General features: G+C 29.6%; 5 protein-coding genes across 8 annotated transcripts in view; 3 read left to right on the forward strand and 2 right to left on the reverse strand.

Moving 5' to 3' along the window:
* Nucleotides 1-1,837: 1,837 nt before the first annotated feature.
* Nucleotides 1,838-2,654, forward strand: LOC111631365. Its single transcript, XM_023375592.1, has one exon. The coding sequence runs from the start codon at nt 1,926-1,928 to the stop codon at nt 2,652-2,654; it is 729 nt and encodes a 242-aa protein (XP_023231360.1). The 5' UTR covers nt 1,838-1,925.
* Nucleotides 2,655-2,990: 336 nt separating this feature from the next.
* On the forward strand, nt 2,991-6,580 carry LOC111631368 (PAS domain-containing serine/threonine-protein kinase-like). Its single transcript, XM_023375593.1, has one exon. The coding sequence runs from the start codon at nt 3,123-3,125 to the stop codon at nt 6,255-6,257; it is 3,135 nt and encodes a 1,044-aa protein (XP_023231361.1). The 5' UTR covers nt 2,991-3,122; the 3' UTR covers nt 6,258-6,580.
* A 7,490-nt stretch (nt 6,581-14,070) lies between these two features.
* Nucleotides 14,071-17,017, reverse strand: LOC111631369 (coiled-coil domain-containing protein 39-like). Its single transcript, XM_023375594.1, has one exon. It carries the CDS (start codon nt 17,014-17,016, stop codon nt 14,170-14,172), a length of 2,847 nt encoding a protein of 948 aa, XP_023231362.1. The 5' UTR covers nt 17,017; the 3' UTR covers nt 14,071-14,169.
* Nucleotides 17,018-20,907: 3,890 nt separating this feature from the next.
* On the forward strand, nt 20,908-51,181 carry LOC111631372 (chromatin target of PRMT1 protein-like). Its single transcript, XM_023375602.1, has 6 exons — nt 20,908-21,143; nt 28,552-28,618; nt 37,380-37,530; nt 37,624-37,930; nt 42,651-42,714; nt 50,058-51,181. Exons 2-6 carry the CDS (start codon nt 28,554-28,556, stop codon nt 50,272-50,274), a joined length of 804 nt encoding a protein of 267 aa, XP_023231370.1. The 5' UTR covers nt 20,908-21,143; nt 28,552-28,553; the 3' UTR covers nt 50,275-51,181.
* Nucleotides 51,182-54,855: 3,674 nt separating this feature from the next.
* The window catches only part of LOC111631371 (high mobility group protein 20A-like), a 26,724-nt gene continuing 9,490 nt past the window's right edge, over nt 54,856-72,089 (reverse strand). Inside the window, exons 2-11 of one of the 4 annotated variants that reach the window (XM_023375601.1) lie at nt 68,034-68,073; nt 67,800-67,942; nt 66,716-66,845; nt 64,372-64,430; nt 63,044-63,247; nt 61,567-61,684; nt 59,511-59,560; nt 59,311-59,395; nt 55,327-55,542; nt 54,856-55,123 (exon numbers count right to left, since the gene is read on the reverse strand). In XM_023375601.1, the coding sequence (XP_023231369.1) occupies nt 54,981-55,123; nt 55,327-55,542; nt 59,311-59,395; nt 59,511-59,560; nt 61,567-61,684; nt 63,044-63,223 (792 nt within the window). In that variant the 5' untranslated portion in view covers nt 63,224-63,247; nt 64,372-64,430; nt 66,716-66,845; nt 67,800-67,942; nt 68,034-68,073 and the 3' untranslated portion in view covers nt 54,856-54,980. The remainder of the gene's footprint in view (nt 55,124-55,326; nt 55,543-59,310; nt 59,396-59,510; nt 59,561-61,566; nt 61,685-63,043; nt 63,248-64,371; nt 64,431-66,715; nt 66,846-67,799; nt 67,943-68,033; nt 68,074-72,089) is intronic. The other 3 variants (XM_023375600.1, XM_023375599.1, XM_023375598.1) reach the window with 3 other exon arrangements.

The raw sequence follows: 72,089 nt of genomic DNA on the forward strand, positions 1-72,089 counted from the left end.
AGTTTAGCTCCACACTCAATTTTACGCCAATTTGAATTAATTAAGTCGGAAAAATGAAAGTGTGCATTATAATCGAGAAAATGCGAGTATTGTATTAATCTTTAAAATATTGGTATTAAATTTGTCTTATAAAATCACGACCACTCCTGTAAATCGAGTTATCCGATAAGAATAATTATAATACAATACAAATATATAGCTCTATCGTTCTATCGTTGAAAAAATTCGCTTATTTTTGCTCACCTCGAGTTTTGCTTAGTAGAAATGGCTAAAATGTGCTCAAAATACGTATGGAAATACGGTATTACAGCAGCACCTGTATTGGACGATCACCTGTCTAAAAGACCACTTTTTGAAGGAACCGTGAGTGGTCGCCATAGACAGGTTTTACTGTATTTGGAAATAATGTTATAAATTTAGATGCAATGTTCGATGAAGTGTTAATGCAAAAAAAATTTGTACAGCGAACTGGAAAACATGGAAGGATTTATCTTGAGAAAAAAAATGAATTCAGTTTTTTAAATATTTTAAGGATCAAAATATTTCGATAAAAAATCTGAGCCAAATTATGGAATATATTTTCTGCCAGCTGGAAACTTCTGCTCCCGTTGAACGAGTATTCTCGGTGATCAATAATATAATGTTTGATCTCAGGAAAGAGGTAGAATGAGTGAATCGACAGTTAAAACTTTAATTATGTGTAAACTGAATGTGAAAATGAGCTGTTCACACTTTTTTGAAAAAAAAAAGCAAACTGCTACTGACAAAAATTCTATGCTAGTGTTAATCATATTCATCATGAATTCATGTCCACAATGAGGAACTCGACATATCTTTGATAGACTGCCTATGAAAATTTTTCTAGGATTGCTCGTCTGGATTCGGTTCTCTAGAACGATACGCCGACGCCTTACTGCCTCGGCACCGGCCGTCCGTTTATTATCGTTAGACCGGTAAATAATGCTAACTAAATACCGTGCTACAATGCTAACTAACCGTGACAGTCGGATGGCCGTCACAGTTAGTTAGCATTGTAGCACGATTAAGGTGTCAGCCTGCCGCTTTGGAGGACCCTGGAACGAATCCGATGGGGTCGAAAATCCCTGGAACTTTGTTCATTCCGGATAAGTTAAGCCTTATCCCTCATCGCTCAGCCGCTCCATTGGGGGCCTAGCCGAACCTACGACAGGCTTGATAAAGAAAAACCCTCTTAGTGCTTACAGGGCGGAATAAATAAAAAAGAAGAAAAAAAAACGCAGTGTTCTTAACCCATGGTGAAATTAACTGGAAAAAATCAAAATTGAAATGTCAAAATAAAATAAAAATTTAATTTAAAATTAATGTTATTTTTTTATTTCAAAGTAATTTGAATATTTAATAAAATATTCAAATTACAAGTTATAAAATTTATAATTTATAAATATTTGTTTTAGAAAATTCCAAGCTTGTTTATTTTCGAAGTATTTGTATGTAGAGATTAAAAACAGTAATATTTTATAATCTTACAAATATTTGAAAAATGTATTATATTACGATATTAATAAAATATTTCTGAATTCATTAAAACTTTGAAAATAATTGAAGAAATGAAAACAATTTTAATGAAATATTATCATAAAGAATTTTAATTTAAAATTATCGAAAGTACTTATCTAAAATTATTTTCAGAAATTAGTTTTAGTTTTTATAACACGAAATGTTTAAAATAGATTTTTGTTTTAAAATAGTTTGAAGAAAAAACTAAACAAATATAATAATAATAAATAAATAAAAATAAAAACGAAGAAGAAACGTCAGATGTCGCTGTTTCATTTTCATTCGAACTACTGATGTGACTGTGGCGGTTTAACCGTCTGGCTTAGGTCCTTTGTTTAAAATGTGATTTGTCTTTCTTTTAACCCACCCAAACATCATTAAATTTAGTTATGGAAGAGAAGGTGATATCGTCAGCATCTAGCACTTACCAAAACGTCATCCCTCAACAAAAAAACGTTCCATTGAATCATTCGTTAGATTACAGTTCTCCCAAAAGAGGACAGTTTGTATGGAAAAATGGAAGTAAGAACGGTTTAAAAAGCAAAGATCCTTACGGATCGAATCTTTATCCTTCTCCTTTGGATAGGATTAGAACCAAACGTCAGATGGGAGTGATCAATGAAACAGAATCCAAAGAAAGTTTTAAACTTGTGCATTCTTCTTGCAAGACTCCAGATCCTGATGATATAAGTCCTTTAGAAAAGTTTAAAGGAGATAGTCTATATTCTTTTTGTTATTCATATTCGCAGAAGAAAGGAAGCTATTCACATTCCAATGATCACATTCGTTCTCTTAGTAGTAGTTGGGTGTTTTATAATTACGTCGGAACTCAACCAAATATATCCTTTGCCGCATGTATCCAGAATCCAAATAAGGCAGTCTTAACTATTAACAACAGAACAACCGAAATTCTTGTAGCCAACAAAACTGCTTGTCAATTGTTAGGTCTGAGTGAATTTAAATTAATCGGAAAACGTTTATGCAATTATTTAACATTTGGAAATGGATACTATTTAGCTAAGGAGACTCAATTAGAATCAACTGGAGAAGTTGTCATTATCTCAGGAAAAGTGATGGAACTGATTAATTCTTATAAAGAAACNTCGATGAAACCATAGCTGCAGTGTTACAGCCACCATTCCAAGTATCTCAAGATTTAATGTCGTTAATAACTTGGCTTCTAAATCCAGATCCCTCTGCACGTTGTACACTTGAGTCTGCTGCAAATCATAATTGGACTAATCAGTTTGTGGATATACATAACTATAAGTTTGAAGATATAGTTTTATGCAGTGCAGAAGAAATAAATCCAGCTAATTATTTCGAAAATCCAAAATCTGAATAAAATAGTGCAGAAATGTTTAAAATAGATTTTTGTTTTAAAATAGTTTGAAGAAAAAACTAAACAAATATAATAATAATAAATAAATAAAAATAAAAACGAAGAAGAAACGTCAGATGTCGCTGTTTCATTTTCATTCGAACTACTGATGTGACTGTGGCGGTTTAACCCTCTGGCTTAGGTCCTTTGTTTAAAATGTGATTTGTCTTTCTTTTAACCCACCCAAACATCATTAAATTTAGTTATGGAAGAGAAGGTGATATCGTCAGCATCTAGCACTTACCAAAACGTCATCCCTCAACAAAAAAACGTTCCATTGAATCATTCGTTAGATTACAGTTCTCCCAAAAGAGGACAGTTTGTATGGAAAAATGGAAGTAAGAACGGTTTAAAAAGCAAAGATCCTTACGGATCGAATCTTTATCCTTCTCCTTTGGATAGGATTAGAACCAAACGTCAGATGGGAGTGATCAATGAAACAGAATCCAAAGAAAGTTTTAAACTTGTGCATTCTTCTTGCAAGACTCCAGATCCTGATGATATAAGTCCTTTAGAAAAGTTTAAAGGAGATAGTCTATATTCTTTTTGTTATTCATATTCGCAGAAGAAAGGAAGCTATTCACATTCCAATGATCACATTCGTTCTCTTAGTAGTAGTTGGGTGTTTTATAATTACGTCGGAACTCAACCAAATATATCCTTTGCCGCATGTATCCAGAATCCAAATAAGGCAGTCTTAACTATTAACAACAGAACAACCGAAATTCTTGTAGCCAACAAAACTGCTTGTCAATTGTTAGGTCTGAGTGAATTTAAATTAATCGGAAAACGTTTATGCAATTATTTAACATTTGGAAATGGATACTATTTAGCTAAGGAGACTCAATTAGAATCAACTGGAGAAGTTGTCATTATCTCAGGAAAAGTGATGGAACTGATTAATTCTTATAAAGAAACGATGCCTGTTTCGGTTTGGATGAAAAAGTTATCGTCTAAAGAAGAACTTCGTTGCTTAGTTGTTATGGAACCGGTTGAGCGCACAGTTGCTAAATTTTCGGTCGGTTCGGATGGAAAAATAATTGCGTGCGATACTACTATGTCCATGTTGTTTGCTTATACGACTCCAGAAGAACTAAAAGAACTTAATATTATACAACTCATTCCGTCTTTATCTCTTCCATTATTGAATACTCAAGATAAAACATCAAACGGTATGAAAAAGATAGAAGCTTCGGGCCGAACTCGTAATGGAGCATATTTTCCATTGACTGTAATGTTTAAGCATGAATGTGATAACAGTAATGATATTTCAGATGATAAGGTATTAGCAAATGTAATATATAGTGGAGTAATTTGGGTTTTTGCAAATATAAGTGGTATGATAACTATACTTCCAAATGGCACAATACATAGCTGTAATACTAACTTTTCACAAATGTTATTTGGATTTTCACAAGAAGAGTTAATTGGAAAAAACATTACTGTGTTGATTCCTAGTTTTTATGATGATCTTGAATTCTTGGACACTGATTCGATTCCTCTTCCTCCGCTTGATGACGATGAAGAGGAAGATGATGATGATGATGATTCTCGTATAAATTGTATTTCTGATGGGCGTATAACTGCAGATTCTTTGAACATGGAATCACGACCTATGAATCCTATTGGTAAACAAGTAGAATTGGCAATTGAAAGTTCAATAGATGCATTTCATTGCCTCACTCTTAATAGTTCCTGTTCACCAAGTCAAAATTATTCCACTTGTTCCTTTTCTTCTGAAAATGCTGAATTGTTACAGAATAAAATGCATTTGTGGGAAAACAAAATTGAAAATAGTCCTGATAAAGTAAAATATAATGAGGGACAATGTACTCTGCAATCTCATGTAGAAAGTGATATAAATGATAATATTGCTTGCACATCTCATTTAGAAGTCAATCCAAAGCATATATACTGTGAATCTGAAACTGATGGTGTTAACTATGCACAAAATATTTTCCAAGATAATCATAGAAGTGAAGAATTATATTCTAAGAAAGAAGAAAATCCAAACAGATCTCGATCAGAACCCACACTAAAAGAATGTACTAGTATTTCAATGACAATTACCTCAACTCCAAGAGAATCATTAATTGACAAGTTGACTCTAATAGAGAATAAGCATATAAGCAATGAATCATTACATAGTTTTCCAGAAGGAAATTATTTTGGTTTAGGAAAGCATAGAGATGGCTGTAAGTTAGCAATTACTTATCAAATACGACGTATAGAATTAGATAATGGACAAGTGGTATATTGTTTATGGGTATCTAGAGATGAGGAAACAAATGAAGGCCATTTTTGCAATTTGTTAGATACCAGTGTGAGTAGTATGAGTGGATTTACTATTGAGCCATCTAAATCTGTTTTAGGATCATCATTAACAGAAAAAGGAAATCTTTCTTGTAATGCAGATTATACTGGATCTGAAGTAAATGATTCTGTTTATACTTCTGGTGCTTATTTTCAAGACTATACTATATTACAACAAATTGGTAAAGGAGCATTTGGATGTGTGAAAATGGCTTACAGAAATTCAGATAAATTATTAGTAGTAACCAAATTTATAAGGAAATCCACAGTGTATCCAGAATGCTGGGCATATAATTCTGTCATGGAGAAAGAGGTTCCATTAGAAATTAGTTTGTTAATAACACTAAAACATCCAAACATTGTTGAAGTTATTGATGTATTAGAAAATGATGATTATTTTCAAATGGTTATGGAAAAACATGGATCAGGAATGGATCTCTTTGAATTTGTTGATCGTAGTCCTAGTCTAGATGAGCCATTGGCCAGTTACATATTCAGACAAGTTGTGTCTGCACTTGTTTATCTGCATAATCGCAATATTCTGCATCGTGACATAAAAGACGAAAATATTATAATGGATCATCATTTTCACGTTAAACTTATTGATTTTGGGTCAGCAGCATTTATGCAAGAAGGCCATTATTTTTCAACTTTTTGTGGCACTATGGAATATTGCAGTCCTGAAGTCTTGAAAGGAAATAAATATGCTGGTCCAGAATTAGAAATGTGGGCATTGGGTGTGACATTATACACACTTATATTTGGAGAAAATCCTTTCTTTGATGTCGATGAAACCATAGCTGCAGTGTTACAGCCACCATTCCAAGTATCTCAAGATTTAATGTCGTTAATAACTTGGCTTCTAAATCCAGATCCCTCTGCACGTTGTACACTTGAGTCTGCTGCAAATCATAATTGGACTAATCAGTTTGTGGATATACATAACTATAAGTTTGAAGATATAGTTTTATGCAGTGCAGAAGAAATAAATCCAGCTAATTATTTCGAAAATCCAAAATCTGAATAAAATAGTGCAATGTGATAATGTATCCTAGTTATTGCCTAGATCACATCTGCTTCCAAGTTTAGAAATGATATTAGAAAGTATATTAAATGTTGATTATTATTTTTTTTTACAGTATATTTTATATGACTTTATAATTATACTTTATCATTTTTAAAACAAGTGTTTTAATATTTATAAAATTTCATGAGTATTGTTCATAACACGGAAAATGATTTTCCAAACTATACTTTGCTATGGTTCATTGTTTGTATCCAATTTTTTAACAAACAAATTTTAAAGCAAAGATTGAACAAAAGTATTTATCAGTATTAAAAAAATTTGTAAACTCAATAACTGTTTTATATTTAAAGACATATTTAACTTTATTTTACATTAATGAATGTATTCAGTTATTTATGTTTTCCATTTTTATAATGAAAATTTGAAAGTTTAAATATTTCATTTTAATAAAAAAATTGTATGCATTAAAAATGTTGGTTATTTGAAAAAAACATTAATTTGTTTGTCACTAATTTATAATTTAATTTATAAAATGATCAAACTTCTAGAATTTAATCTAGAGTATTAAATAAATTATCTGTCAAATGATATTAATTTTAAGAAGAAAGCTTTATATAAAGTTTGTTTTTCAATGAAAAAAATTACAAAATAATGTATGGAAGTTACCAATTGACAATGCTACTGTTGAGAAATGAAAATTTATAAAAAAAATTGATTCAAACACTGCAACTACCTTCTTTACAGATATTTTAAATTAATGATTGCATAGCTAATTTAAAGCATTTGTTAAATCATTAAGAATAAGATATATAAAAGTTTTTAACAAATATTTTAATTAATATAGTAGTATATGCAAGATGATTTTAATGGAGTTTAAAAGTCAGTCGTGATGAATCTGTGATTCATCAAGACTGACAAGCTATGATGAAATCAGATAGATTAATGTCAGCTGTATTAAATTATAATAATTATAAAAGAATATTTTAATATCTAATCAATTCATTGATGTAGGATAACAGTAATGAATTAGAAATTTGATATAGCGAAGAGTATTATGTTGATAGAACAAAAACTAACAGATGAAAATACAATTCAATTGGCTGAAAAGGAAACCTGAATACAATTATTCTTGCATAACGGTTAAAGTTCCTTAACTATTGAAAAAAATAAGGGTCAAAAACCTGTTATAAAGATTATTTTTATTTAATAATAATTCATTAACAAAGTAATTTATTAGATGAATAATATGTAATTATTAATATCATGATGTGTATTATTCCATTCTTCATAATTTGAATTAATTACATTCCAAATTTATTATTTTCATTCATAATAAATCAAATATTTTAGGAAAGATTAATGTATTTATTCTAAAATATTTAATGAATATAACATAATATATTATTGTCTAAGTTTAAAACCTAAAAAGATTAATTAAACATTCCAAATGAATTTTCAGTGATGGATTTTCCATTATGCACATTAGGTACAGGCCTAGGAGTGCAAAAGTTCAAAATAATTTTACGTAGACGTAATTAGTGCAAATTAAAAGTTTAAGTAGGAACAAAAAAGACATATCAATTGAGTATAATATATGAAAATATTTTGCATGAACAGTGGTAGTATTAATGACTGATTTCAGTAGCAGTTCCCTTTGTCCGCCTTTGATATTTAAAAATTGTAAAATACGATTACTGCAGAAGTAAAATTATAAAATAGAATCATTCTGTGCAAAAATGGCAATGTTAGTTTGGAGTGCCTGCATATTGTGAGCCTATTGGTTCCATATTTTGAGCACAATTTAAATTAATTTAGTTAAAAGGATAACAAGTGATAAATAATTTGAATGGATATATTATAAGTAAGTGAACTCATAACATAAGTAGCCTACCATAAATTACAGTTTTAAATTATTTTTCTTCTTATTAAATTAACAAGTAAATATAAAAGATTAATTGGTTGAGTAAGAGCAAGGCATTTACTCATTAATTAATCTTCCCTCTTCAGACGGCCAACAAAACTCGAATCCCCCCTTAAAACCTTTATCATTTTACGAATGATAGATACCATAAGTAAAAACAAAACATACAAAACATTTTGAAATAAATATAATAAAATGCATACACTGTATAAAATTTAATGAAATAAATCGGACGTCCACTGAAGATCAACTCCTCTCCTCCCCTTGTTCGACTTGTCGTAACCCCCTCCTTCCCTCTAGTGTGAACGTCATTTATGGACAGCCCTTATCACTAAAATTATAAATTTAAAGAATCGGATAAGCTCTCCACCAGATATTCATTAGTTTTTATAAGGATCCGAGGCCCATTTCGATCTAGATGTTCATAAGTTTTCATCAATGGCTCGGATCAAGCATGGTTATCCATTCTAGATTGATGTAGCGACTTGCAGATCAGAACTATCATTAATGGGTAAAATACAGTGTCAACAAATTATATAGTGTACTGTATATTGTATTAATATATATGGGAAAATAATAAACTTGTATTCAGTTAACAGTCATAACTTTTGGATAATTTAGCTTCTTATTATTTAAGTACAGATTCTTCTTTTTATTCGATACTGTGAATAGTAACTTATCTGACATAGTATAAACGGATTATTTAATTAATAATATAATTTATAATGTAAGAAATTTCCCTTTTTATTCTGCAATAATACTATTTAAATGATTAAACTGGACATAAAACTATAAAATATTAAAATGTAATTCTTATGGCGATGTATCTCAGGTAGTAAGATATGTATTGTTAATATAAAACATTGGCAAAAATAATTATAAATTATATTCATACACAATTTAACATAAATAACGTAACGAACTTTATACTTCAGGATTTTTACTTATACTTTTATATTATAGAAAACCTGTAGAGAGGCTTGACAAATAAATCACTGGAAATTTCACTAATTTCCTTATTTTCTAATAAAGTAAAATTTTATCATAAATTTAGTTTTTAAATAAAGTAGAAATGATCTTCCTGCTATAAAAATTTCAATAAAAAAAAATTATATTTCGAGTTAGGTATTGTAATATCTTCTCTCTTCACTTATCTTTCAGATATTATCTGGGAAATTTAATTTATGGCATTGCTTGTATATTAAAGGAAGATAGTCAAATATACAGTATAGTTCGGAGTGTACACGTCTCGTTACTTGTGATAAATGTTAAATTTTGAGATAAATATTTTGAATATCCAAAATAAATACAAGAAACAAATATACTTAACATTCTATATTTAAAATTAAACATTTAAAAATGAAATTTGTAATAAATATTGTAATAATTTTTTTTTATATTTTTAAAATAAAAGTTTTTATTTGTAATCTAGTTAAAAATTAATATTCTTCCATTTATACTGCAAATTATGAAAAAAAAAGCATAAATTCTAGTAATTATTATGGTAAGGACATATAAGATTACGTGGCATCTAAGAGAACTGTCCCTAAATTACATAACGCAAATACAGGTGGATGAGTATGCAGGTAATCGTTACGATACGTTGCAAGGAGGTGGGGTGTTTACTAAAATGTTACGGTGATGCTAGGATCTCAACTCTTGGGTAACAAAATGATTCATTCTTATTTCTAAAGTACAGTTGCATTGCTGTATTGTACTGTTTATGTCACTTCTTTGTACGTAATTAATAAAATAATGTAACGTTCAGTATCCCGTGCTGTGTATTATTCCTTAGTATAATTAAGGGATTGAACGACGATTTTGGGGGTGGGTATGTGCGACAGCATTACGGACGTTACAAGAGATGGGACGTAGTTGAAAAGCATAAAAATAGCGTTACGTGAATTATCCCAGAGTATGAATCAAACAATTAATCACCATGATTAATTGTTTGATTGGTGCTATACGGAGTCGCTGGAGCTGGAACTGGATCGGCCACCTCTACTCTGAACTTGGAACTGCCTAGTCCGTTGGACTAAAGCGGTTTCTGGGAACTTCCTAGAATACGTTTTACGGAATGGAATCAACGAATAGAAAACATTATTTCTTTGTATATGGAAACGGAATAGTGGAAGTGAAACATGAAATGGCATTAAGGCTTGTTTTTATATTACCAGAAAACAGAAATAGAAAGCGAAAACGGAAAACAGAAAAACAACTAGATTCCGTTTCCGTTCATTCTTCGTTTAGTTTTATTTCCACAATACCAGAATATCGCAAGCAGAATTAGGTCGATTTTAGCACGTACGTACGATTTTAGCATTGACATCTTTAGGGGATGTCCATAAATGACGTCTACACTGGAAGAGAGGAAGGAGGTTTTTTACTTTGTAAGGACCATTGATCATTCAAAATCGATTACTCCATCTGGTCGAGTTCGAATTTAGGTTCAATTTCAGGTATCAATCTGCAAACTCTTTGTAAAACCGCGGCTCAGGTGTGAGAAATACTGGTCGTTAGCTTTTAAAACCATCATGTAATCTTCCCCCATGTGGCTGCCGGCTATAAAGAAAGGAGAGAGAGAGAGAGAGAGAGAGAGATTATCTGACAACGAGGACAATTAGATCTAAACAATTTACAATTAACGAATGTTTTAGAGTTACAGTATTACAGTATTTATGTAGATAGAGCAGTTTTAATGCTAGAGTGAAGCATGTTACGAAAGTTGAAGTTTTTCTACTCCGGCAGGATTTTGGTGAACGGAAACTTCTGGATAGGAAGTGACATCACGTTTCCGTTTCTGTTTTCTGTTTATGGTGTATTTTCTGGTGTTGTGGAAACCAGTCTTTACTTTTTCCCGGACGGATATCTGTTAGTTACTAATAAAAACAAAGAGGCTAATTATGAAATTTAATAAAAATACCTATAATTTTTCCAAATATTTTTTATAAATGTTAAATAGGCCTATTCAAAACTAATTTCATTGTATCTAAACTCACGTGAAACATTTTCATTTAGTTCAAGTTCAAATCCAGGAGTTCACTGTTTCATGAAAAGCCGTACTGTATTTATAAAAGCACAGAATGCAGAACCATTGGTAGTTCCAACTGGAACTGTCTCAACATTCGATGTGGAGCGATCCCTAATAGTTTCGAAGCAGTAACGGTTCCGATTCGGAACTAACCATGTCTAATCACACTTTGTAAAGGAACGTCGAATTTTCGTAAATTGTGAATTTTTAAATTAAACCATGTGATTTTAACAGCTAAGTGAAATTTTCAACCTACTTTCAAAACATTTTACATTTGAAATAATGAGTTCTCAGACCTTTAAAGTGAAAGTGATGATTTTTGCTTGTTGATAGAAAGTTAAGTTACTGTGTTAAATTTTGGCAGGATTTGCTGGAGCACGTTAAAAAAATGTTAATTCTATGTTTATTTTATTTCTTCAGCCATAAAAAATTAGAAGATTTAAAGAGCAAAATTGATTAAAAAAAACTATTTCTTGTAAAAGAAAATTTTGAAGCTCAAAAAGAATTGCTGAAGGCAGTGGCAGATACAAGGGAAGGGTTAAGGTGATTAAGCCTTCCCCGTTGACAAAAATAAATATTAAAAAAAATAAAGTTTATTTGTTCGAACTCCAAATGGCAAATATGGTTTATCGGACCATCCGCAATATAATCGTCATACGCACGTTAATACAGATAACCTATGTACTAATTATTCAGATATTTTTAACTTTTCCTTTTGGTACTTCTGGACTCGCTGCTGGCTGAAAGAGAAAGCAACAATGCAGATAGTTTATCTCAAATCGCAACAAACTTATTTATAAATTATAAAAGTATATTATACAATTAAACTGTTCAGAAATTTGATCTCCATTAAAAATGTGCTTGAGAATACAGTAGAGCATCGATTATCCGACCCCGGTTAACCGTCACATTGGTTAACCGACCGTTCTAGTCGCCAAATTCAAATGTCCGCTAGTGATGTGGTGCTACAATATTTGGCTATGTCTTGCCTACTTTAATAGTACTTTTACGTGTTTTAGCTGGCAACACTGGATCGACCATAAAAGGGAGCCAGTATTTAAATGAGGCTTAATTTTCTAATTTTTAACGATACAATAGCGACAATTATTATTTTTTTAAAAAATTTGATAGGCTTAACATGGAGGAAAATTCAGCGCAAAGTAGGTTAATAGCGATATACTAATATACTAATTACATGGATATAATAATATACTATACTAATAATGTATTTTTTCATATTTTTCGGTTATCCGTTTTTTCAGTTATCTGACCAACCCCAGTCCCCAATTGAGTCGGATAATCGATGCTCTACTGTATTTCAACCTTAAACATATTTGACCAATTACTCCAAATGACTAAAAATTAGAATTTCAAGCTATTTATTTATATTACTACAATAATTTGTTTCCATACCAGTTTTTTAATTAAAGCCAATAAAACCCAAACTTTCAATAATTGTTTATTAACTCATCCTTACATCTAAACCAGCAATTGTCCACACCTAAAAATTATATTTTATTAGGATAATGAATTGCTACCTAATTCTTCCAAATTTGATTACAAGATCAGAAAATTTTGGAGAATCAAATAGTTGTAAAGTACGTTTTGTTAAATGTAAAAGAAGTAAAAATAATTTATATGAAAAACTATTTTTCCTATTATCACATAACAGTATCATAAAAACCACTAAACAAGTAAAGTTACAAATTAGAAATCACTTATAAAGGAGCGTACTCTTATCTTTCTTATTTTTAAGAGCACCCACTTTGCAGGAGTTTTTATTCCCTAGTCTTTCCAAAATATTTCTTTCTGACTTACCATATTATACTTCATTAAGAACGTTTTAAAGAGTCAATTAGTAGTATCGAATCTAAATTTATCCTTGTAGTAGGCCTACGGTGTTAATAAGGCAAAATCGGAAAAGTGCATAGTATAATGTGCCTTTGCTATTTCTGTATTATTATGTAAACATATGCTTACGTAAATATAGTGATTGTATTTTTATATAATAACGTTACTTACAGTGTTTTTAAATAATATGAATGATTTGATCTCTCTTTAGACTTTTAACGTAAAATTATTGAGCCCTTCTATACATTTTGGCGTCCAAAAAGACATGTATATGTCCTAAATTAGAGGTTCACCTTCTGAATTAATCTGCCTGTACTCTTCGAAATTTGTTCTAAAAACTGCTTAAATATGTGAATTTTTGCCAATTTAATTTACATTCTTGCACGTATTGAGGAATAACGTAAAATGAAGAACAAAACTTGACTTTTGTTTCTCGTTTTGTGTCTCTTAACATGAGCATTTATGTAATGTATCCTAATAATGTTCCATACGAGATCAATATATCAATGCAAAAATTTTTCTGTAAAGTTTATTTTAAAATATAAAGCTTCACTTAATATTTTCGGTTTTTATATAGTCTACAACAACTAAATAACATTTTTTTTCTTTTTTTAAAGCTGAAAACAAGTATATCTTAATCAGTCTAATGTCAAGTTGTTTAACAACACGATCAGAACATATTTTTAACAATAACAAAATTATCTTAAATTTTAATATTAATTTTTAAGCATTAATAATTGATTTTAAAATTACGTATGGAGATATAAATTATATTTTGTATCCTTATATTGAAGAATAGGCTACGTGAACTTAAATTCATACACTGATCTCATAATCAGAAGGTTTAAAAACTATTACAGTATTTAAATAATGATATAATTAATATACTTTAGCTATAATAATTAAAATATCACTGTTGATAGCTAAATATTAACAATTATAATATCCTTTGAAATAATTCTGTAAAAGATTCAATGGAAGGAAATCTTGGGAAAATAACTTTGAAAATTTTTTCGGAATAAAATCGTTTTCCAAGTAATTTTTAAAATATTTTTAATTATAGAAAAATTATTTAGCACCATTTAATTCAAATGCATAAAGATTTTAGACTATTTGCTTTTCACGCTGATTTGGCTAGAATGCAGAGAAGTTTTACTTTCACTTCTCGCTTCTATAGGATCTAGACTTAAACTTACAATCTTCGTAGACATGACAGTCCTTTCCGAACCACTCGATTTATTAATACCTCTCGATTGAGATCTACTAGCAGGAGTACTCAATTTTGATAAAGTAGAAGAAGTCCAACTGCATTTTCTTAAAGACGTTTTGTCAGAAATTTTTGCTGGAAGGGGTAGAGATGCTTCCGTGAACAAACATCGCACCCTCTGTATAATTTGAGGATGTTTTTCGCACATTTCTTCTATTAAATTGATTACCTGTTTGTAAAGTTCTTTTAATAATCTAATTTTAACATCTTCCATCTGTAATTCCGCATTCGCATTCGAAGTTTTGGCACTTAAAGTTAGTCTGTAATTGATATCGTCGGACCTGCTTAATTTTTCTTCTTGTTCTTGTATTTCTCGGCTGATTTTCTCTAAACTAAAATTCTTTTCGGTTAAATTCGTTTGCATATCTGTGTAAATCCTTTCTAACTCTTCATTCTTGACTCGTAAAGAAGCTATTTCATCTTTAACACGAATCAATTCTTTCCTTTTTTGTTCGACTTGTTCTTCGAGTTTTTTCTTTTCTGCTTCCATTTCGCGTACACGAAGAGTATCATCGTCTTCATCAGACTTAAGCCATTGTTTATATATTTCATTTGTATCTTTAACTAGCTTCAGGCTATTTTTTAAGCCCTTCACTTCTTCCACCATTTTCTCGAGTGTTTTGCTTTCTTCATAAATGTCATTTCTTAGTTTTGCTTTTTCTTGTTCCGCTTCGATTAATAAATCGATTTCCTTCCTTTCGTCATCGTCTTTTAATCCCAAAACACTTAGAATGCATTTGTACTTTGTTTGCAAAGCTTCTGTTCTGTTTTGGTATTTATTAAGTTTATTGTATAGCATCTGTCTTTCTTGATCAGATTGTCTTATTTCACATTTCAGAACATTCTTTCGAGCATTTAACTCTTCGAGTTGTCGTTTAACATTGCTTTCGAACTGTACATTTTCTTTCTGTACACTAAACACATCATCGACTTTCTTATCTAACAATTTTTGCAACCGTTTTAATTTTGCTTTTAATAAGCATTCTTCTATAGTAAGTTCTCCCCTTTCCTCCACCACTTTTTTATATTCGTTTTGAGCTGATGAAATGTAAAGCTTAATTTCTTGTAATTTATTCGTATAATCTGTTTGATCCGATTTGGTTTTTTGAAGTTTGTTTCTTAATCGATAAATTTCTTCTTGATTATTACGTATGTGAATATTTAAAAACTTTAAATTGCACATTCTTTCTTCGTGAATCTTCTTTAACTTATTTAATGTGGCTTTTAAATCAATAATTTCATCCTGTTCTGAAGTTCCATCTTTTCTTTCTCTAGAGCCTTGCTCTAATTTTAATATTTGGTAATCTAACTTGTATAATTCTTCTTGGTATTGAAGTACTTTTGCTTCTTCTCGAGATTTATTTTTTTTAATATCTTTAATATCGGATTTAGCTTTATCTATTCTATTTAAAAATACTTTTTCTTCCGATTTACACTTTTCTAGTTCCTTAAAGGCTTTTGTTTTAGCGCATAAAAAACCATTCAACTTCTTTTTTTCCTTCTCATATTTAATTTCAGCTTTTTTGATATCGTCTTCTAAACGCTGGAAACATTTTTCTTCGTTAGCTTCATCCTCTTTTAACTGTTCTAAATCTTTATCTAATTTTTCTTTCTCTCGATCGATATGTTCTAAATACAATTTTTTCTGTTCAATCTGTTTCTCTTTTTCTTTCTTCTCAATACGTAAACCTGACAATTTTGTGGTTAGATTATTAATAGCGTGTCTCTGGATCTCTAATTCTGAATTTGAATCTTCTTTGTGTTTCTGTAATCGCATTACCTCAATTCGAATCGTTTTCAATTCTTGTTCGGTACGTCTGAGAACATTTTCCAGATTCCTGTTATCGTGAATTGATCGTTCTAGAAACCTTTTTCTGTCCTTTTTATCGTCTTCTAACCGAGAAATCTCTTTTTTAATCTGCTCTAATTGCAGAACCGAATCGTTAATCTCATTATCTTTTTTTCGTATCTTTTCTATTCCTTTCTCTATCTGGTTTAAAATGTCACGTCTCTGTTGATGAGCAAGTTTAAAATCTTCAGCTAAACGATTCAGTTCTGCTTGTAGAGATAATATTTCTAGATTAATTTGTTTGGCCACAGTTTTCCAATGCTTTAAATCCTTATTAGCGTATTCTATTTTTACTTCCAGATCTCTTATTCTAGCGTTATTTAAATATTTGTATTTCTCCAATATTTCAACATCACCTTCGGTTTTAGCAGATTCTTTAAGCCATTTTTCTAAAGTTCCATGATCCATATGCAAATCGTTCTGTATCTTTTCTTTTTTACTCATCTGTTCTACTATGGAAGCTTTACACTTTTCTTGCTTCTCCTTACACGAATTTATTTCCTTATTTAGTATCTTTGAATGTTTTTCCAGCCACGATCTTTCGCGTAATAATAATTTATGAACATTCTCTCCAGCTATTAACTCTCTCTTTCTCGCTTGACACACTTGTTTTAAAGAATTAATCTCTTTTATCACATCCTTACGATGATTTTCCAACAAACTATTCAGTTTCGACTGATCGTCGATCTTTACCTGAATGTCTTGAATTTCTTTCTTCACGTTGGCCAATTCTTCAGATAATACACGATTTTCTTCGTTAGCAATAGGAAAAATTGGTTTCCCTTCCCATTTTAGGTTTGTTATATTCTCGGGAAGAGTAACATTCTCTACATCAGCCATCTTGCTCTACATCTCTCCACGTTGTTCTGTTGATTATTGATCGTTTATACACCCTGTTACAGTTAACCAATTGTGAGTCAGTCAGCTGTGTCGATACTGTTGCCTTAGCAACGTATTTTATCTACCCATAAACAAAATTAATTTATAAATTATATTTATAATTTAATTTTATATTAATTACTTTTTTATTTAAATTATATCAATTATGTATAATACAATCTGCAATAAAGTGTTTTTAAAATAATTTTTATAAAATTGATTAGATAGTTTTTATGTACCAGACTACGATTTTCGCTAAGAGCCTAAGAGAATACGCAATAGTACTGGTAATGTACACCTTTTATGTTTTTAACTCTCTCCGCTCTGTGATCACTAAGACCTTTTTTTAGCAAGCCCATTTTGGGTTCGGCCAGGCCCATAATAGGGCGGCCGGATGGTGAGGAACGGAGTCCGACAAATCCGGACGGACCATTCCAAAAAATTTCTGAGGTTTCTCGACCGGTCCGAATTCGATTTTGGGTTCTCTAAAACAGTAAGATGCCATCTTATCCGTTCGGCCATTCAGTCATCGGTAATGCACTGTACACTGGCAATTAAAATCTGAAAACAACTTTTCGAAAACTTTTTCTTAATGATATAGAGCGTTGTAGGGTTTACGTCTAGAGTCATGTTTGCATAATGTCTCTGTAAAGCATATTTTTTAAATTTCATAAATATGCGGGTCATGTCTTGCAAATCCTCACCGTATGACGGCCGTGTGGCCGAGCGGTCAAGGTGGCAACCTGCCGCTCTGGGGGACCCGGGTTCGGATCCAGACGGGTAGATAAATCTCCAGAAATTTTTCGGTGGGTGGATCTCTTAAAAGAGGCCCTCTTAGTGCCTACAGGGCGGAAATAGTTTTAAAAAAGTCTTCACCGTATGGATAACTGGTATCTGCACCTCGCCGAACTCAAAACAAGTAAGCCTTGTGGTTGGCATGATCTGAAAGGATTTGAGTAGTGACATGATCTGGTCTAAGCCACCCGGGGGCCGATATACAGTATTTCCTTTCATTAATTACATATAAAATTTAATTGTAAACTTCTGTTCGCTCCTTGATGCTGGGTAGAGTTTAATATGTAAATCTTCCTCTTTTAGAGTTGTCCCAGCGATCTCAACTGTTTTCTAAATTTTTTAAAAAACTCTTTCTGCTTTGTAGGCACTAAGAGAGTTTCTTTTAAGAAAGCCCATTATGGGTTGGGCCAGGCCCACAATGAGACCGCCGGGTGGTGAGGAACAAGGCCCAACATATCCGGACCACCACCTGGAAAATTTCTGAGGAGTTTTCGACCCGTTCGGATCCGAGGTCACCAGAGCGCTAAGCTGCCACCATGACCGCTCGGTCTTCCGGCCGATTGTTTTATAAACTATTTCATTTGAAACGGCATGGCCCATTTCAAATGAAACAGTCTATATCAGTGTTTTCAACTGCCGGTCTACGAAAAGTTTTACCGGGTCGTAAAAAGTATTTCACCGTACTGATGCTGGTGCAATTGACTACGAGTGCATTTAAATAAATCTAGTAATCTAGAGTTACTGTACGTACTTTCTTACGTATAGTAATTCTAGATAAGCTTAATAAATAAGCATATAATTATTGGTTCATGTTAAAGCGTAGCTACCGCCGAGCAGTTGGAACAAACTGCTTCAGGCGTACGAATTATGAGGGCGCCAAGCTAGAAAGGGCGAAATAAAAACTTGTAAAAATATTTGTAAAATGATTTGGATTTAATAATTAATTAATTAACTATTAGATTTGAATCCGTTTGACAATTATGTACACTTTTTAAGTGCTTATCACCTGCACATCCTGTCGCGTTACCTGATAAAAATTGTAACAATTCTGATCCTTCCAAAATAAAATATTCAGGAAAGATCGTCATATCCCTCCGACATTTGGCCTAGTTTTGGATTTCAACTGCTTCGATTTTGTGAGCCCCCGAAATAGCCCCCTCCGGAAAAAAAGAAAGATATGTAAAAATTTGTTAAGTTAAACCGACAAGAAAACAAATTATATAAGTGTCGAACCAGCGACACCGGACTTTGACGTCGACGCTCATAGAGAATAACAGGAAAAACAAAATTTTAGATTTAGAAAAAGAAAATTTAAAATATTACAGTTAAGACGCAGTTTAGAAAGCAAAACGAAACTAGAAAAAAATATCAAAATGAGTGTAGGTGTCATAGTCAACGATTAAACGCGATCATAGTCTAAAAGATGGTGTCGAATGAATTATCTCCAGCCGAACTTTTCCACGAACTATACGAAGCTCCATTTACACCTGGAGACAGGTGGAAGACCAATTAGAACGCGATGATGTAAAGTCTGTCCAATTAGCAACAAGTCGATCTCGAAAAACTTATAAAAACACCGATTTCAAGAACAAAGGAAGCTTCCACGTAGACTACCTATTGTGTTCGTTTACCTCCGTTTTGTTTTTTCGTGCATCCTTTCATCTTTCGTGTTCTGTCTCTCGAGACTTCGAACTTTTTAGTTAACACTGTCAGGAAACCTCTACGACGCTGGACCAGATCGCCGCAGAAACTCCTACGACGCTGGACCATAACGCATCCGAAACTTCTACAACGCGAGACCAGGTCGAATCCGAAGACATCTTAAAGTTTTGAATCGAAGGACCTTTTACTAAAAATATGTAAGCAATTTCGATCAGAATAAACGGTTTCTCTGTGAAACATTTGTCTTTTCCTACTTCTTAAAACCGCCACCGACATACGCGTAAACCTTACAGCTATCCCGACGGTAGGGAATAAAATTCCCCCTCAATCAGCGTTCTCACAATTTAAAATGTGTTTTTATACTCATTTAAAAGAAATTATCATACTTCTATACGCGAAGTTGACGAACTACTTTTAATTCATACCGCAGCCTCAAGTACTTCTCCGACATTATGCATCATGCCTCATTTTTTTAACTTTATCGGCGACGACAGCTACAGCAGAACGAAGTTTTTAAAACTAAAATTCAAAATCAAAATTAATCAAAACTTCTTCAAGAAGCAGCATGTCACAGCATCGTCTTAGCTCTTTGGCTACTATATCAATTGAAAAATCAATAGCTTGTTAACTTGATCTGGAGAAAGTGATTGGCCGATTTACAAACGAAAAAGCGAAAAACATTTTGAAGTTTTTTTTTGTGTATTATTATTTTGTATTTTTTTTACTAGGATTCTACTTGTTCCAGGGCACTGAATATGTAGCTACACCCACTAGTCCATGTAAAATTATCCATAATTTTACCGGTCCGTGATGAGAGAAGTTGTAAAACATTGCTCTGCTTATGCTGTATTAAAGTCACTTTACCAGGCAATACGTACACCTTTTCTTGTTTTGCTCTTTCCGCCGTGTGGGTACTAAAAGAGTATCTTTTAGCAAGCCCATTATGGGTTCGGCCAGGTCCACAATGGGGCGGTCGGGTGGTGAGAGACGGGGATCGACACATCCGGTCAGATCACCCCCGATAAATTCCTGGGGATCCCGGGTTCCTCAGAGTGGTAGGCTGCCATTTTGACCGCTTGGCTATCCGGCCGTCGGCAATGCACTCTTAACTCTAATATGACTGGCACTCTGGCATTTTTATTATAGATGAAAAATTAGCTAATTTAATTGAAAATTAATTTCAATTATTATACTCGCCTTTTATAATATAAATTAATCATCGTTGAATTCCATCACGAATTAAAAATATAAAATCATCATTTTATTAAAATCTTTTAAAATTAAATTTTAATAGCATAAATTATTAATTATTTAAAATAAATATTTATCGATATTTCAGAAAACTTTAAAATTTATATACATTTGGCGGTAAAATAAACGAAACGTGAGAGAATCTGGCAGTACGTTTCGTTACTTACTACGCCATTTTTTCGAAAGACATTTTGAGAAGTGACAGTCAATTTTATATGTAGTTAAAAAGAAAGGAAATATATCGCTAAGAAGACGTACTAAATTGTTTAGTTAACATTTTAAAAGCTTTTATTTTCAGTTGGCTTGATAAACTGGAAAACAGTAATTTAATAGCTTTTATTTTCGTTGATTTGGAAATTTACGGACAAGATACCGTTACAGTATCCTTTATAAGGTAGAATTGGTGGTAACTTTATAAAATTACGTTTTACTATAGAAATATTCCTAATTCGTATTATAGATTGGTGTAAGTTCATATTTTTTAAAGTTAGTAAATATATTGACGTGAATTACTTATTTAAGTCGAGTGTTTTTATATGAATTCGTGGATAAATTTCTGTCGAGATGGCGATTTCGAAACTTCCTCTTACATATTGAAACATTACTATTAGCACGCGGCTGATTACATCTTAATGCCAAATTTTTATGTTAGGCTGATTTCTATTTTTAATACTGGTGATTCAGTCGTGTTTAAATAAATTATGAATCAGTAATAAATGCTAGATCGAATTTATTACTTTGTACAGGATTCTATGCTTGTTTTCATTGTTAACTCATTATAATTGGATCGACAAGGTAAAGATACAAATAAATTTATATTGAACTGTATCATATTAAAAGTGGAACTGCCATTTGTTATGTGGTTAATATATTTATAGCAAGATGATGGCTGTGTTCGGCAGACTTGACAGTTCTGGAACAGTTGAGTATTTTTCTGCTAAACGCCTCTATGGTAGTGCCGTTTTGGAACATTTTTTGGTATTTTGATGTCACATTTAATAGCGTCTTTTATTTACATTACCTATTGCTACCTGAAACTGACCAATGATGGCTGCTTTTTGTTCCAATGTATACGCCACTTGTCGTTCGGCAGATGTAACTACGTAACAGCTACCGATTGAAACACCTTTGCTCAGTTACAAGTGTTGACTCTGCTGAATGCAGCCATTTACTATTGCTGTGAATATGACTGCTGATACATACATAGAAACTAGAGCCAGAATGTTATTAGATGTTAACCTGAAAGGCCACTAAAATTCATGTTTGATTGAAGGGAGATATAATGTAGTGTACTAAAATTTCACAATAAATTCAAATAAACATTTTAGTACTTTGCTTTATTGACTTGGAATGCCTACAAATATTGTTAAGTTCAATTTATTATTTGATTTTGTGCAAATTAATTTATGTGATATAAATTCGTTTCAATGTTTTGAGATATAAAACTAAATGGAAATTGTCATGTGACTCGGGAGTGTCTTTTGCAATCCCTTAAGATTTTCCCACCTAAAACAAAGGAACAAAGGAATTAGTACATTTTTTTATGTTGTGAGTCATGACTAGTGTGGAGAGTCCGTGTAGTGCTTTGCTGAGTGTCAGGTGCCAGAGTGTTGCCCACAGTGTGAAGAAAATAAAAAAAAATTTTTTGTTGTTTTACAATTGTTACGAAGTTTGTACCTTTATTGAGAAATGTAAAAAAATTATATGAAATTTACTTTAAACTTTTCCCCTTATCCACAAAGTACAATGGTTTCAAATAATGGTTACATTAGCAGGTTTACAATGAAACCTGCTAACCCGTATATTTGAAAAATGTTTTCAAATATTACGATGAAACCTGCTAATGTTACCATCTGCTTAAGTTGACCACTTTGAGCTGGTCCCTGCAAAATAATACATTTTGCAATGGGAATACAGTAGATCCCCCTATAACACTGTAGATAATTTTGTGTTATATGAATTCCATGTTGTACGAGTCACTTAGATTTTACAAATACATGAGTCGTTCCCAACCCGGCAACATGTATTTGTAAAATCTAAGTGACTCGTACAACATGGCATTCATATAACACGGAATTATCTACAGTGTTTTAGGGGGGTCGACTGTATATCTGCAAATAGTGGCCACTGTCTTTTGTGACCATTGACCACTTTGGTCATGTCCCAAGATAAATCATCTTGGGTAAAGTGACCATTAAAAAGAAACATAAAACCAAAAAATTTTAAAGAATATCATTTAATTTGTATTGATCACATTGCAAATATAAAATATTTGAAACCATTGTACTTTGTGGATAAGGGGAAAAGTTTAAACTAAATTTCTTATAATTTTTTTAAATATTTATTTTGGGAAGCTTAGTAAAGAAATGAGTTTGAAAAATTTTAAATAATCATAAATTGAAAATAACATAGTGATGCTGTGCAATTTTTAGCAGCTGCATTGGTGGGAAATTTTTTCATTTCCATTATGATGATGATCACATTGGGTTGATATTGAAGTTTCCCATGTCAGAGTTTTATATTTTTATTTTGTCCAGTAAAGTGAGCTAGCTTTGTGTGTTCTTTGCTTATTGTTAAATTTCTTTGTATAGATTTTTAATTTGAAGATTAGATTCATTTTCTTCTTTATTTTCAATAACACCTGAGGTTATTATGCCAGTATAATAAGAAAAGAAAATTTTAGCTGATGAAATTTTAAGAAACGAAGTTATAAAGCAATCCAAGATTGATGAGTTTCTCACAAAAAATTGAATTTGTTGCATTTTTTCTTCTTGAGTTTTTGTTTAGACAACTATATATTCAATTGTTTTGCATGTTTTTATATTTCTTATTAAATTGCCTATATTTAGGTTTTTTGCTTATTTCTACTTAATTAAGTGATTTCATTCAAGAACATCTACATCCCTCTTTCTGCATAAGATGACCACTTTGAGCTGGTCCCTTCAGTGGTCACATTAGCAAGTTTTACTATAATCATAATTTAAATATGAGTGATTGTTTATTTTTGATAATGCTAATTTTAAATGCAATTTCAAATCTAATACATTTGAAGATGGCTGAGAATGTTTAGAAAAATATCCATGATACTGTTACAATTGAAAAAATTGCTATATCATACTAAACTATTTATATTTTTAAATGTGGTTCTTATAGTTTTTTTTTATAATTTGTTTTTTAAAACTTTAGAAAAATATATTTTGCTAAATACTATTAAAGTTATTATATGAGAAGTAGTTGAAAGTTTAATCATTTGCATGTGACCCAAAAAATTATCATCGCTGATGAACTATTTGTGATTCAGTTTAGCATTGTGATATTGTTCATTTACTGATTCAAATATTATGTAACAGATAATTTATTCTGTTCTAATGGCAGAGAACCTGAAGATAGTCTAAATTAAATCAAAAGTGCTTGTTGCTTATTAATAATTTAGATGTAGCAACAGTGTTGTTTCTTTATATAAATTTATTAAGTAAAGATTAACACTCATTGATAGGAAAACAAGTTACACATCAGATAGAATTGTATGATTTTTACAAAATGATACATAACTATGTTTGACATAAACAGATGTCTCAGACACGATTCAATTGCATTTTAGATAATGCTACCAGAGTGCCTTAAAATTGCTACACAATTAGCCTGTGAAAAGACTTGCAGAGGCTTACTGCATTCAGAATTTTCAGTTAACTCGTTTGGAGATTTTCAAACATCAGCCATTCTTGTATTAATATAACGCAGTACAGAAATTATGCAACCTGAGGGATGGCTATTTCAACTAATTGTCTGTCATTTGGTTATTCTGATCTGACTGATGATGACAGCAGATATGGGAGGCAGACTCTGGACACCCTAGATCAGGCATGGCCAACATACGGCCTGTGGGCCAGACCCGGCCCGTCTAATGAATTTATATGGCCTGCGATCAATCTTTCAATATTAGGTATTGAAGTCTGAATAGCTCAATGAAAAATTCTGATGTCTAAAAAAAGAAAAAAAGGTCAACAACTCACTGTGCATTTAGAGTTAACCCTCCATTACAAATCTCTTAAGTACAGCGTAGAGTGTTGATAAAGCATGATAATGTGAAAAATGTATCTGTAATCTCTATCTAAAATTCAGTCTCTACGGAGTGGCACCACAATGAGATTTCGCACCACCTCAAAATCTTCCTAGGGCAGCCTCTGGTTTGGCTTGTGGAAAAAGTTTTCTTTCCAATTCGGCCTGGAGGGAAAAAATGTTGGCCATCCCTGCCCTAAATAGATCACCAGAAGAGAGTGATAATGGCTGCATTCAGCAGACTCAACAGTTCTGGAGCTGTTGAGTATTTTTCTGCTGAATGCCCTCTACAATAGCGCTCTTTTGGAACATGTTTGGTGATTTGATGTCACATTTGGTAGCATCTTTCATTTACACTATCTTTTGCTACCTAAAATTGACCAATGAGGCTTTTTGTTTTAATGCAATGTCACTTATTATTCAGCAGATTCAGGTTGCTATGTAACAGCTACCAATTTGCTCAGTTACAACTGTTGAGTCTGTTGAATGCAGCCAATCTGATTGTGCGACAAGTATGAAATGCTGTAGTGGCATCTTTGTTCCCTGTCAAGAGACAGGTGAAGGACTTGCTACAGAACCCTGGGTTTTTCCATACCATTGGCAAATGATTAGCAGAAGCAAATATTCATGCACAATGATTACTATGTCCTGCTATTAGCATCCTAACATCATTGGCTCTGATTGCAGTGGTGATGCAATGACAAAAGCATAGACTGTTACAGGCTGGCTGCATGTTATCTTTAGCATAAAATACCAGTTNGGCAAATGATTAGCAGAAGCAAATATTCATGCACAATGATTACTATGTCCTGCTATTAGCATCCTAACATCATTGGCTCTGATTGCAGTGGTGATGCAATGACAAAAGCATAGACTGTTACAGGCTGGCTGCATGTTATCTTTAGCATAAAATACCAGTTCTGTTTGAAGACAGATGACTACTGTATTAGAGTACGGAGGATTACTGGCAATATTTCAATTCTACCTTTACTGTTGAGTAGCATACTGTCCTCACTGCTAGTATGTTGATTTGGATGTCCATTTTGTATGTTAGTTGGTTGCTTCTAGTAGTTGTATGAGGGACATTGATTGCATAGCAGTATGTTCAGGAATCTCACACTTTCATGTATTGCCTTTCATAGCAGAGCTGCAAACAGTCATTGTTCAATAAGATAATGCTTGACCACATGTTGATGTCTCTATTGCATTGTCCTATGAGTGTGGAGTTTCTTGCTGACCATGAATTATGATAATTTTTCTTTTCTTTTGGATAATTCTTTCTCATTTAACAAATGAAAAACAGCAATTCAAAGATTGAAAAAGGGTTCATCTCCTGGTATGGAAAGATTAAAAAATGAATTTATTGAGTCATTGCTAAGAGTGATCTGTTTGGAAATTCTTAGTCTGTTTAATAAAATTAAAGAGGAGGTGGTTTTTCCAGAGATATGGAAGAAAGTTTTACTAAGAATGATTTATAAGAAAGTAGTTCAAGAAAAAACTAATCCATATAATTATCATCCAATAGCATTGTTGAACTTGTTTTTAAAAAATTGTTTACTAGTTTATTATTGAATCAGATAATAAAATGGCTAAATGAGTATACAGATATTCCTTAATGCAGTTTTAGTTAATGTGCAAAATTAATTGCAGAAGTTTTAGTGATGGCTTGGTAATTATACAGTTTAAGGGAATATGAGTTTTTTTAATTATTTTTTTTTTTTAAAAAAGAAGGTATATTTAATAGATATTCAGAAAACGCATAACATTTTCCTGGGCAATCTATATAAAGTGTTATAAGCAAAATATTATAGGACTACTTACCGATTGTGCCCCGTTCGAGACACCATTGATTAATGTGCCACCCCACGATGAAAACAAGCTTAATCAATGGAGTCTCGAACGGGGCACAATTGGTAAGTAGTCCTATAATATTTTGCTTATAGCACTTTATATACAGATTGCTTGGAAAAATGTTATGCGTTTTCTGAATATCTATTAAATATACCTTCTTTTTTTAAAACATAATTAAAAAAACTCATATTCCCTTAAACTATATAATTACCGAGGGATTAATTAACTGCATTAATCAAGGAATTCCTGTAATGCTATCTCAATATTTCAAGGGGCCTTTGTTCAGGGGGGACAATTTATAATACTTCCATTCTTAACAGTTAAATTCAAAATGTGTTACTGAGGAAAAGGAGGAAAATTTATTCACTTTTTATTGATATAGAAAAGGTATTTGTAACATTAACCTTAATTTATTATGGAGAAAACTCTAATAATGTGGGATTCTAGATCTTTTATTATTTTGCTTAGGAATTTATTTTCTATTACCAGTTACCAAATAAAAGAAAACCCTGTTAATTTTATTTGCATAATATCTACTAGAGATTTATCCCAGTGAGAACCACTAAGTCATTTGTTGTTTATTTTGTTTATAAATGGCCTTCCAGAGATATTTCATTGTTCTGATCTTTGGTGTTTTTACCTAAATGTCATGGATAAGCTGGCATTGTTTTCTTTATGCAGATATTAGAGAGGTTGCAGCCGATGTTTTCAACGCAAAAACGTTTATGTCAGATGTTCAGCACCGCTTTCCTAAAGGCCTAGAAGTTTGGCAATGGTGTTTGGGACGTTGAGTATGATTCTGCTGACTATCCAAACACCATTGTCAAACTTCTAGGCTTATAGGAAAGCGGTGCTGAACGTCCGACGTACACGTTTTCGCATTGAAAACATTGGCCGCAACCTCTCTAATGTATTACTACTAGCAGACTCAAAGTCATCTTTATGGAAGAAACTGATTTTATTATCTTATTATGTGATAAATGATGTTACTATTATGTGGCTGTTTATTTATAAATTCTGTTTCATTTTTTCCTCTTGTATGGGAGTATTTATATCAATAACAAAAATAAAAAATAAATATAAAAATTTAGATATTCCAAAATATTTTTCTTTTAAACATTTAAATGCCTGCATGAGAATGTATGAGGTAGTCAAAAATAAACTGAACTTTTGTCAGAAATTTCATTACACATCATCATTTTCAAAATAAGTCTGTACTATAGCTATATGCTTCTGTCAGCAACCATAAACTACTGTCAATATTTGTAAAGTAGTTCTTAAAGTAGTAGTTGTTAAAGTATATATTTTTTGTGATATCTTTAAGAAGTTTTTGTTATAGCTTCCATTTCTTCTGTTGATGGGAATTTGCAATCTTTCGATTTCTCTTTCTCATTTTAAAAAACAAAAGTCTGCAGGACAACTTCAAGGAAACAAAAAGACTGAAGAATTGTTATAATTGATGAGATATTTATTAACTCAGCACAATCATCTGAATGTGAAGTTGGAAAATGATTCTTTAGATCACAAAAAAAAAAAATGGCTTTCAGGACTGCTTTGACAAGTAGTATGGAAGTTGGTAGAAATGTATGGTTTACAGTACCTTGAAAGTGATGTTTGAAAGCTTGTGTGCATTGTTTAGAAAAATAATGGTAAAAACTCAGTTCAATTTTGACTATCTTGAAAATATATAAGCTGTTACTTTTTTTACTTTTAAGATTTTATTTTGAAATTTTAGTTTGTTAGATTGGAACATATATTGTTTTAGATACCATATTTTTATAAATTATTTGATTTAGTTTACTTACTTAATTTAAATTAATTGAATGACTTTAGTATTAATTGCTATTAAGAACATTTTCTTTAATGTTAATACCACAGAAATGGCAGCTGCTCCAATCACAAAGATTTTGCTGAAGAATACTACTAAAATGAGCTTGAACGAACGGTGAGCATTTGAACAAAGTTGCAAATAGGCAACATTATATGAAATTAAATTTTAATAAGGTCTCTATTTGCACTTATGTGTTTGATGACCAAATCCCACTCAAATGATCTCATTTTGAGATACATCTTAATTATTAATCCATTTAATGGATTTCAGCACATTTTTGTAGCCATGTTTTTGTTGTATATCTGACTTTAAGAAAGTGTGGAATTTTAATTATCATCTCAGAAAAAAAGTTATTTTATTGGCTGTTTCAAAAATGTAAATGCCAAGTAAATTTTCAGACCTGGAAAGTCTGAAAAATCAGAGAAATTTTAGTATTATTAATAAATTTATAACATTTTGAACTAAATTTTTTAAATAACAGTAGAATTTATATTCGTTTTCATTTGAAATTATGACTCAGATCAGTTTTTATACTTTTTCTAGAAATTCAAGCAGATTTTAACAAACAATTGACTATAAAAAATTTTTATGACAAATTTGAGTAGTCATTTTAATATAATTGTAATTTTAAAAAATTTATGTTATAGTGATTTTACATAAAACTATATTTTAAAATCCGCAAGTTTTTAAATTTTATTTTTAGCTTTTAATTGTTTTCGAATTTTATTATAAATTTTTCATTTATCGTAACTATTTTTAAAAAATTGTATAGGTTTAAACAAACTTTTACATGAATGTATAAAATATAAAATTATTCAATGTTAATATTTAAACATTAAATGATTAACTAACTAAATTATATTATTTGAATGTAGCTCAGTTAGTTCTGTCACTTTTTATTAAACTATTAGTTTTTTTTTTTTTTTTTTGAACAAGTTACTAAAAATGTAAGAGATTACTTTTGTTGGTTAATGTATACCTAGGTAACTAAAATGGCTGCTCTTCCGGTAATCTTGAGTCGGGCTGTTGAATGAATAATTGTCGATAGAGGGAGCTTGCAAATATTGTGTTTTGAATTAAATTTATGCCTTCTACCGTGAAATGTGATGTTTTGAATTTATGCAAAGTTTTAATTGTCTCCCAGTCATAGTTAGTTTGTTCAGCAATTATATCTACAGTGGAACCTCGGTATACGTCTGCTTTAGAATACGTCCAATTTGGAATACGTCCTGTTTGGACGAAACAAATTTTGCTCGGTATACGACATAATTTAATTATACGCGTCATCAATGAACAAGTAGCACTATCGGTGTACTAGACCAGACTAGACGTTCGTGGTGCAATGGTTTATAACTTTGCTTAATTTCTTCTGATTTTAATTCTTAAGTAAAATTTTATTATTTTTATTAATCACGAATCCCAAAAAGGCAAATGAAAAGCGACAGAAAACTAAAAAAATGACTAGAATTACAATGGAACTGATGAAAGAGATTGTTGAGAAATACGAAGGTGGCACGCGTGTTCGAGATTTTAACTGTTGTTTACCGTATTCCGAGAACGACGATATGGACAATCGCGAAAAATAAAGACATTATTAAATCTGCTAACGTTGCGAAAGGGGTTAAATCAATTTCTAAACAGAGATCGAAGACATTAGATCATGTCGAGAAATTGCTTTTGCTTTGGATAACTGAAAAACAGTGCTGGAGACAGCGTATCGGAAGCAATTATTTGCGAGAAAGCTAAAATGATACACGCTGATCTCACGAAAAATCAAGCAGGAACTAGCCAGGAAAGCGAGGTGTTTAAAGCCAGCCATTTTTTTTTTTCATGAGAACAGATTAATCATTTTTACATTACTTCTTATGGGAAAGATTGGTTCGGTATACGTCCAATTCGGTATAAGTCCAAACATTAGGAACGGATTAAGGTCGTATACCGAGGTTCCACTGTAATTGAATTGTATTCGTATCATACATAATTTTATTTGTTTATTTGGGTTTTTTTCTAATTTGATGGTAAGTTTCCAAGTTATCCTTAATTTAATTATTGGTCTAATAGTAACAAAAAAAATATGTCTGGTGTGGATAATAAATCTGATGAATTTTGGACTGGATGCGCCACACGAAGGTTCTTTCAACTTATTGATTCAGGTTTTGAGGAGTTAGGATTAGATAAGAAGATTAGTAAAGATGTAAAATTTGCAGTTTTTTTAGGTTTGCAACATGTTGAGGATGTGTGCACTGATTGCTTGAAAACTTGTAAATTAATATTTCGATCTGATTGGAATTCAATAATGTTATGATGTAATAACTGTAGAAAGAACTATTCTGCCTTTAACGGAACATTTAAAGGGAAATTTGGTCATATTACATGGGATGCAATAATTTCATTTATTGGCACTTACTATGTTTAGAATGTTCTCTAACCAACACTGCAATTGCTGTTGGCATTTCTAGAAAGACCTCTGTTGTTTTGGCTAACCATATCTGTTTTGTTTTGATGATTTTTGTGCACAGTTTTTCTTCATTTAAAGTAGGTGGTCCTAATTAAACTGTTGAAATCTACAAGACTGTCATATGTAAACAAAAGTACAAAAAGGGAAGGAAACTAAAGAGTACGAAATGGGTGGTAGGAAGAATTTGTAGGGAGGACAACACGTGTTTCATTTGTCAAGTTAACAATAGAAGTGAAAATACTGAACTGGGTGATATCGAAATTTGTAAATACTGGAAGTGTTGTAATAACAGATGAATGGAGATGGTACAACCATATAAACAAACTTGAAGGTATTGAAATTGAACATAAAACTGTGAATCACTCAGAAAAGTTTGTTAATCCATTAACAGGAGCTCACACACAAAAAAATAGAAAGATTATGGGGGTTTCTAAAGAATAAAAGAAATCTTCCTAAACATTATATATCAGAGCTATCAGATTCTTACCTTTATTTGTCTATGTATAAAAACTTATTAAACTGGCAAATGAAAACATCGGGAGAACGATTTCAAACATTTGTCAAACATTTAAGTTGGATATATTCGGGTTCAAGTCAGATTTCAAAGTGGAAAGAACTGGAGTGTGTGCTTGCTGCCCCTATTTCTAATAATAAAAGGACAGTAAAAAAGGGAAAGGGAAAAAATCTGCAAATAAAGATGATAACACGGTTACAACTGGGGGAAAAAGGTCTATGTCAAAGGATTGCAACACAATCTAATAATGGTGTGAAAAAACATCTAAAAAAGAATTAAACTACCTAAAACATGAGTATTTTTCATACATTTTAAATATTCGTTGTATGTGTACATAGTTAACCCCAAAGGGCCTATATTTCGGAATTACATTCTAACCTAACCCAACCTATTTAATAAATTACCAAAATTATTAATGTAAGATGTAAAATAATTAAAAAAAATATGAAGGCTGGGAAAAATTGTTAATTTATTAGAATAGGTTTGGTTAGGTTAGAATGCGATTCCAAAATATTGATCATTGGTGTGACCTAAGTACATTTTAATCCTAAATCTTACGATTACAAATAATTATCGGTAGCATTAACAAATGTATGTAAAATTCGCTATCATATTTTTGTCACTACGCAATTGCAAGTAGATTCCAAAATGGCGACCGGAAGAGCGACCATTTTAGTTACCTAGGTATACCTTAATCTAATTGTTTGTCTTAGACATTCATATTATTTAAAATTATCAGTTTACATTTGAAAAAATTACTGATTCATAATTATCTAAAGCCTTAAATAAATTCATGCATTTTCAAATGGAGTTGAAAAATTGACTTCCAGAAGATAATTACAAATCAAGTCCTGCAAGTTCACAATAAAAATTTATTAACTCCTTAAGCCTCGAGCAATTTTTGATATTAATGTAATTAAACATAAAAAAATACTTAAAACTGAAAAAAAGGAAAGAAATGTGTTAATTTTGAAGAAAAAGCTTCAAATTTTATTTTCCTTTGTCTGGTCTTTCTGTGAAATTTGACACTGACAAGTCATTGTTTACACAGCTGGATGACCTTGAAAACAGCTGGTGTCATATTTCCCAGGACATTCTCATAGACGTCTCAGGAGGAGAAGGGTTTAAAGTAGGATGAATACTAACTAGACCTATATTTTTAAAAAATTAAAATTTTTATTGAGATTTCCGACCCCCCTCGACTTAATTAAACTTATATATAATAAAATCTATTAATTAAAAAACTATCGGAGGTCGTTTTTGACATCAGAAAGTAGCTATAAATAACTTTACTGAAGGAAAATCAGCGCACTACAACTTTAGAACGATGAATGAAATTTGATATCAAACTCCCATTAAAAACTATTAAAAAGCAATTAAGCGTGAAGTGTGTGTCATTAAAGGTAAATTAAAATCGCGATAAAATTTTTTTGTATGGAAAAAAATTTTGAAAAATTTGGAGACAAAAAACATTCCAAAAATTCAAAAAATAAATTTTTTCAAAAATGGCCTTAAGGACTGCATTTTATGTAACGCTATGTAACTTGCCCGAGATATCTCAGGCTTGGGGCTTAAGGGGTTTTAAAGTGCTCCAAAGTAATTTGCACATAAACATTGCAAAATATGCATTTCCATGAACTCTGTCTATCTGTTTGATGATGTTTTACAGAGGTACAGAATATTGGATTGAAAATTTTCCCTGAACATACACAAAATTTCTCTGAAAGTTATTGTGCACAGAATAAAACAACAGTTTACAAATCAATTGTGAGAATATGGGCGAGGTTACTTTACTTGTAACCTCTTTGATTTGTTGAGTCATGAGACCCACTCACTGGGTCACTGGATGGCGTTAAAATATAGAAGGGTCTTAAATGTGAGTGGGGAGAGTCACATGTAAGTTCCGATCGTAGACAGTTTAAATATCTGTACAGTTGACCCCCCCAAACACTGTTGATAATTCCGTTTTATATGATTCCATGTTGTACGAGTCACTTAGATTTTACAAATACGTGAGCCGTTCACAGCCCAGCACAACAGTGTTATAGGGGGGTCGACTGTACTTAATAAAAGAATCAAACAAGTTAACAAATAAGAAAGGTTTAATTGGATAAAAACAGATGAAGAGGTACAAAAGAATAACCTATCATTATATCGAGGCCTAACTACATACACCTCTAATCACGGAGAGAGAGATTTTACAATTGGTTAAAATAATAACAACTCAGTCGATGTGTAGAGCTTATCTTCTTATAGGGAGCATGACGTGGTGAATGCTGGAGAGTTGGAGGGGGACTATCTTCTTCTATAGCAGGTTTGAATTCCAGTTGACTACCTGTCATTTATGGCAGTTTTGTGTTAGTCTAGATCAGGGGTGGCCAACAGTTTTTACCCTGGGCAGAATTGGAAAGAAAACTTTTTCCATGGGCCGAACCAGAGGCTGCCCTAGGAAGATTTTGAGGTGGTGCGAGATCTCATTGTGGTGTCACCCTGTAGAGACTGAATTGTATATAGATATTACAGATACATTTTTCACATTACTTACGACGAGATTTGTAATGGAGGGTTAACTCTAAACGCACAGTGAGTTGTTGACCTTTTTTTCTTTTTTTAGGCGTCAGAATTTTTCATTGATCTATTCGGACTTCAGTAGCTAATATTGAAAGATTGATCACACGCCACATAAATTCGTTAGACAGGCCGGATCTGGTCTGCGTGCCATATGTTGGTCTGCCATAGAGAGACAGTCTTATTCTTGTGGACTGCCTCAAACTTGTGGATTTTTCCAGTTTTTATTCTTACTTTCCTCCAATCAGAGTTTAGGGTTTCAATCATCTGACAGGACATACATCTGACATAAGGGACAGACATAAACGATAACAATGTTCTAAGGGAAATTCTATTTCCTTTTTCCATGAAAAACGACAACTTTTGTCTATTTTATGATTAAAATATTACATTGGAATTATTAATCAAGCAGGTAAATCTAAGACTGTACCAGCATGTGATAAATAAAACGAATAAATTTTCAAAATAAATTGTTCTCTAATCTCGCATTCTCACACAATAAATATTACTGTGTAGTTTAAAAATTTGAATTTTTAAACTACACAGTAGTTTAAAAATTTAAATAGAAAATTTTAGATTAAATAGAAAAATTTAAATTTAAAAAAAATTAAATCATACAAATATTTAAATAGGCCTACCATATTTGCTGCACAACACTAAACTGAATATATTAATTAAAAGAAACATATGTCATCATTACAGGATAGCATGTATAATTATAAATTTGTAATGCATTGATTAATAAAAGTAAAATCAAAATTGAACCACAAATAATCTATTTTTAGCAAGGAGTGCTAATTAATGGTCTTTGGCATCCAAAAATGCAAAATTTATTTATGATGATAATGACGTACAATTTTTTAAGAACTGCACCAACTTTTAGAGTTTTTGACTGAATTTTTCATTACTATAATTATTATTTTTTGAAAATGTAACCATGTTTTTATGATGTTTTAAAATATATTTCAACATTAATATTTTTTATTTCATAATAAATCTACGAATGATAAAAGAAAACAATGTTTAAATTTCTCTTTATTTATTTATTTATTTATTGAGAAAATTCAGAAAGTTTTTAAATGTAGTTTATTAATTTGAAAATTTTCTGTGCTGAGAAGTGACTATTTCATTTAAATTCAATACAACACAAAATTTTGCTCATTAAATAGTGTAGAAAAAAGAATTCTGAAATAAAAAATAGAATCTCTTTTTTGGTTCTTTTTAAAGCCCTGTTTCAGTTTGTTTTTCATAAAAATTGAAACTGTGGCTCTGTAACTGAGACAGATTTGTTTTTATTGGAAGTGTGCATAACTGTGTAACTAAGCAGTGATATAACAAATGACTGAATTGATCGAAAACAAGTCAACAACATTTCATTTTCACTTTAAAACACGAGCCGTGCAGTTTGGCAAATTACCTCAGAATATGTCTTAAGTTTATCCAAGATGCTATTCCATTTTTTGTGGCTGTTGCTGTAATAATTCTACCACAAATGTTTCCAGGACTGCTTTAATTTTCCTTGAAACATATTCATGTGATCAGACATATTCTGCACTCCTTCAATTTTAGTTATGACATTAACACTAGACTTTAGTTCTTATTCTATTATTTTAATTGCTTTATGAGAGGTTAAATTTCTTCATTTATTGGTGCAAGCATTTCACATGGTCTCCCACTTTATTTCCCGCTGCTAAAATTTTTAGAAAGGTCTTTGGCTACTTATAATCTAAATCGAACATGGGTTATTTTTGATTTATTTGAAGACATATTTATGGTAGTATGTAAAGCATTATTTTGGCAGTATCCAGGAAAATCTAAAACAGATAAAACTGTCATATCACTGATTTTCTTTATCAGATAATTTTGACATTGATTTACTAATGTCAACTTATCCCATACTTCTGTTATAGCTAGCAAATGTTTAGGAGCATTCCATATGTATACATTTTCTAACAAACAAAACCTTCAAACTATTATGCTGTGGCATTTTCCATCATTTTTGATTTCAATAACATCACAGTTATCTGTGAAAATTAATTTGTATTGTCTATATTCTATTTAAAAGTTTTTTCATTAGTTTTTATCGTGTTAAATAAGAAAAAATGTTCAAAATGCATGACAATAATTGCGTTATTTGTTTTAACTATTAGTAAGACTGAGTGGTTGTTCACTAAATTGAAATTAATCTTTCATTGGATAGAATATATGTATAGATTAAAGCATCAATATAGAAAACTTGAATAAAAATATCAGTAATTTAGTTTCGTGTTTGTGCGCTTCATCAATGTAATCTTGGTTAAATTATTAAAAAATAGGATCTTGCATATGTACATTATTTTTTTAGGCTTTTGTTGTTGTCATCAGTTATAATTTTGTTGGTATTTGGAATTCCATATATATTTGATTAGAATTAATATAAAGCACAAGAATTCAAATGTTTTAAACATTTAAATTTCTATATAAACCACTATTAATTTGTAAAATGTTCTTTATAAAAAATTTTAAAAAAGCCTATTAGTTTTATTCTTAACATCTACATACTATACTATTCAAATAATACACTGTTTTATGTTTATATGCATAAATTTAAAATTCTAACTTTTTATTTTGTTAATAGTTTCATGTAATGTTACAGAATTGTGTACTGGATGTAATGTTTTAATTGATAAGTGAATTTGTTTTATTTTTTTTTATTTTAAGAATTAATTTATTTTAGATTAAAAAATTTAGACTTAGTCAAAATTACATTAAAAGTAAAAACTTTTTTTTTTATCAGTTATTGTTAATTTTAAGTTCTCTGTAAATTCTTATAAGAATTAGTTCAGCATTTACAAATATTCCTCTAGAATTTTCACTTTAAAATATGAAAGTGTTAAATTTATTAATGGAATTCTTACACTTAAAAGAAATTGAAATAGATTTTTATAAGTTTTATTCTTTTATAAATGATAAATTTTCTTGTTAATTTTTTATGAGCAAACTGATTGACAGTATCTGCTTAGATTGTTTTCAGATTTATGAAGTGAGAAATCAGGTTCTCAGAAGTATTTTGAATTTAAACTAATTATTTCAAATTTTTATCAAAAACATGGCTGTGCTGAACTTATATCGAATGAATTTATTTTTTAATAAAATATTTAAGAACAGTTGTGTTCTTGAATGGATTTTGTTGGATTTTAATTCCAACCATTATAAAAGCTCCAGATATAATGATTATAAAGGGACAAATTTTGTTACCCTGAAGGAGCTTATTATTTTTGAGTGGTATGATGTTCAGAATATTTTTCTGAACTAAAAAAAGAAAAAACAATTATGAATGCCTCTCTTCCTTGAAGCTTTACTACATATCGTCAACAAGGCCAGAGTACAGTGAACTCCATCAGACAAAAGATCCAACAGCAGCGTCAAGCATCATTGAAGAATCGTCGTTTAGCTCAACAGATGGCTAATAGACCAAGTGTAATTGCTGCTCTTAAAATTAAGAGAGTATGTTTATATTTTAATTTACAAAAATTTATGATGAACGGCAATATTAAAAAAATTACTTTTATTAGACTAATAGATTTCATATATCTTCAGAAAAGTTTGAAACAGCGGTTGGGTCAGAGTCCAGGTGGATTTTCTGGTGGAAGCAGTGTGAAGTCCAGATTGTCATTTGGTCGTCAAGGAAACAGGAATGTGAGAGGCAGATTGGGAGGAGGTGGACAGGGAAGAAACCGTGGCCGTGGCGTTGTTGCTGTTCGTAAAGGCGTACGATGGTCTGGATTTGGTGATGGCACCAATAATGCAAGATCTGGTACCTCTCCGATGTTGAAAGCACGATTAGGAAATCAAAATGCCGCAAATAAAATTGGACAAACTAGAAACAGAGGATTTCGAAGAGGAGGTATGTAAATTTTTCATTATTGCACTAAAGCCTTAAAAACAGATTTTATTGTCTTTTGTCATTTATATTAAATTAATATTTTATTCTGAATCTTATGCAGTTCTATAGTGTTCAATTTAAAAAATATATATAGTAAAATCTCACTTTATGTAAAACTGTATAATACCCCATTTGCACTAAGCATTTCAGTTTAGATTGTGATAAGATCGGTGAATGTGCTGTGGTGCAACCTCTCTTGACCATTTCAGTCAAGATTGAAATGGTCAAGAGAGGATGCTTAATTGCGATCAATGCATGTGAGTTTTTGAAACTAGATCCAGTCATAAGAGAGTTCCCACAATCCCATGCATGTGAGAAGAAACAAGATGGCTGTGGAACAAGTGTCGGCTGTCAATGGAGAAATAAAAAAGATATTTGGAGAGATGATGAGATCTGGCCATTACTAGATATATGGCAATAAAAAGTATTTATTTCTAACCAAAACTTCCATTTTGTTTGTTGGTGTTCTTGACTTATCAAATAATTATGCAAGTTTTATCATTGAGTGCAATAGCCAGGTTCTTCTCAAGCAGACTGCTTGTGCGAACAGCCTGATGTTCAACTGGCGAGTTGAATCATTGCAATTGAGATTATGGGTAAATTGAGATTAAAGTTAGTCATGGATTGTGTGCGAACGCAGTATAAGGTAATATAAATCAAACTCCATCTTGCTTGCTTTCACTGGCCAGGTTTCTTAAGTGATGACCATTGACACCTCTCTCTCAAGTTAGGAGTGTTCATCTGTGGCTAGTTCTGCCGAGTAGCTTGTTCAACAACTGAGTTATCATACAGCAACCGGGAAAAAATGAGTCCAAAATTTTGTTTGTAAACTGAATTATTTGAAACTTGAGATTTGACTGTACAGTATAATAAAATGAAAATTGCATTAATTGTTCATATACCATTGACTTTGGCATCTTAAACATGGCTGCCAGATCTGCCATGTGTGTATTGCTTTCATTCTTTTTGATAACTTCTTTTTTAACCAGTTATCTATAATCCAACCTTCATCTTATATTTTGTTGCTTCCACAACTTGGATGCCTTAGTTATTAATTAATTAATAAGTAAGATCACATTGGGTCAAACAAAATTTTTGTGTATTTTTTAACTGCTGTAATTACTTAACATAGATGTATAGTTTAATTATAAGTTGTGAAATTTAACACATTATTGCTAATATGAGTGAGATTGTATTCTTTTATTGAAAGCTTATTTAAAATTTTTTTTTCATATTTTGTTTGCATAAAATCCAGTTGAAATGTCTTCGAATAAAAAGCATATTAGGCATTCTGCTTCGTGTGTTTCAGAAAGGATATAATGTCATAAAAACAGTAAAAATAATATTTGTAATGTGTATAGGGAAGATACTCCAAATTTTCAAACATGTCAATTGTGGTTTAAAAAATTCTGTACAGTCGACCCCCCTATAATTACGGTCCCTATAATTACGATTCCTATAAAACTACGAAAAAAATTGTGACCGGTATCCGTAAAAAACAGTAAAAAACCCCCTATATCTTATAGGGGGTTTTTTACTGTTTTTTTACTGTTTCCAAAGAATGGAAACAGTAAAAAATCTTATAGGGGGTTTTTTACTGTTTCCAAAGAATGGAACATATCTATATCTTATAGGGGGGTCGACTGTATAGGAAATTTTGAAGTAAAGAGTGTACAAAAGTGTACAAAGCACTCAAAAGCTGTCAATGAAGAAATATTGCAAAAAGTTGTTGTTAAAATCAATGAATAACATATAATATATATATATAATCAAACACCAAAAATAAAGTGAAAAAAAGCACTGAAAACATAGGAGTGTAATACAAGACCAAGAATGAGAGATGACTTAGGTGTAGAACAGATGGCCTTTATAATTCAAGTGCATTTTTTTCACTGCATGCAGTTCAAACTTCAAGGTGCATTTTTGTTTAATTTAGCATTCATACTTAATTAGTTCAAGGTACAAGGTTCCACTGTATTTTTGATTACTTATGTGAAAACAAATAAATCATAATGTAATAATAATAATAAATTGTATAGTAAATATTTATACCAGCTAATAAATCACAAAAGATTCTTATATAGAAGCTATCAATCTGAATAACTGATAACATTGTGACAGATTTCTATAATCAATGAAGAAATTTAGAAAGTAATAGATTAGTATTTAAACTTCTATTTTATAAAAATTTTTAAACTCTAAATGGTTTAATAAGACTAATAACTTTGCCACATTATAAAATCAAAGTATAACAACAGTATGAAAGGAATTTAATAAATAGATATGAACTAGTCAATGAAAAAATATAATTTGAACTATAAAACGTACAATCCAGTAGGAACTTTTGGAGAACAAATGGTTTTCTTTTTATTAAAGTTATTTTCATTGTTGGTCTTACTTATTTGTGTTCCCTTTAATGTCCACACCTAGTTAAGATATTAATGTTTATTTTTTGTTTTGACATGTACTGCACAGTACATCCTGTTTCTGTACCTCCATGTATAGCCATGAATCTGAAGACATTTATTTATATATATGATTGAATTTTTTGATTCAGTGTCTATAATTTCATAATATTGGCACAAATATTTGTGATGTGATAGACTGATTCACATCACTTGAGCAGGGACAATTTGGTAATCAATAAGACCATATGAATGAATCTTATACCAAAATGTGAGAACCATATTCACTATCTTGTAGGCTTAGTCTGAGAAACAAATAAAGAAACTGGAAAATTTTACATCCTTTCAAAAGTTTCACTTTTGAAAGGATGTAAAATTTTTGAACAGTGACTTTGAATATTTATGAATAAATCATTAAAAACAAAAATCACTCAAACAAGTTTGAGTGCACTAGGAACTGGTTTTTCAATGGCATCCAACAGGAAAGGATTTAGCCATATAAACCACTATGAATGCTTTGCTTTATGCTCACTGTGAATGCTGTGTATTTTACATTGGGTGACCACAAAGAAAGTTATGCTGTGGTCATTTTTAATAAGTCTTTAAGACACCAGGTTTTTTATGGCTACTGTGGAGCAGTGGTTTTTCTGATGATATTTAGTTTTATTATTGCTCAAAGAGAAAAGAAAGTAGGTTCACAAATTGAATGAAAGGTGATTTGAATATGTAACTTTCATCATTTGGAAGCACAGTTTTTATAAACATGAAGTTAAATTCAAACAATAATATGTTTGAATTTGTTTACTTTGAAAGTTTCCTCAATAGACATGTTCTGTAAACATTGATACAGTGGAACCTCGGTATACGTCTGCTTTAGAATATGTCCAATTTGGAATACGTCCTGTTTGGACGAAACAAATTTTGCTCGGTATACGACTTCTGTTCGGTATACGACTTCTGTTCGGTATACGACTTAATTCAATTATACGCGCCATCTATGAACAAGTAGCACTATCGGTGTACTACACTAGACTAGACATTCGCGGTGCTACGGTTTATAACTTTGTTAAATTTTTTCTGATTTTTAATTTGTAAGTAACATTTTATTATTTTTATTAATCATGAATTGCAAAAGGGCAACAGAAAAATAAAAAAATGACTAGAATCACAACGGAACTGAAAAAAGAGATTGTTGAGAAATATGAAGGTGGCACGCGTGTTCGAGATTTAACGAGATTTAACTGTTGCATTCCGTATTCCGAGAACGACGATATCGACAATCGTGAAAAATAAAGACATTATTAAATTTGCTAACGTTGCGAAAGGGGTTAAATCAATTTTTAAACAGAGATCGAAGACATTAGATCATGTCGAGAAATTGCTTTTGCTTTGGATAACTGAAAAACAGTGTGCCGGCGACAGCGTATCGGAAGAAATTATTTGCGAGAAAGTTAAAAGGATACATGCTGATCTCATGAAAAATCAAGCAGAAACTAGCGAGGAAAGCGAAGTGTTTAAAGCCAGCCATTTTTTTACATGAGAACGGATTAATCATTTTTACATTACTTCTTATGGAAAAGGTTGGTTTGGTATACGTCCTATTCGGTATAAGTCCAAACATCGGGAACGGATTAAGGTCGTATACCGAGGTTCCACTGTACTTCCAAATTTCTTCTGTCAAAGCTTCTGACATATTTACAGAAGCAGAAAACTCCACATAGTAATGGTACTTGTATAAAAACACAAGAATGCTTGTTTTGTACATATGCATTGTTGATGACATCTGCTAAAAATCTGTTCCAACAGATCACTAGCTACGTGTCCAACATTGAAAGCTTAGCATGTGTACCGTTCACAGTGCTGCGTGGCTGAGGCTTTTAAAATAGTTGAAAATATTTTTTTACAGAATACTGCTAGATTGTAAAGTTTTGTGGTTTAAGTTATAATTAGATGATTTGAATACATCTAAAATATGCATTATGTCACTATGACAACAATTTTATAAATATCATCATTATTTTTATTACTACTATTTTCAAATTGCTCACCAAAAGAACCTATCAAGCCCATTTTGGGTGTGGCTAGATAGTGAGGACAGAGCTCAAATTATCTAGGACAGACTACTACTAGAAAAGTTTCTGAGTTTTTCAAATACTTGCTATTCAGTTCTGGGTCCCCAGAATAGTAGGCTGATGCCTTAACTACATCAGCCAACAGTATCATTACTCTATAAATTTAATAATGTGTCAAGAGAATTAAAAGACTGAATTTTACAGGTCGTGGTTTTGGAAGAAATTATAGACAACAGAGAGGATCTAATTTTCGTGGAACCCAATTCCGGTAAGGTGTAAAAATCTTATTTCATAAACATAAGTAAAAATTTTATTTCAGATTACTTTAACATGCTTGCTATAATAAGTGATATATGTATATATCTGTGAAAATGTTTTCACAGATATATACATATGTTTAAATAAGCTAATGATAATTGTCTAGAAATCTATAGCTCTTACAAGACTTATTTTGACCCCATGCAATAGGCTTTATGTTATTAGGTTTCTTAGATAAAAATTAAGAAGCCTTACTTTTTGAAAATGTTTTCACAGATATATGTATATATCTTATTTAAACATTTGTCAAGTTATGAATCTAGAAATTGGAAGGAAAGAAAGATGTTTCCTGGTGCACTTAATACAATATAGTATGAATAAAAAAAATAAAATAATGACAAAAATATATAAAAAAATAATGAGTAAAACAAGTTATTGAACAGTATGCTACTGTTTATTTTATAGAATATTTTTACATTTTTTTTAATGAAAATTTGAAATAGAAGATCCTCCAAATTGGAAAATGAAAAGATCATCTGCACAAATTTATGTGAAAGAAAGGAAGTGTGTAATATGAAGCATTTCTAATAACTCTATATTGTCATCTAAATTAAGAGCAAATAATTCCATATTTAAAACACCATTAAAATATTTAAATAAAATCAAAATAAGCAATATGACAATTAAAATCAGAAATATTCACTCTAGTCCTAGCACCAGAATCTGTAATAGGTAAGTTTGCCAATTTACAAAAAAATTAGATAAACCTTATTCAGTTCATCTAACATTTTATGAAGCAATGAGGTGGCATATCAGCATACAATAATCTACAATTGATTGGAAATTTATACAGAAAAGGACTCAAGAAGGTGACAACAGTGACACCAAAGAATACCTCAGTGTATTGCTAAATTTTTAGAGAGAAAATTAATGTGATTAATAATAAATATTATCTTTTCATGATTTCATGATATCATTATTCATATGGACAATGTTAATATGATGACTGACTATAAAAAAGGAGGGTTGAGTAAGATTGCATAAAGGAAATAACATATTGCTACTGCTTTATTAATATTAACCTTAATATTATGAACTATAACCCTTTTGTTTTACAGTCTGATTTAAATAAACTTGTTGATGAACTGAAATTATATAATCTTAAGATCACTAGCATATCAACTGTATTAGAACAGACAGTAGGAATAATAAAATTCAAGTACTCAGAATAGATCTTTGAATTATCCCATGCAATGGAGAAAAATCATTAAAAACAAAATCATCAAGTTTAAGTTTAAAAGTATGAAATAAAAATTAATTGTTATACCAGACAGTAGAATGTGTGTAAAAAAAGTAAAGTATTTCCAGTAGTAATGAATGAACAACAGAATCATAAGCTTAGCTGATGTCTGTATATATAACATAAGTACATTTTTTATTTTCAAAGTTATTAATTATTTTGGAGAAGGTAGAAATTAAATTGGTTGTGGTAGATTTATGATGCATACCACAATGTTGCAAAGGTTTTATTCTAGTGGCTATAGGATAACAGATATAATCATGAAGAAGAGAATTTTCAAAAATTTTAAACATCAAAGATGATAGCAAAATAGAGCAATAAAAACAACAGTCTTTTTAGGGATACCAATGATAATGGATTATTGCCATTCGTTAGGAATGAACACTGTTTGAATAACTAGTAAAAATTCAACAAAGAACAATAATTGTGCAATCATAATAATAATAATAATATAAAACATAGCAGGAATTAAATCAGAATAAAACGAGAGGTTTGTAATTTTGAAATTGCGAGGCAGACTTCAGAAAAAGAAATATCAGATGGCTTGGAATTCATTGATAAAAGAGGCAGACCTAAAGGAAGATTTATTTGAAGTATTGAAATAACTGTTGTTAAATTGTTTACATATTGTATCATCAGGAATCAATTGTAAACTTGAAGTAATATGTTTTGAAAATTTGAAATTAAACCCTAAAAAGTTTTGGGGTCAAATGTGGGACCAGTTAACTTCAGAATTAAAATAATCAATACATCTTTGGCAATCCTCATAAAATTTTTTAAGGTATGATGAATATAAAGGTATCTAGGATTATCAGTCACCTTTCATCACTGCCATTGTTAATGCATTGTATTTCTTAACCTCTTCAGAGGATGAGCAAACCATTTAAAAATATGACAATTGTGTAAAATTAATATGTATTACACATTTTAATATAAATATATGAACCAAATTAAAATAAAAATTTTTTAAATATGGTCAAACCACATTTATCCGAATCAGCTAGGACCCAATCTAGATGAAGAAAAATCCAAATAAACCAGAATAGTGGGGTATTGAAATAAAAGTCTAAAATTCCATACTGAAAATACTTTTTAATGATTGAAAATAAGCTTTTATCTTTACTGACTTGAAAACTATAGAAACAAAAATTACTCAGTGCATACAAACAGTATGTATTTTTATCCTTGAAAATGTGAGATAGCTACATAGGTACAGTACATATTAAGGTTATGTTTAGTAGTGTCATAAACATTGCAAAAAAAAATTTCCCCACAAAATCTGTAAAACTTTAAAAAGAAATGACCATTCAAACTAATCTGGACATACTGGAAATGCGCATGAATAGGATCTGGATAAATAGGGTTTGTGTGTACTGTAATCTCCATTTATGCAAGTAATTTGTTTCATGAAAAAGCACATAGTCATGGAAAACTATTTGAAAATATGGACTGAACTCTTGTCTTAAATACAGCATTTTACTTTTTCTGGGGTAGTAAAGCTTCAACTAAAATTTCATAAATATTCATCTATATAAGATGTTACTGATTATAAAGAACACAGATTTTGATGTAACTATCATTTATTTAAAATTTAAAAAATTTTCAACTGCATTAAAATGAATTTTAAAAAATGGAGGTATTACTGTATTTATTTGTAGTTCTTTTTTGATTGTTTTGATTTCCTTTATATACTATAATCCCATTAGTCCAAATAATTCCAGACAATAATTAGTTTAGATTAGTGAAAGTGTATTGTAATTTTATGTAAAATAGTAGTTTGGAAATTTAAATATAAAGGACAAATGAGATTAATGCCTTCATAAGAGTAATATAAATCTTTTTCATTATTAGTTTGAATTTGTCATATAAAATGTATGCTAAACTAAGTGTAAAGATAAATAGAATCTAATTATATACAGTACAAGTTTGTTAATCCAGCACTTACAGGATCAGAATGGTGTTGGATCATTGAAAATACTGGATTACCAGATATTAAATTTTGTGAAAATATAAAAATAAGTTTTGTGATCTGAATGTGCATATATTGCTGTATATTTATACCACTTAATGTTGCTATATGTTATAGATTTGTTTATGGCTCATAATCAGTCTAAAGATGATACAGTACATGATTATACTGTGTTAAGATTGATTGAAAAACCTACAAAACTGTTAATGAACTTCTAGCACAAAATTAACATTAGAAAATAAAAGAAAATTGACAAGGTATAGTGTATACATAAGATTCATAAAAGCTACATATGTTCTGAGTATGAGAAACCTGTTTTTAGGTGCATTGGTTTGTGGGAAAGAAAATATTGATACATCAGTCATGCAAGTCACTGAACTCAAAATACATGTGTTAGCACTAATGAATTACTATTCATTTGGTACAATACAATGACTATATATACAGTCAAAGTTTATTATAACAGACTCCTAGAGACAAATAAAAGTCAGATATTCCATTATATACAAAATACTTAATCTCACCTGTGTTATTCCTGACACACGTCGGGGTTAAACCTGACATCTCGTTACAGTTTCAGTAATTTTTGATACTAGATGTCACTCTGTATCATAATTTTTATATTGAAATGAACTTTAGAAATATAATTTTTTTTTGTTTTTATATTCTTCAATATATTTATTTTGTTTGTGTGCAAAATTAAAAAATAATAAGTTTTAATGATACAGTAACCACAATTATTATTTTAAAAAGTTTACGTTAGGCTTAACATTGACGAAAATTCAACGTGAAGCGACACGCAACGGAGAGTATAAATTTTTGGTTTTTATATTTTTCAAGATATTTATTTTGTTTGTAAAAAATAAAGAAATAAGTTTTAATGATACAGTAGCTACAATTATTATTTTAAAAAGTTTACGTTAGGCTTAACATTGACGAAAATTCAACGTGAAGCGACACGCAACGNATTTTTTTGTTAGGCTTAGCATCAACAAAAATTCAATGTGGCAGCCATATGCAACGGAGAAAAATTTCAATATGGGATAGGTTAATAAAATGCCAAAAAATTATTCAAGGAGTGTTAATGTTTCAGCTAAAAGAAAGGAAAAAAGAATATAAATTTTGAAGAAAAATTTACTTATTACATAATAAACCATACAGTATAAACAGTATTCAGAATTCCAATAAAAATGTGCTTCTTTACAATTAAAGATTCCAGTTTCAATACTTTGTTCTTTGCTGCTATCAGAAATTGTTAATAAATAACAATAAAGAGTATTGTCTAGTGCACTTTTAGTATCTGAAAATGTAGGAAAATTTCTCTCTTCAGAATTGCTGACATAGGAATCTACTGATAAGATGCAGGATACATTGCATATTAGATATTATTTTAAATTAATGCAACCCAGACCAAGATCTTAGTAGTGTAACTGGTAATGCATCAGCATAGTAAGTGGGGAGTTGCAAGTTTGATTCCCACTCCAGGCTAGTTCTTTTCTTCCAGAACATTCTAATATTTTAAATTATTAAATTTATTTCAAGATGGCGACAATTGTCTACTTTTGGGCAAAATTACCCAATATCTAATTATTAAATATAGCCATAATATAGCCCAATAAATACAAAATAATCTGCAGATTGTATTATTTTAAAAATGTTATGTTCTCTTGATTTTGGGAGTTCTTATAACATTATCAATTGTAACATAGTCATTGAAGCTGATGTCCTTTGATGCAAAAACTGAGGGGCAGCTTCTTTTTACCTATGTAATATCATCCTCAAATTTGGTGTTGCTATTGTGGATAAGTGGATGAAACTACTGAACATTGATTCCTATCTCACCAATGGGCTGGCCACCATGTAGTTTTCCAGGGGCCATATTCTGGTCACCGGTTCTCGTCTCTCACAAGCCGGTCGCTGATTGGCTAATCATTTGGATTAGCCAATCAGCGACCGGCTTACGAGAGACCAGAATACGGTCCCTGGTTTTCCTCATGTCTAATGTCTAAATAGACGCCAGTTTCCTATGTTTCCTATAGAAAGTCCTCCCTAAATCTATTGGCAGTTGGCCTGAGTGCTTTATTGCCTTAGTTCAGCAATCCTGCTTGCTTGAAACTGTAATTGTTTCTTTGTGTTACATTTCTCTATGCTTTGAAGCATTTACATAGCATCCAGAATAGATAGAATTGTATCAGAATTTGCACATTTTTTAATACTGTCTACATGACATCTATAATTGATTTTTAGACTTTTTATAATTCTGTATCACACAGTTGTAAACAAGATGTCAGATTTGGTGGTATAAAAAAATTAGCATTATTTCATTCAGATCCTTAATTTTTGAATGAGCAGATCAGTTATCCACACTGAAAAAGCACTTAGCTCTTGGATTTTCTGTCCAACCTTTTCATTTATTTTGTGAAGATCTCAGTTGTCATCTGCACTTTCATATCAAATGCATATTCCAAAGATGTAAGTTTTGTTTTCTGAAGCAACAAAGATGTTCATATTTTCCTATCACTAGCAATCCAAGCAATGGAGGCTTTTCACTTTTATCTCTATTTGCACCAATCATTACCATTAATCTTCCTTGCTTTTTTTACCTTTGTGACATTATTTTGTCTGAGTAAATGGTAAAATAATCCAATTTCATCAACATTAAAAAAATTTTGCTTTATATGATTTCAAGAAACATATTCATGGTAATTGAAATCAAATTGTTTGCATATCAATTCTCTCTACCCATGCATATCTTTGAAGACGATCTTGTAATATCCCTTAAAATGGTCAAGCCATGTTTAAATCAATTGTGATAAAGCTTATGTGCATATTCTTCTCTCTAAGGAAAGTGTGCATTTATTAAATGCAAACACTGTGTGATCTTGTAAACTTGAACTATTTCAAGAGATCTTCCAGTATCCTGATAGGTGCTTACACATAGTTCACTTCTGATCTGTTCTTGCTTCTTTATAAGCTTTTACAACTTCTTCTCAGTTATGCCAAATTGTGTTCACAGTTTGTTTAGATAAATGGAATTTCTCACAAATCTCTATTGCTTTCCACACACAATTTTTTCAATGATATAAAATTGCGTATTCATCCTGATAGCTGCATAGTTCCTTTTCTCAGCCATCTTGCTTTCTGTTGTCCTCTTTTTCAAATATACTAAAATTCATTACATTTGAGTTTATTTTTCATTGCTGAAAAAATAGTGTGTTATAATTGAAAATCTACTGTAACTTAATCTGCAATATTAGAGTCATTTCACATATTTAAAAAAAAAAAACCAGGCATGTGGCCAGGTCCAGAAAATTGATCTGTAATAGTAGTATGCCTGTTTTATCCAAGTCTGTTATAACAAGTTTGACTGTAGTTCACCAAATACATAGTCCATTTACCTACATTGGAGTTTTTCAGGTCTAAATATTCTTAAGATGATGGACTGCTTCATCTATTAATACCAGATTGTCTTTTGGAGGCAGGTGTTGACAATGTCCTGACAAATAGAGGCAAAAGTCTCCAGAGTACAACTGTCACACCCCTAACTTTGCCTCAATAACTATTTTGGGGTCTTTAGCACATCAGATTATTAATTCAGCAATCTGAAAAGTAGTCAGTAATCCAATAATAACTTGTACTGTACTGTACCACATTTTTTTAAAGTTCATAATAGAAAATTTATATCATTTGCAAAAGCAGAGTCAATTGTAAAAGGAATATACTGAAGAGTTAATTTATCATGCTTTTCTTATTTCAAGTTGGTGATGTAGCAAGTAAAATTTAAGAATGTTTAAATAATTGCTTATTAGAAAAAAAATTTGAGAAAAAATATTTCAAAATTTCATATCATTGAAATTGTTCAGGGAGTAATTTTAAGCAAATTAATGTTAGATAAATCTTAAACTATTGGAGTAAACATTTTCTGTTGCAAGAAAGAACATTCTAGAATATAATTTTGGTTTATCACATATATATGAGTATTAGTATTTTTATTTGCTGCTAAAAATTTAAGAAAATTACTAAAATATCAATAATCATATTTGTTTAAGTGAAAAATTTTACTCATAGAATAATTTTATTTTAGAAACAACAGAAACGTTGGAGGTGCCGGAGGAAGAAGAAAGGGGAGAGGAGGTAGACAGAACCGAGGTCGCGGACGCAACTGGGGACAGGCCAACATCAACAAGAAAAATATTCCCTCAAAGCAGGAATTGGACAATGAGCTGGACGAATATATGGCCAAAACCAAAAGTCATCTCGATGCAGACCTGGATGCCTACATGGCCCAGGCAGATTCTTGAAATGTTTTGTCATCAATTCGAAGCACTCTTTGTCTTTGGAGGGCATTCTAAAACTAGAAGGATGTCTGTTGTACTTCATCGTGAGATATCTATTTCAATAGATCTCATAGTGCTATTGGAAACATGTCACATTCTGTAAACAATGGAAAGACCACAAAAATATTTCACCACACAAAATAGTTTGTGCCAAGATTTGTTAGTGTCAGATCATTTTGGTTTTATCAGTTGGCTTCAGATTACATATACTAAAAATCTGCAATGTGTCATGACATTTTTGAACATTAAATCATTAGATTGTACAAAATTACAGTTAATTGAAATATCAAGTCTTGCTTTATTATGTTTTAATTATTCTTCAATAACTATTAGCAGCTCAGTATAGTTGTTAAATTACACTTTTAGTTGAATAATCTTTTGAACTTGTACAAAGAATAAATCATGATATACAATTTAATGTCAGATAAATCATTACAAGTTACCATTTATGTAAACATTTCATTGTCAATAAATCAGTGTGTTCCTAAGGACTAAAACAATGGCAAATTGTTTTTATAGAAATTCTATCAAAATCAACCAGCTTTGATAGCAATGGTCATTTTTTATGAAATATTTCAAAGTATAATTTATTGAAGTTTGTGAACATGTATGACAAATGAAGATAAATTGATTTCAAAGATATTAGTTTCCTGCACATTGTGTTGTGAATTTGATATATTTTAATAAGAATATGGAAAACATAACTACTTTCTCTCTTGGAATGAAGCTAGAGTTTAGTTTGAAATTTATAAAGTTCATTTCACCTGAAGGTTGGATCTAAAAATAGCAGTTTGATATTTTGAATTATTCTAATACAAAGACAAACACTTCCATAAATGATTTTGATCTGTTATAAAAAGTAACGAAAATAGTGTTTGGTTTTAATTTGGTTTGGTATTAATTTCAATATTTGGTTTGGTATTAATTTCAAATGAAAGTTCTGAAAATTATTATTTTCAGAATGATTACAGAAAAATACTGGACAGTTCAACATCCTTTATTCAGTCTAGTCTAGTATTTTTGTCTACACTACATTATCCTCAAAATTACTTTTAAAACCATGTTTTAATTTCTATAACAACTAAACTATAACTTTCCAGTTACAATATTAGCAAGTTAGTAATGATAAAAATGAAGCCAGAAATTTATTATTCCATGTTTTTATCAATAAGTATCCAAAAGAGCATTTATTCTAAATCTGTTCTAATAATTTGAGCTCAGGTTTTTCCACACACTAGCAAGATACAATAGGATTGTTTCATTTTAGTTCAAGAATGAAAGTGTAATTCTTGTTATTTTAATGATAGCAGTCATTAAATTTTTAAATCTGGATTTCTGTTTCTGATAGATAAGTGATAATACAGTTGATAAATCCTTAGTAAAAATTTTATATCATCCACAAATATTCTATTTATTATTATTATTATTGTTTAATGAAACTTACTTGATCTGTTAAAATGTGCAAAAGAAGAAAAATATTGAGTTTTTACACATTTTATATCAAAACATTTACTAAAAAACTATGATTAATGCTTATTTTAAAATTTATAATTTCATCTTGTTGTATGTTTGTCAAAAGCTGCTTTTCAATACAAAAATGTCAAAGAATTTAGAATTTATTTTCCAGTTCTAAGTAAATTTTAAAAGATAAATAATTACTCTATAATTTTTGGCTTAACCAGTTGAGAATATTTGTTGTATAAAATTTGTTTTTCACAAGAACTTATGAAAAATTATTTTTATTGATAGGTCCTTCAGGGTCTCTCAAAGAACTCTCATGGAAAATAATGTTTTCAATCACATTTATGAGATAATGACTATTCTATATCCATGGTAAATTATGGATGCTTTGTGCATTATATGCTGCCATTTTGAAAAAAACAGGAAAAATCAAGAATTTGAGTTTTACATGCCTCTAATTATAACAATAAAACAAATTAACAGTTTACACTGACAATGAAAAGTGGACTGCATGTGAGATTGCAAAGGAAAATGGACTGCAAAAACCAACGATCTCAAATGGACCTAAAAGTCAGCTGTCCTGGGAGGAAGACACTTATGCATATGGTTATATTGAAGAGCCATTCATTGAGTTGCTGAACTGCAACATACATTCAGCAGCTCTGGTGAATGCAATAAAAACAAAGCTCTGTACTTGTTAATAGCAAAAATGTGTACATATGGCCTTACATTATCATTCAATATGAGTGACAAGGGAGTCTGGTGCACCCTATCTGAGCTCTCAAATTACCTCCTATACCAAACATTTTCTGTCATATATACTGATACAACAATTGACTGACATCCAAAGATGTTTGAAACATTCATGTTTCTTATGTATCGGTACAAAGTGAAATATTGCTATCTGCATAATTCAGATTATTATTATTTTATAAACTGAATGGCCAAATTATCATTATACTAGACCATTTTATGCAAAGTAGTTACCTGCAGATAATGCTGACACTAGATGATCAGTAGAAAAATAAATGCTTAAGACATGCAGAGACTAACAAAGTGTAGTGCTCAAGAAATAATAGGAAAAATGGTAAAAGATGCAATCTGACAGACTTCGAACATGGAATGATTATAGATGCTTAAAACTTTAGCAAAAATGATTGTACTACAGTGGGCCTTCAGGCAAAATCTGGGTTTGAGTGCATGATGATTGTTTATTAACAGCTGCTGGTTGGCAAAGTTCAGTCCAACAAAGACAACACTAATCAAATAACAATATTCTGAATTGGACTAAATCCAATGGCTCTCAATGTACACTTGCTAAATATTACCTTATATGACTATAGAAGAAATGCTGTCTGTAAGCATTGCTATCTGCAGCAAACACCTCCAATTGGGAACAGAATCATTGGCAAATAAGTGGAAAAAGGTAATGTGGTCTGACAAATCATGTTTTCAATTACACTATGCAGAAGGGATATGGAGACATTGTGAGAGCATGGGTCCTTGCATCCATACTTTTGTGACTCTTCAAGCTGGTGGAGGCAGTGTTATAATCTGTACCATGTTTATATGGGTGTTTGGTTTGATTTGTATGGAGCAATGTCTACTACTAGAAGGTATTAAATATTATTGCTGATCACATTCACCCAGTTATATTGATGGTTTATCTCAATAGAGGTGGCTTCCAGCAGGAAAATGCTTCACATCTAAGGGTGCTCTACATTGGGGACTTGCTCTCTTTTTGTCTCAGGGGCACAAACATCAAAAAATTCATGACTTCTAGCCTATTCTACAAATATAAAAGAAACTAATGAACAATATTTGTCCATCGACCCATGCAACTTTGTCTTATGTTAACATTGAAAATAAGAAATGGGTTTTAGTCAATTTATCTTGAGTGCACTGATCCAACATTGAATCAGAGTTAGCACTCTAAAGAAATTTAGCTTCAATCTGTTATAAAAATTATGCATTTTATTTAAAAATTAAGGATTTTTTTTAAATATATAAAATTTTGAGAGTAGAGAGGAATTTTTAAGAAATTGTAAATTCCAATGAGTAAAATTTTCATTAAATCTGACCCCCCTCAGAGAAGATAAGTGTCTTATCTCCACACTCTTGACCTTTTACCACCAAAATTTAATAGTGTCAATACTCTACATAGGAATAATTTATCAAGTTTTGGTTTGACCAATCCTGACATGATATGCAAAATAGGCACCCACACATGCATGTGCATAGAATTTCTTAAATGGACTTTTACATTTTTTGGCATGAGTCAAAACATCAAGGAATGCAAAAAAACAGTCAAAATTTGACTGATCACCATACAAGTTCTATATTAATTAATTAAGTAGAATTTTTTCCAGTCATATAAGTTAGATATAAATAAAATCTGAAGGTAGTTTACTGTTTACATTGTGTATATTTTCTGTACACTAAAATCATTGAATTTGTTAAAATTTCACTATATTTAATTTCTATGGATCCAAATAGAAAAATCTATCAAATTCATACTTATAAAGCATAAAAATTGAAAATGAATTTATGTTAAAAGTATCAAGTATATTGGTCTCAACATTAAATGATAAAGCAATAAGAATAATTTAAAAACTCCAAACACAATGCAACCAATGGTGTTTCTCTTGATACTCTCATATCAAATTGTTGTGTATATCAGTGGTCCTTAAATTAATTAATGATAAACTGTGCTTTGTATTAGGATCAAAGTGGTAGATTGTACTAATAACCCATTGAAACATTCATTAAAAATTATGTTTGTATGCAAATTACATTCTCCTAATGTAGATCTTTTCTATGAAAATGGTTGTTTAATACTGGATCACCAGACTTAGTGGTATTAGTAAAACAAGGAGGGAGTTGATAAAAAAATAAAAATGTCAAGACTAACCTTGAAGGGAGTTACACATTTGGAGAGCCTTTGTTTGCATCATTTGAAAACTTAATATGCTGAATCAATTTTTTTTTCGTTAATACTACAAAGACTTAAAAGATGGACCTGTACATTAATATATTGTGAAGAAAAGCTATATATTTAGAGAAAAGATGGATTAAACCTACAAATTTTTAATTAGTGTTTGACATACAGACATTATGACATGACGTGACATGACATGAGGCTTTGATTAACATCTACAAATTATGGCAGAACCAAAGATAAATAAGTTATGAATGGCCATGAATTCTCATCATCCTTGGTAGTCTAGTCTGCTGACAATATCACGAACTGTAGATATAAGAACTTCATTTTCTTGTGGATTGTCCAGAATCAGATTGTGCAATTTGGCCATATAGGAGTCTATCGACTCTATGGACGGAGTTTCGTTACTACCTAGTTGGTTAAAACAAAATAAAATGTTAATGGGTAAACATTAGGAATTATCTGATAAATTAAATACTGTCAAAATAAATATACTAACACAAGTTCCCATTTATAACAAAACTATATAAATACTTTTGGGATTTATATAGTAAATATAAAATTCTTAAACAGAAGAAAGGGTTGCATTGAATTTAATTTTGGAAATTTTATACCTGGTAGAGGAATGGCTGCAAAACTTGCAGTTAGAGTTGCTCTCAAATTCTCCAAATGTTGCTGGAGGGCTGCATTATTATTTCTCTGTTGTATAGTCTCCACTTCTAATTTTTCTATGGCTCCCTTCATATTATCAATGTGTTTTCCCAGTATTGCATTTTGTTCTTCGTATTCTGTGTTCGATTTGCGTAACTGACGTAATTCAGTCTCTCTAGCTGAAGGAATAATATAAATAAATAATAGTTTAATTCAATATTTGACAAATCAGATTTATATATATATATATAAATGAAATCTTTTAAAAAATATTACTAGCAAATTAACGTTGTCTTTGTTTTTTTCTTCTTAGATTTTTTCTAAATAAATTGACATTAAAGTGTATTATCCCAACTTAAATACAGTATGATCATGATTTATGCAATGAAATACAATTTTTAAAATAACAAAAAGTTAAAATATAATACCAAATAAATCCAATTATTTTAAGATTTATAATATTTTTGTCTGAATAAACTGTGTTTGTTAATCTGAATTTAGCAAAGAATTTCTTTGCTAAATTTTAACAGAGTAAATAAGGATAGGGGAACACATGACTGAAAATTAAAAATTTCTGACTGAATCCTGACTTCTGAAATTCTTGTTCTTTTGCAATAAAATCTTAAAGTTTCATTTGTTGCTTTTTTCTTTTCTTAAGCAAAGGTCAGTAGCAGAAGATTGCATCCAAAATGCCTCGTTTTGCTTTTGCACTCCTTTTAAAATCTAGATCATTCATTACAATTTGATCAATGATTTTGGTTATTGTTACCAAACTTTTACTAAGGAAATCTGTACAGAAATTTTTTGGGTTCTTCGTTTTCAGAATCTCTATTTTCCAGTTATACATGAATTCCATGTTCTGCCAGTTCTTGAAGGTCATAATTAGTAAGGCTCTCACCAGAAACTGTTGTAATTCCTCAATATCCTGTTCGTCTACATCTCATAGTCCTGCTGTATCAATTAGCTTGAGTTTGATCAACCTAATGATACAATGATAGGCTCTTCTTGTTGAGAATTCTTGGATACCTTCAGCCATAACTTCCACACTTTGCTTGGAAAGAATTAATTGATAAATGCATGAACAAAGCTGATATTTCCTATGGCATCCATGATATATTTTTTCCAAAATTGAACAAAACAAACATGGATTTAAAGAAAGTACAACTTTTTGCCACCTTTTTCTGATTGGTTCATGTTTGTAAATAATCATATTATGTATGAATCAATAAAATGCCACAATAATTTAAATCAGCATAAATTTTGAGCTTTTTTAAGGCTTTGAGTAGATGGCATTATATCAAATCAGCATTAAGCGGGGGTCTTACTGAATATATTATATTTCCTTGATTCCAAGATGCACCATGAATTTGGAATCAAATTTTAAATTATATATTATGGAGACAATAAAATTATTTTAAACTAAATTGGATATTAAATTAATGACAAGTAATTTCCATGTTCTTCTGCTTATACTGTATAAAAAGTTTAAAATATGCATTAAAATTTAATTGAAATTGCTTTTTAATCATTTTAACTGTTATGACCTTTAATCAAATCAAACAAGAAAGTCAATTACCATCAATTTGTATTAGATATCCATTTTTGTACAGAATATTTGTGTTATAATAATTATCTAATAATAGTTATTATATTGTGAATGTTAGATATCAATTTTTGTGCAAAATACTGATTTACTTTCAACAGAAATTACAGTGCAATCATAATGTCACTCCACAATGGATGGGAAATGGGAGGAGTTTCCAGGAACAAAGTAATGATGTCGCAGGCAGATTGTGTTGAAAGTCACCACATATTTTAATTACAGTTGTTAACAGTTTATTAAAATCCATGAGTCATGGATTTTAATAAACTGATGTGCATCCAGTTTTGGGATATTTGCTCTTATGCAGATACCTCAGATACACAGGAAATTCATCTTTGACTTTATTACACAAGATGCTGAAAATGATGTCTTCCATTTTCAAGATACAATCTAACTCTTCTGCACAAGTTGTTTGAAGCTGTAATTAAAGTATCCTTAGTAATGGAAGTGGTGACGACACATGACTTGTTTCAACACATGCATGGCGTGGATTTGTTCTTGTACAAAGTTCTTTTTGTTGCTCTCCAGCAGCAGCAGTCTGGTGGTGATAGATCTGGTGATCAAAAGTCCTCACCCTAAAACTGTTGTTTAATATCGTCACTGAACTCCTAGTGGTATATGCAGTTGTACCATCTTGTTTAAAGTGACCATTCTGTACATCACTTTCATCAAGTTATTAATAAATGGCTGAAGAATCTCTGAGCAGTATTCGTGTTAATCATTTCATAGAAGAAAATGGATGCAATAATTCTGTCTCAATATTGCTATCCCCACACACCAATTTTCAGATTATGTAATAGTGTTTCATGCACTTCATGTGAACGTATAGTGCTCTATACACAATTATTCTGAAAACAGATTGTGCCAGATAAGTGAAACTAAGCCTCATCCATAAAGAAAGTTCTGTGAGCATCTTGATTCCTTCATATCCTAGAAAATCTTAGAACCACTTACAATACTCCTTCTTCTTCTCATAATCTGCAGGCTTTAATTCCTGCATACACTCACTTTCTAAGGATAGAACTTTAGCTATCGCCATAAAGCTTTTTGTGCACTTCTGTAACTGATGTTTGTCTCTTGTGCTAACTTCTGCAATGCTTTTCAAGGGCTTGTCACATCTTTTCAATGATTTCGGACAGCTTGTTATCCATTAAAACATTGGGACAACTGTTCTTGCTTCATCTTCCAAGTTCATTAAAACTTAGAGATGAGACCTTGCACTACTTCAATGGAGAATTCTTCTAGACCCTAGGAAACCTTCTGGCAAACATTTCTTTAATATCTTCAGTATACATGTCACTGGCCCTAAATACAGTCTCCGAGTGAAAAACTCTGATTGATGGTGAGCATGATGAGATATTAAACAGTTTTACTCAGAGGTACAACATTTATGGCATTAGTATCTGTTAAATGATCTCAACACATAGCCAAGCCACAGTGGGCATGGCCCACTGCAGAGTGACTTTACAATCACATTGGATCCTTTATAAATATCATCAAACTTTTAAATACAGCAGAACCTCGGTATACGACCTTAATCCGTTCCTAATGTTTGGACTTATACCAAATAGGACGTATACCAAACCAACCTTTCCCATAAGAAGTAATGTAAAAATGATTAATCCGTTCTCATGAAAAAAAATGGCTGGTTTTAAACAACTCGCTTTCCTGGCTAGTTCCTGCTTGATTTTTCATGAGATCAGCATGTATCTTTTTAGCTTTCTCGCAAATAATTGCTTCTGATACGATGTCGCCAGCACACTGTTTTTCAGTTATCCAAAGCAAAAGCAATTTCTCAACATGATCTAATGTCTTTGATCTCTGTTTAGAAATTGATTTAACTCCTTTTGCAATGTTAGCAGATTTAATAATGTCTTTATTTTTCTCGATTGTCGATATCGTCATTCTCGGAATACGGTATGCAACAGTTAAATCTCGAACACGTGTACCACCTTCATATTCCTCAACAATCTCTTTTTTCAATTCCATTGTGATTCTAGTCATTTTTTTTTTAGTTTTCTGTTGCTTTTCACTTGCCTTTTTGCAATTCATGATTAATAAAAATAATAAAATTTTACTTACAAATTAAAATCAGAAGAAATTTAACAAAGTTATAAACTGTGGCACCACGAATGTCTAGTCTGGTCTAGTACAAAGAAAGTGCTACTTGTTCGTAAATGGCGTGTATAATTGAATTAAGTTGTATACCGAGCAAAATTTGTTTCGTCCAAACAGGACATATTCTGAATTGGACGTATTCTAAAGCAGACATATACCGAGGTACCACTGTATTTCCAAATTTTGTTTAATCACTTACAACCTAAATTAAAAAATACATACATACCTTTGTTATGATCCAAAAATTCTTCAGTGAAAATTGGAATGTCAAAACCAGGAACATCATCTCTAAAAGAATCTTCTCCATTGCACTAGTTTTATCAAAACATATCTCATTTTATGATAAAAATAAATTAAGGTTAATTAAATTTTATACTAATGTTTATAAATTTATTTTGTTATCCAATGAGATTATTATTCATTTACCTCAGTATTAGATGAATTTAGTAACACATTCCCATCATTATCTTCTAAATCTAACAAAATTAGAAGTGAATATATTACATTAATGTAATCTAAATTATTTTTTATTTTCTCCAATAAATATTTGATATAAAAAGAAAGTTAAATGTAAGTTTCTGCAAAGTATGTATTTCTCATTTCTATTTTGCTATTTAACTAAGTAAGAGAACTGATGTATCATTTGAAATTGTTCTTAGACAATTGCTATTTCAAAATCTCTTGCAGTAAAATTTATCCACATTTCACTATGTACAGGGTTCCTATGCACATGGAAAGTCAGGAAAAATCAGGGATTTACATTAGTGTTCTGAAAAAGTCATGGAAAGTCAGGGAATTTGTTTCCTTGGTTGCCTTGTTGATTTTGCTGACAGCATGAATGACCAAGTATAGCTGTCTGCAGGCAGCCAGAAGTATTGTGGTACAATGCAACTATGAAAAAGGAGTGCAGAATATTTTCAGGATCCAAAATTTTCCCCAAAATTATAGCACACAAAATATACAAGCATACAACAATATCAATTGTTATTTTTAAATTTTTAAATACTTTTAGATTTTAAAACTGTTGTATTAATTATGCAGTATTATAAGTTTGAGAGAAAAATCTAATAATCTAATGTTGATAGAAAGTTAAAATATTTCAAAAATTTTCTCTCTCTTGCACTTTACACTTTCAATTTGAGGGAATATGTTAACTGATGGAAAAAAATGATAACAAAGAACCAAAAATGATAAATAACTTATTAATTCAAATGGTATTATTTATCATTTTAATAATTTTGATCACATAACAAAACAATTTCTGATTTCTGAAACTCTTTCCAAACTTTATAAAATATTAATAAACTGGGAAAATTTATTAAAGGACAAATTTAATAAATTTATACTTTTGTACATGGATTATACTAAATTCTTTTAATAAAATTAAAGGCTTTTTTCTTTTTTTCAAAGCTATGAAGTTTTAGTTATGAGTTACTAACAGGAAAAATTATTATTTAATAAAACATTTTAGTTTTGTGTAGAGAAGACATGCCATAATTCTGTCTTTCTTATTTTATTTTTGATTTTACTAATTCATCGATCATAAAAAATATATAACTGTTAATTAGAAAAAATAACCAGTTAAAAAGTTGGAGAAGCACTAATGTATGTGCATAGTAAGTTGAGTAATGTTTTATTTCATTAATGTGCCATACTGTAAGGAACATGAGGGTCATAGAAAGTCAGGGAATTTAAAACAAAAATTTGAGTAGGAACTCTGTACGTACAATAGACTCATACAATAAAATTATAAATGATTGATTTCATGATAAAGTGTAATCACTTATAAAGTTTATAAATTGAAAAAAAATTCAAAAAAATTTATTTATGAATAAAAATTGTTCAAAAATAATAAGACAAGGATTAAAGAGTTTAGTTTATGTAATCATTATAACTGAAAACATCATAATTACACAACACAAGAAATTTATAAATTGAATATTTGAAGATTAGAATTATGACAAAGATTTATGAATGTGAGATACTTTAGAGCTTTATTTTATTGAATGAAATATACTACATTTCAAAGAGCATACAAGAATATAAGATAGGAGACCAAATACTTATTTGTAATTTCAATTAATAAAATAATAATAATGGTAAGAATCTATGGCTTCCATACAAATAACAGATAGTGAATCTATATAATATGTATAAAGATGAGTTGACTGTCCTGATAACAGTAAATACAAAACTACAGTAAATAAATAAACAAAAGTCCAGACCTTTTCAATTATTTATCTGGGCTTTGTTAGTGTGTCCATTATGCAAAATGTCACCAAAACAAATTGGTGACACTTTGCACAATTTATATTTGAAAGATGTGATTTATCATTGTCTTGCTTTTTGGATTGTTTAACTTTTTAATGTTATTTTTGTTAAAATAGTTAATGCAATCTTCAGATAACTCCATCATACAAAATTTAAATTATTTTAAATACATATGAAATAGTTAATATTTAATTTAATGCAATAAAAATACCTTTCCTTTTCTTTTCTTGTTGTTTCTTAGTGAAAATTTTATAAGCTTCAGTCTGCTGATACTGTTCTAATTCTTTCATATATCTTTCTTTGTCTTTTTCTGCTTCTTCAAAATATCCCTAATAACATAATTTACATTATGTATAAGTAATTAACCCTAGATAACTAAACTTAAATTCTAGTTACATTATAACTACACATTCATCAAGTGGACTACGCATTAAAAAATGTTAATATTAACAAAATTGTTTAATAAAAATAAGAACTTATTACATGGCACAATAGTATGGATAAATAGGAACTAAATAAGGACAAAATATTTAGGAAATAAAATTACATGCAGTTACTGCATATGTTAACATTATGGGGGCCGCAAAACGCATTTTTGCATTTCATGTAACAGTGTTTTGTCATTCATTGAGCTTCCGATAGACATAAATAGCATATTTTATGCAGATTTAACGCAGAATGAGTAGGAGCTTCTACACTGGGCACATCACCTAGAATATCCTGTATTATGGTTCTGATATCATACCTCAAAGGCACTGTCTGTAACCGCTGTTGTCACCCATCTTCATAAAGAAATCCCATTGGGACATCGTTTTTTTTTTTTTTGTTTCTGACATTATTAGAGACATAGATAGCATAGCTGTTTATTGCCAATAGGTTTAGCATATTATAAAACACGCATAGTGGCCACTTTTTTGTTTTGTCTCGTCTCATATTTGAACACATTTGATCTACTGTGTCTACCGCACCCTTTGTACTATTATAAAAACGTATTATTTGTGGTTTTCCTGTATTTTTATCGATGTTAAGTTGATTACAAATAGTCGACAAAACATAAACAACTGTATTTGACTTGCCTTTGTATGAAACTAATGTCTTATTGCCGTCATAACAAAATATTGAAGTACCAATAGTGCATGATTTAGAATTTTTGAATTTTTCTTTCATTACTTCTAAGAGTGCCAACTAAGATCAAATTATAAGGTGACTTCAATAGTTCATCCGCCAAAGATACAGATGTGAACCTGTTATCCATAGTAATGTTACAGTTTGTTCCATGTAAAATAGATGTTATTTCCTTTATGAAAAACATAGCCAATATTTGTTTCTGAGGATCAGTACCTTTTCCCAAATAGGGAATGGCATTTATCATGTACTAACTGTTTACATCTGCAGTACATAACAATGTACATAATGTACATTACTTTGCAACAAAGTTACGTAGTAACTAAACTTTCATCGAGCAGACTACGGGATAGCCATAAGTCAATTTCTAATTGACGTGTGAACACAATTACATCACACATGGCACTGTTTATTCAAATTATTAAGGTTGAAAAAGAATGACCGGCAAGAAACGCGGGAAAGTTTCTGAATTTCACTTTCAAGTGGAGATGCATCATCATGTGGACGAATGATTAGTTATCTAGAGTTAAATTCATTTACTTTATTAAAAAGTAATATATTACCTGTTTTTCAGAACTTGGAAGTTTACTCCATTCATTAGCTAAAATTTTTGTTATTTCAGGAAATGAAGCTCTAGGATTTTCAGCACGAATCCTTTCTCGATTCTCATTTAAAAACCTAACATAGCCTGTCAGAGGTTGTCTAGGTGGTCCCACATCCCACATATTACGTTTTCTTTTCATAGCTTTTCCCCATCCCTTCTTTTTCTGTAATGCAAAATAGTTTTCACTTTGTTTATCAAGATACATTAATCACTTCAAAATAAACTTTTATGTAATAGAGTCAAAAATAAATCAAATTTTCAATTTGCTTAGCAACAGCTGTAATTATGAGTATGTGCCTGTTCAAACATTTTCTTAAAATGTCAGTGCCTGTGTGACATGCAATAGATGCCTGTATTTGGACGTATTAGAACACAAAACATCAAAGAATTGGAATACGTAGGTGTGCACTGTTGAAAAAGTAATATTATGCCTCAAGCAACTATTAACATTAAATTCTGCACCAATCTCTACTGAAAGATCAAAGGTCACAGATTCAAATCAGCAAACAGAGTTGAAGTGAAAAATGTTGCACTGACTGTACTCAAGGCAGTAATATATAATAGGATGCAAGACAGTTTTAATAAATGGTATGAATGTTGGCAGATGTATGTAGTTGCTAAATATGCTTATTTTGAAGTCAACTTCTGTAAACGTTTGTACTATTACTGTAATAAAAAGTTATGTTAAAAGTTCGGTTTATTTTTGACTCTACCACATAAGAAGAAATTTAATAAATTTATCTTGCTTATAAGAAAGGAAGAATGAAAATGAATGAAAACCTTTTTATTTATTATAAAAAATAAAGAAAATGTCTAGAGTACTATGTAACAGTACTGATGATAAAATTATCATAAACAAGTAAAAATGAACAAAATAATAATACTTTTAATTTTTTTTAGAAATTAACAATATATATAAATAAGTGAATTTATATTTGAGCATTCCATTAGCTAATGGGCTTCAATCAATAAATTTCAAAAAGGAAACAAATGAAATAATTCATTGTATAAATATAAAGGTTAACATATAATTTAATCTCAATTAAAATATCAAAAGATTAACACACAATTTAATTTAATAACACATAATTCTGTTTGAAGAAAACTGCAATATAATACATTTTATGACCATCTAAAAATTTCACTAAATATCTTTGTATATTTATTATATTTATTCCTACTTATAGTCAAAGTTAACATTAAATACTTTTTGAAGTACTTTTTAATCTTACACTTTGATATTAAATAGTTTTTGTTCTATCTTCCAAGTTAGATTAATTCACTTACCTCTTTTGAATCATGAGCATCATCATCAATGTGCACTACAGTATCAATCTGATTATTTTCTTTAAATAAAAAAAAATTAATTTTTTAATTATATATATATAAAATTTTGTAAATAAAATAAAAAAATAAAATTCAATTTAAAAAGCAAAAAACATTTTTAAGAATTGCATCTATTCTTAAAATCTGAGATTATAAATAGGCATTTAAATATTTTTATTTCTATAAAAATAATAGTAATAATTTATAAATTTTTTTAAAATCATAGATATTTTAAATTTTAGCAAGAATTTAAAATAAAGTTCAAAGAACTATTAAAATTACATGCAAGAAAAAAAGTTGTTATAAACTGTAAATCAACTTTGCATCTGTTCACTGAACTTAATACTTCTTTCAGAACAAAAATCTATTCACTAAAAACTGCAGAATATTTTTTGAGGTCTAATTAATTGCATTTATGATGTATACGTAAAAAATCTGTATAATTATGCATGGTAATAAAATATGAAAGCAAAATAATGAGATATAATGTTGAGATTAACTATGCACATTTTAACAGGTATAACTTGCATTCTTACTTTTAATTTTTTAGTATCTTTAATTTTTTTCATTTAATTTTCTAATATCTTTCCATAAGAATGTGAAATTTATCAATACATCAACTATCTGTCAGAGTGATTGAATAAATATGAAGAATTAGCAGGTTTTAACAATTACAAATCAAACATTTATTTACAGCTGATAAACAGAAAACGTAATTAAATAATTACAAATTGTAACCAATTCTTGAGTAATTGACTTAATCCTAATAAATATTTTAAAAATTGTATTCTCTTTCTCATTATGAAAAACTTATCTCTAGATATGAATTAGACTAATGACTCCCCTATAGATAACATTAAAAATTATATGCATTACCAGGTAAATATAATAAATGTCCAGAATTCTAAAATATATTTGTAGTGCAAACTGGTAATGAACTTTGTTCGGATTTGTACAGTTTAAGTATTATAAGATTTGTTTGAAAATACTTTACAAAGGATTGTCTTATTATAATTATTAAATATACTGATAACAGAAGCAATATAGTCAATTAATACAACCAAAAATTTATTAACAATTCCCAATATTAAAAGATATGAAAAGTTTAAAACAAAACACATTAAAAACAATATTAATATAGTGTTATAAATATAAAATTTAAATAGTTAAAATATTCAAACTTAAGAGTAATGTTTGTTTATTATCAAAAGAGAAATGATGATAATTGAGAGAAACCATTCAGTGGATTTTGGATTTCACAATGAGGTATCATCTTGGATACTTCCTTTGTCATATTTTATTAATGTATCAGAATAATTGGCTTTAAAATTTATATAAATACCAGTTATGTTGATATTCATGTGAATTTTTAATAATGTTCATTTCTTAAACTATAATTTTCTTTCAATCCCAGTAGCCTGCCTTTGATATTGAGAACACTTCAACAGAATTGTTATAATTTTCTGAATCAGATGACAAAATGCTCATTACAAGAAGACCAGTTTTACATTCTTCAATGTAAATGTATACTTTCTGTAAAATGCATGTAATTTATTTGAATTTTTCATCAAAAGAAAAAAATTATTCAAAAACTAATTTTATAAACTTTTTAAAAATTTAAAGTAATAACTTTTATTAACAATCATTATTAGCATTCAATTCTCATAGCATTTTCATTTCTTAATAATTCAGTGAAATAGTTGTAATGCACTCTTCACTTTCCTGGTTTCTTAATTTTAATTCATGTGTTAGTTTGAAAACATAGTGTTTGACAACAGACTACGTTTGACAATGGTTTGTAATACATCAGATAGTTACACTTTATTCTTGGTGTTTTGATGACCTTGATTTTGACTGTTCCAATTTAATGGAATATTTTCAGAGAATTAATGAATTTACAGATTACAGAGCTTAACTTTTAAAGATTATTCATTTATTACTGGATGATTAGACTTTTCTTCTGTTAAGTATATCATAACAATTTTCTTGTGATATTTTGAATTCCAATAATCAATGAGTTAATAACATAGGTAATATTTTAAGTTTCTTAATTATTTTCAGTAAAAAACTATCTTTTCCTGTACTCAATTTCAGATCTAAAATTTTATAATTAATAATTTTGTTTGTAATAATTCATTTACTCTTCTGGAACAATACTCTGTAATAAACAAAACTATATAATAGTAATGACACTATATAATTTATCTGATTATATAAAAAAATCAATTGATATATATGATGATAAAAAATAAATTTTCATTAAAATTACATTTTAAATTATAAAAATATTTCATAATTGACTAACCTTCATTTTCTTTTATAACTTCTCATAAGGTGAAGTTTGCTTATGTTTCAGCTTATTCTGATACTCATTAAAATATAAATTATTTGGTTGGTATAGCATTTGGTTTTAATTGTCTTCTGTTAGTAAATGGCTGATAAACAAAGCAATCATCATCAAAATGCACAGAACAAATTCTTGTGCTAACTTTTAAATTTAAAATTTTTAATTTTTACTTGTCATTCCTTCATTAAAGCTGTTTAAGAAAATTACAGGATAATATTCCTTTTTCATGTTATTATTTGTATATTTAAATGTGCATTACATATGCATTTTCATTGTTATTCACTTTATTCAAAACAAGATAAGTAACAGATTTAACTTTTAATAACAGCCACATTGATCACATGCTAACAGCCACCTTGTTTACACACTATCACCTTTTATGTCAAATGACAAATCAAAATGAATGAGATCTAAACATTTCAACACAAAACATCAGAAATAAAAATGTCAGATTTTAATTCTTTTAATTAATTTATTTAATGTCATAAAATGTAAAAAAAAAGTCTAAGTTTTTAATTTAAATATCTTTTGTTTCCATTAATTTTTTTAAGTATTTAATTTTTTTAAAAAGATTTAATGGAAATCTTAAATATCATTATTATTCATATCTTAAATACTCTTGTAATAATGAAAATACTGATTTGACTTACCACACATCCTAATCTTTTATTACATTATTTTAATTCTGGACCTTCATATAGCTTCATATTAGAAATTTTTTATTAAGTAATAATTTAAACTTTTATCAATAGATCAATTTAATGATTAAAAAATTTATTTATTTCATGCACTGTTAAAAGGAAGCCTTCAAGGCTACATTAATATTTAAATAACATGTAGAAAGAGTAAAAAATTTTCATATTATCTCATTTACAAATAAATCTTTAAAAAAAATCTTTTCTACTTGTGTCATAAGAATAATTAGAGCAAATCAAACATGTGGCTTTATCAGATAATCTTGATATTCTAACATTTATGTATAAACTATATATTACATTATATTATTACATGACTTAAATAAAGTTTATTCTAAAACACTTACCTTGAGGAATCTCTGTTGCAATCATTAAATTTCCCTCATTAATATTTGAATGATTTTCTAAAATTGAAATACAACTTCCTGATGAATTCTGCATTTTTTAAAATGAGATAAAAATGGTTCAGCTTTTCATAAAAATTATCTGCCTGACAAACAGAATATTAAAATTAATAACTGTCTAAAAATGTTATTTAATATAGATATCATTTTAATTAAATTTTAAAATTAAATACTCACAATGAATTAAAATTCTGTAGACATTCTATATCTTACTAGCCTGAAATTAATAAATAATTTAATAATTCAATGTAACATAAATATATAAAAATTGTGAATTCTTAAAACAAAAAGATATTAACTTAAAAATAAATATTTTAATTTATATAATAATAATAATTAAAAATTATAAATGGATATTTGTTACAATGTTTTTAAGCTGCATAATTATAAAACAATATATTAGTTTTACAGTTATATATATATAGTTTTATAGCTAAAATATAAATTTAAAGTTAACATTTTGATGAATAAGATTCCTTAAAATAATGAAGTAGTCCTAGTTCTGGTGAAGGTATGAAGAACTGAACACCAGATTCCAACAATAGTGCACAAAGAAAGGTCTTTTGGAGTTAGGTTATTTTGTGATTTTAAAGGAACTTTATTCTTGAAGATGCAAACTTGAATATATTTTTTTATTTTGGCAATTACACAATTTTAAACATATATTTTAATATTAAATTNTTCTCTGAGAACTAGATTTAATATATAATAGTAATATGTTTAATGTAATAATTATGATTTATAATTTTTATGCCAATCTATTAAATTTTCTTCCTTAATTAGAAAGTTGCATTTTTTCATCTATTTAGTATATAAAAACTTCATAAAAGACTATTGTAATATTGTTTACATTTATAAAGGTAAGTTAAAAAATGCAAGCAAATAGAAAAATTTATTAGAGAATGAGAGACAACTTGGATACAGTGCAGATTGGGGTTTATGTAGCAAGTGCATTTTTTCACTGCATGCATAATTCAATCATAGGAGCATCATTTGAACTTTGAGTTAAAGTTCTCTCAAATTTTGTATTCAAATTCTGGAATGTTCAAAGTATGAAATATCACTGTGTATGCTAGCAGACATATGGCACATTCACACCACTAATAAACATGATATAAAAAGAATTTAATACAGACTATATTTCAATGTAAATAGTATTTGCTTTTGTTACAGTTAAATAATTATAAGGATCTTTATGAATCAGTATATAGAATCATCCATAAATTACTGTTTTTATAAGTTTCAACTATCATCCTGTAATACTGTATAACATATCACACCTACATACCCACTGCTAAAAATTACATAAACAATATCCTCAATCAACCTGCTTAATTGCACTAAGGAATAATACATAGCATGAGGTATCGAACATTACATATTTTATTAATTATGTACAAAGCAGTGACATAAACAGTATAATTACTATGCAACACTTCAGAAACAAAAAGGAATCATTCTGTTACCAAAGACCCTAGCATTATCTAATACTTTTGTAAACACCCTTGTAAAGCATCTTAATGATTATCTGCATACCCACCCATCCATACCTGTATAATTTAATTTATGGGTAGCTCCTACATTTATAAAACACAGAATAATGTAAAATTAATTGCATTGATTAGCAATGCACAAGATAGATACTTAGGATAAAAAATTTATATAATATAAAAATTTAAATTAAAAAAATAAATTTTAAAAGGTAAAGTAAAACTACATCCTTAATGAAACTGGATGAACGTTTGTCTACATTTTATGAATCACAAACAACAATATATTATATAATTTCAAATAAAGGTTATGCAATTCTTTCTAACAACTAAGACATTTTACAAATTGCCCAGTGTATATATATAAGGTTCCTTGCATTATTACTTGCTTCATTTAGAAACTATTTAATTAAAGAAATTTTTAAAAAATTTAAAATCACTTAAATCATACTTTAAATTTCTGTCATGATACTGTAATACAATAATTGTACTACAATTCATTTCTATATATTTACATATCACTCTATTGAATCATTACTTAAAATGTTTAAAAAACTCATTTTAATAAATTACTGTACTAAATCATTTCAAAATGCTAAAATTTTTTAAGCTAAATTTAAATACCTGTAAATTTATATTAAAAACTTCCTTAGGTCTGTAACACTGATATTTTTATTTAGAGTATAGATCTTTTTACTCTAAATTCATATTTATAGAAATAAATTTGAAATTAAGATATATAACTAGTATGTGAAAAACTTGATAAACTCAAATTAAGCTTCAAGCTGACTCTTTTCTCTTGACATTTTCAAATGGATTAAAAATTGAGTTATTCAAATTTGTTAAAAGTAGCATTCTGAGTTTTATTGGGTAATGCTTTTCTGTAGGCTAAATTGTTAATTTGATTAGTAACATAAAATTACTTTTAAAACAATCTGAATTCAGACTTTTTTTATTTGATTCATTAACATTTATTTTTCCAGTAAGAAAATTTTTATAAGAAAATTTCACAATAATTTATAATTTATAACTTAGTTACATAAATATAACTTATATTTTCTTTTCAAACTATAATTTTAGCAAAAGCTTTATAAAAACACAAAAATGATATTTTATATTATTTTATTTTATATAATATTTTATGTACAAAGAATTCAATATTTTTTAAATTTTGAAATAATTAAAATATGGTAACAGCTAAACTTCTCATATTATCAATTGACAATTTTTTATTTACTTACTTATTTTTAAACAGTTAGGTCAATTCAGTTATTTACAAAAAGTTTCTAGTTTGTTTCCTGTCATTATTTAAATCATGACCTATGCAAAAATAATCTTTCCAGATATATTATTAGATTACAATATTGAATTTTGATATGAATCTTACAAGTAATAAAAAAATCTTTTAAATAATGTATTAAACATTATATATTAATTAGATTTATAAAAAAAAAAACAACTTTTATACAACTTGTTTGATAATATGCATAAATAGAACTTTCAGGTATAAAATAATGTTAACTAAAACAAGCTATAATTATTGTTATTAATTTCATTTTTATAATATCCGCACACTAGTATTTTCTTTTTATAATCTAAAAATATTTATTTTATTTCATTTTATTCACTAATAAAATATATTTCATTTCATGAACTAGAAGACAAAATTAGTTAATATTTTTTCTATAAATAAGCAGTATACAATAAAAAAATTGTGAAGTTTCATTTTTAGTTATAGCTTTCTATTATGATTATTTATTTTTCTTTTGTTTAGTATATAAGAAAAACAGTTCAAATAAATTATTAACATTTATTATTACATATACTTCCAATAAAAGTTATTTATATTGATTCTAGCATTTTACTATTAAAATCAAAAGTTTTAAAAGTATTATGTTAAAAAATAACTTTTTGACACTATTATAAAAATTTAACAAGTATCATTTTAAAACAATAAATAGAAACTTTTTAAATGAAAATACAATCTATATTTATTAAATCTTAGATTATTAAACTATCTTAAAGAAAAGCTTGTAAATTGTTGATCAAAAGATGAACTCATTTAAAATTTTATTATGGTTATATATACTCTTAATTAGAATACTAAAAAGATTATTATTAAAATGTATAATTAAAATGAAAATAATAAATATAAATTATTATACTGTATTTACCATACGTGTTGAAGTGAAATTTAAATGAAGGTATCCTTTATAATTTTATACTTTGAAGATAATAATTATTCTCTGAGAACTAGATTTAATATATAATAGTAATATGTTTAATGTAATAATTATGATTTATAATTTTTATGCCAATCTATTAAATTTTCTTCCTTAATTAGAAAGTTGCATTTTTTCATCTATTTAGTATATAAAAACTTCATAAAAGACTATTGTAATATTGTTTACATTTATAAAGGTAAGTTAAAAAATGCAAGCAAATAGAAAAATTTATTGGAGAATGAGAGACAACTTGGATACAGTGCAGATTGGGGTTTATGTAGCAAGTGCATTTTTTCACTGCATGCATAATTCAATCATAGGAGCATCATTTGAACTTTGAGTTAAAGTTCTCTCAAATTTTGTATTCAAATTCTGGAATGTTCAAAGTATGAAATATCACTGTGTATGCTAGCAGACATATGGCACATTCACACCACTNATATTGGATTGTTCAGAAAGTAATTTTGTTTCTTTTTCCATGGAAAAAAAGACAATATTTTTATAATAACTAATATTTT

This window comes from Centruroides sculpturatus, unplaced genomic scaffold (assembly GCF_000671375.1).
Source record: "Centruroides sculpturatus isolate CEXI.00-Female unplaced genomic scaffold, Cexi_2.0 scaffold534, whole genome shotgun sequence".
In the NCBI taxonomy this organism is placed as follows: Eukaryota; Metazoa; Arthropoda; class Arachnida; order Scorpiones; family Buthidae; genus Centruroides; species Centruroides sculpturatus.

Coding starts and splice junctions, on each gene's coding strand:
- LOC111631368 (XM_023375593.1), top strand. CDS start 3,123: ATGGAAGAGAAGGTGATATCGTCAGCATCTAGCACTTACCAAAACGTC.
- LOC111631369 (XM_023375594.1), bottom strand. CDS start 17,016: ATGGCTGATGTAGAGAATGTTACTCTTCCCGAGAATATAACAAACCTA.
- LOC111631372 (XM_023375602.1), top strand. CDS start 28,554: ATGGCAGCTGCTCCAATCACAAAGATTTTGCTGAAGAATACTACTAAA. Junction 37,531..37,623: donor CTGCTCTTAAAATTAAGAGA/GTATGTTTATAT, acceptor ATATATCTTCAG/AAAAGTTTGAAACAGCGGTT. Junction 37,931..42,650: donor CAGAGGATTTCGAAGAGGAG/GTATGTAAATTT, acceptor TGAATTTTACAG/GTCGTGGTTTTGGAAGAAAT.